This window comes from Lepus europaeus, chromosome 8 (genome assembly GCF_033115175.1).
Source record: "Lepus europaeus isolate LE1 chromosome 8, mLepTim1.pri, whole genome shotgun sequence".
Taxonomy (NCBI): Eukaryota; Metazoa; Chordata; class Mammalia; order Lagomorpha; family Leporidae; genus Lepus; species Lepus europaeus.
The window spans coordinates 33,972,443-34,044,531 of NC_084834.1; the positions used below are offsets into that span (position 1 = coordinate 33,972,443).

Consider the following 72,089-nt stretch of genomic DNA (forward strand, 5'->3'; position numbering starts at 1 on the left):
GTAAAAGGAAAATGAATTGACATTCTTGACATCGAGCCTTAAATATTCTCCTTTCTTGACCTAAGTACTCATCCTCCAGAACACATTGCTCGCCCTGGAAAGGCTGAGTTAGGGACCCCTCTTACATACTGCAACAGAGGCCTTTGTTCACTTCCGCACATCACTTGCCACTTCATGGTGCAGTTGCCTTCTGGATTGTCTCCCAATCAAGCTGCAAGTTCTTGTTAAACATTTGTTAAGTGATTTAAAAGAATGAAGGACAATCTGGATCCGTCAATCCTGTGCAGAAATATCACTCGTGATAACTGACTCCAGAAGGGTAGCACAAGGGTCTGAGAGACAACTGGAAAAAATTGGTCAACCAGGACGTCAGTTAAATCTCATTAGTAGAAGACCTTGAATGGGCCTTCTAATCAAGTTTCATTTTCAAACCTAATCTCAGAAAGAATTAGACAAAGAAAACAAATGAAGATAACATTGTATTTTTGTTCCTAATATTCCATGCCTTTCCTGTACATATTTTACATAACCTCACTACTGTTCTTGCAGGGCTTCCCTATTGGAAGAATTTTCCTTCCATTGCCCACTGATGTCAACTTGTGTCATGCTTTTATTTGTTCAGGAAAAATGAGCAAAAATGACACCCACCACATACTGTCACATACACATACTGTCTGAACAGGCATGTTAAAAGCCATGTTCTCACTTGGCCATTTTTATTTTCTCTATATAACAAGAACAGTCTATTCCCAATAGAAGTGTTTCCTTCAGTCTGCATCCTGGAGCTTGTAGCCATCTTAGACAAAATGTAGTATGAGCAGGAAATGAGCCAGTGATGCTGCGAGACAGAAGTTTTGAGGTTTCATCACAGTATAACTTGGTCTAAGTGATGGAAGTAGCAGGTCAAGTCAAGAAAGCACGCTTGTTCCAAGAGACTACCAATGGTGAGTTCCAGTGGACCACCACTGAGCTGGAGCACAAGTTCATTCTTGGCCAGATCTTCCTGTTGTTTAAAAAAAAAAAAAATCTTAATTTTTAACTAAATCACCTTCTGATCTTTATTTTGTGAAATATTTATTATGCATTTGAAAGGCAGAATGAGAGGGGGGTAGACAAAGAAAGAGGAGGGAGAGAGACAGAGACAGACAGAGACGGAGAGAGAGAGAAAGAGAGAGAGAGAGAGAGAATCTTTCAGCACTTGCCAAATGGCTGCACCACCTTGAGATAGTCCATGTTGAAGTCTAGAGCTTGAATCCATCCAGAGCTCCCACATCGATGGCAGGGGCACATGTGATTGAGCCATCTGCTGCTTTCCCAGGTGCATTAGTGGAAAGCTGGATCAGAAGCAGAGCAGGCGGGACTTGAACCTGCACTCTGATGTGGGATGCCGGCATTGCAAGCAACAGCTTAACATACTGTGCCACAACACTGGCCCTATCCCTCCTGATTTTTGAATAAATTATAACATTTTAAACACTGGGAGCTAAATCAATGGAAAACATGTGGGGCCAAATCAAATCAATGAATACATCAACAATCTAGCCTCAGTTTCCTCATTTATCAAATAAGATTGATAATACCTGTTTTGTCTCTCGAACAGGGTTATTTTGAACATCGGATTTGTCTAACTTTGTGAGTCTTATTTTTTTTTAAATTTTGAAATGAAAATCTAACCAGGAAAATAGTTAGACCATTCTGGCAAAGCAGACTGAACCTTTCTAAGGTGACAAAGTCCAAAGAGGCTGGTAGTGCAAGCCAGAGTCTTGGCATTTCTGTTCCTCCCCTGTCCTCAGTCTTCCATATAAACTACAAAGAGCAGATTTGTCCTCTGGCAGACCAGACTAGCATGCCACCACCTTCAGGCATAACCTGAGCCTGCAATATTTGCGAGGTAAATAATCACCAACATAATTGTCTCTCTGTCATCAAAAGGTTGATGGATCCAGGTTGACTTTCCTAGTTTACCATCTTGTGCCTCATGGGCCTCATCTCTGTCCTTGAGTATGTTATAAGAGTGGCCAGCTCAGTAAGATAAACAGACTGAGGACATACAGTACCAAGAAATTAGGCAACACTACTACATTTCATGTCTAAAGAGCATCTTCTTCAGGCACAGATTTAAAATTCTCAAAAGATAGGTGATTCTATCTAAAATGTATGCTTGATACAGCTCATGGTTAGGATTTCATGATGTGTAACAATATAAAGACACCTAGAGAAGTGTCTAAACGGGAAAAGTATAATCTGATGGTATTTTGGATTGCGTTTTCTAGGCTCATATTTTCCCTTCTGTTATGTAGATTCACCACTAGAGGTCACTGTACAACTCCACGTCCACACACCTTCTGCGTGTGATGCTGACTCTGATCTCTGGTTCCCACACTAAGAACACTCCAAGGCTTGCCTTTCTTTAATCAGGCCAGGCAGTGTCAACACTAATGCTGAAAGAAACTGCAAACCTATACTAACCCGAGTTCACTGCCCGCTCCCCCAGTTCTTAAGAGCAGATTAGCTCTACCAAGAGACCAAGGGCAAAACATGCATTGCTTTCCTGCAGCCCGTGAGCATACGGGTGACTCCCTGTGTCACGTGGTCGACCATCCTGAAGACAGGTAGTTACTGACTCTGCTTCCCCCTCTTGTAGGGCGTTCTGCCAGATGCTGGAAACAGAACTGGGGGGACAGGACCTACACTTACAGAGAACCAGTGATTCAGAACAACCAGAGACAAATGTGAATGAACTTGCCTGTGAAATGGCTAGGGGAGTTTCTAGAATAATTAATGAGGTACTTCACTGGGGAAGCAGGCTGTGGAATAAGAGAACGCATCTTCAGAGTCAGAATACTTCAACCTGAAGAAATATGAACTCTGGATTCCAGGCTGGTTTTCCAATTTTTTTTTCCTTTCCTAGTAAGGGACTTTGGCTGGGAGTAGCCTGGAGTTAGGATATAACACAGGGTATACTAGGGTACTTCAAAACGTTGTGGAAAATAGGGAATTTCAAGACAAGTTTATTTTGGTGCAAAAACATGGTGGAATCCATGCAGAGTTGTTTTTTTTTTTTTCATAATATGCACTTTCATTGGACTTTTCAAAGACCTCTCATATATAAAATAAGTTGTCTCTACACTCCAAGACTGACGGAGAGAAGTTGCTCTCCTCTGCACTGCAATATTCATTTGTCATTTACTAATTTGACAAATTCACTCAGGATCTGTGTGTAGTGGATTCAGGACCTCCCTACAGACACAAAATCTGCAAACGATCAAGTCCCTAACATAAGATGGTATATCATCGGCATACAACACACACACACACATCCTCCCATATACTTTAAATCATCCTTTGATTGCTCATATATAGTGCAGTGCAATTGTTATATAAACACAAGAGTATTTTAAAAATCCATGGAACATGGAATTAAAAAAATAAATTTACTTTGATGCAAAAACACTTTGAAATGCATGCATACATGCAGTCTTCAAAAAGTGAGAAATGTGTACTGTGCATGGTGTTCAAAAAATTTTTGCATCAAAATGAACTGATCTTTTCATTCCATTTTTCTAAGAACTTTTTAAAGCACCCTCATAGTTCTTATACTGTATTCTTTGGGGAATAAAGAGAAAAGTCTGTACATTTTCAATACATTTTCTACATATTTTTGATCCATAGTTAGCTGAAACCATGGATATGGAACCTGCAGATATGGAGGAAAAAACTTATTGAGCATCAAGTGTTCCCAAGCACTCAATAGCAGATAAGACTGCTGCAGGCAGAGTTTGCCTACCTAGAAGTTACAGTCTAGCTAGGACCCAAAGGTTATGCGATGCAATATGATAAGTTTTATGACAAGGGCAGAGTAGAAACCCAGAACAGATTGAGACCTTCCCTGGTTGAGACTTAGGAAGTCATTCTTGGAGGAAGTCCTATTCAACTGAGATCTTGAGCAGAATTGGAATAGGTCACGTAAGATGATAGCAAGGTATGTTCAGGTGGAGGTAATCCAGCCCAAAAGAAAAGAGTCAAACAGGATTTTTTTTTTCATAGATCCTGTTTGGTGATCTCACTGTTTCCATTCACCTATTTTATCCGGAGTCTTCATGTCTTTGTTTTTGAAAACATGATTTTAATAATCTATTGTGAGGACACTAATTGATTTACTCACGGCAAAGGGAAAGAGCCTTTCGAAGGTTCATGCTAATTTCTTTCCCCTTATCAATTTAAATGTGTGTGTAATAATTGTTTACTGCTCATATTAACATTCACAAGATCTCTTTCATTAGGAATTCTTAAGAATCTCTTAAGGATCTCTTAACATTTCTGCAACACAACCTGGTATCCAATCACCATAACTAGCTTATGGAAGGTACTGATTTATTGAATATTTCTGAAATGTAACTTTTTGTAAATTTTGCAGCAACTGCTTTGCGTGAAGTGTCAGAGCACTGAGCAAGGCTTCAGCTTCCAAGGTTCCACAAGATCCTGATGCTGTTGCTCACACAATCTCCTCTGTGCCCTGAATCTCAGGCTGGCCCAAGTCTGCATCCCAGCTCCCTGGCAATCCCATAGTCTCAGGTGCGCCCTCTCTAGGATGCTCAGCTGATATGTATCTCCATCTTCTCCCCAGCCCACTATCATGTCAGCTTCCTAAATGCTTTTTAATAAAGCACCTCTTAGGTAAATGAGTATTTCACAAATTGCTTACTTAGCAAATTGACGTTCTGGATCAGGCAGGAAAAACGTTCACACGAAAAGCTTTTTACTAGAGTAACACAACTTAGGTAGACTATTCAATCATCTGTTAAAAACAACTTTCAGAAGAGTTCAAATAAAGAAGCCTAATTTAATTATTTTATTGGCTTTGTTCTGCCTCCCTTTGAAATCATTCTTCCTCAAACTTCCACACCACACATTAAAAAATTTGTTTGAGAAGCAGAGGGAGCCAGTGATACAGAAAGAGAGAGTTCCTATCTGCTGATTCACTCCCCAAATGCCCACAATAGCCAGGGCTGTCTGGGGCTGAAGCCAGAAGCTGTGAACTCAATCCAAATCTTTCATGTAAGTGACAGGAGCCCAATTACTTGAGCCATCCTCAACGCCTCCCAGAGTGTGCATTAGCAGGCAGCTGGAATCAGGAGTCAGAGAGAGAAATCAGGCCCTAGAGCCAGAAATCAAACCCAGAGACTCTGAAGTGAGACACAGTATCCTAATAGCTGAGCCAAATGCTTGACTCCATAATGCTGCATTTTCACCTGGCTTATAACAAGGTTTGCATTGGACAGTTTCTTTCTGTTTTTCAATGTTTGCATGTATTGTCTTGATATTACATAAGCTATGTAGGCACTACTATTTAATTCAAGCTCGATTTCAGTGAAAGATTTCTTGCATTTTGAGTCTTTTAATTTACTGTATGTCTTGTGCTGAGTTTGAAGTGCTTTCAAATAGTAATTAAAATGTTCAGAAACAGTTATTTTAAATATAAGAGCTCATTTTCAGGATGAGCATCTGGTGCAGTCGTTGGGATGCCGCTGGAAACACCTGCATCCCATACCGTAGTACCTGGGTTTGAGTCCCGGCACTGCTTCCTGCTAACGCACACTTGAGTAGTAGTAGGTGATGGCCCAGGCACTTGGGTCCCTGACACTCCTGTGGGAAACTCAGATGGACCTCCAGCTCCTGGGTTTGGTCTTGTGCAATCCAGCTGTTTTGGGCATTTGAGGAGTGAATTAGGGATGGGAGACCTCTACCTGTCTGTTTGTCTCTCTGTCTCTCCCTCTGCCTTTCATATAAAAAAGCTTCATTTTCAACTTGAACCACAAACAACTCCACATTAAAAATGCAAAGGTTCATAGCCCACAGCAGCTACATCAGCCTGGTGCAAGCTGGGACCTCAGGCCTCCATAGTCATTCTTTTTCCGAATGGGCAGGCCCTGACTAGTACCTTGCTTTGCCCACTTAATTTTTGCATAGAAGATTTCACATGTAGCAGCCAATTCCCTGAAGTGAAGATTTCCTTATGACTTTCACAGTCCCAGTTAAGTAAGATATCCATATATCTTTGTTAACAGACACTTAACAACTTTGCATCATTTAAAATGCCAGCCAGGCCAACGGACTGACGGTGGCCCTAGAAGGTGGCCCTAGAAGATAACAGCGTTCAGGCGGGGGCCTGAAATTGACACTTCAGTTGTTCTTGGTGGTTTGCCTGCACCGACTTTGTGAGCCAGCTCATGATCCCAGGATGTATGAAAAAATAACAATTGCACTACTATTGTTCGGTAAGTCATTTTTTTTAAACTGGATGCTGCTTTGTTGAATATGGAGTTATGATAACTACGGCATTTCATTTTACTCGGCATTTTACGGCATTTGCATCTTACTCGATTGATTAAATTACCGAATAGTGTCTCAGATTCCCATCTGATGGATTGGTTTTATTGGAATTCAGTCAGCCAGGTAAGGGACATGGCACATTATGAGGATGCTCCAAAAAGTTCACAGAGAAAAATAGAATGAAAAGATGTTGACTTCAGTACAAACAGATTTTGAAATCCATACTTATGAGTGATCTTCAAAAAGTTCGTGGAAAACATGTATTCTGAAAAAGCAATGCATAGATTTCAAGACTTTTTTGTTTCCAAATCAATTTCTCTTTTAATTCTATTTTCCACAAACTTTGTGAAGTCTCCGTGTATTTGTGGCTGAATCACAAGTTTGCTTCCACTCTAAGCCTAGTCAGAACTAAAGGAATTTTATCAAATGTGAGGAATAGCTTTGTGTCAGTAAATGTGTTACTTTGTTTCAGTTTTAAAAGAGAGAAGTTTCCAGATTAATGAATTATTGATGAAGTTGATGGTGGACTAATAGTTCTCAGCTTTCACAAAGTATCATTTCTTATTTCTGCTGCCAGAAAGGGCCAAGACCCCAGCATGAATTCCGAAACATGGGGCGCTGTCTCCCTCTCTGTAGGTCAGTTACTGAGGTGCAATGCAGGAAGAATGAAAATAAAATCTCTCATTGGCTTAGGTGTTAATGTGGTTTGGGGAGAAATCCAAGCCAATTCATTGACATGAATAAATACCTCGGGGTATTGTTAAGGTGTGTTAACTTAACATTATTTTTGTTTTTTTCTGAGAATGCTATATGTCCCATCCTTTCAAACATAGTATGTCTGTGTGGGAAACATTGGTGCCTAGCACTTTGATAAGGACCAGGCTGTTATTTGAAATCTATGTAGCCCATCAGACACAGCCCTAACTCAAGTTAGAGCAGGTGTCAAGGGGCTCCTGTGTATTCTGTAGAATATAGGGCAGAGATCAGCATTTTCTAAGATACTCCAGGGGATAAAATAGCGGAATGACTCAGCTCACAGGAGTGAGGAACAGACAGAACTGGCTTCAAATCTGATTCCACATCTGATAGCCTGGGGGACATTAGGAACAAACTGCACGTCCTCTGTCTCCCTGGATATCCTCATCTGTAGATGGTGGGCAACATCCATCCCTGCCTCGCAGTAACAGTCGGAGGCTGCACAAACCAGGCAACGCAATGCTCTTACCCGAATGCCTGGCACAAAGTAAAGTGTGCAGTTTGCTGTTCTCTAGCTCTAAAAAGAATTAATTATAATAATTAGGAAGTATTAATAAGTATTATTAAGATAAGTATTAGCTTGAAAATAATAATAGACTATGGAACAAACCTGGGTCTATTGATTGGCAATTCCCTAAAAGTTAGGGAGAAAAAAAATTACAAGGAAGCAGATTAGCAATACTGCTCTCATTTTCTAAAGTAGAAAAGTATGAAAACATCTAGTTTGAAGAAAAGAAGAGAAATGGAAGGGATGTGGTATAATATGCAAATGTATTCAAATGTTTGCAGAGTGTGATTAGACAGAAGAAAGAAGAGGTATTCTTTGTGTTGCTTGGGGATGAGTCAATCAACATTAGACACAGCATATGTTTTTGGGAAAGAAGGAATCCAACATGTGGAAAATCTTTGTGTGGCATAGAGGTGCTCCAAATTTGGAAAGGGTTCCTGGAAAATAAGTGAGTTGTTCGCGTCTCCAGTGGCTCAAGCACAGAGTGGATGAAGGCCTCAAGTGACGCTGATGACCAGGTCATCGAGGCCCAGGGCTCTGGAAGCTACAGCAGCCCTCAGTGCCTGAGCTGTTATCATCTATGTCTCTCTGGATGTGGCTGCTTGATAGTCCAACAGAAAGGACATAAGATTTCACCCTCCCCCTTTGCTCTTTAGTTGAAGAAGAGAATATAGAGTGTGAAGGGGAAACATATTTAGCAATGGAAAAATTGATCATTCTCTTTATGCCAATAATTTTAGAAGCAAGCCACTATTTCTCATTCTGACCTTATCAGAGGTCATCTTCCAAATAGAGAAAAAGTTGGTTTTTTTGTGTGTTTTTCTTTCTGTCTGAAATAATTTGGTTCCTAGTCCCTGAATTGCTTCCCTCATTTGTTCATTCAGTAATCATAGGTCAGGTGCCGAGCTGGGCCTCCAGGCCATGGCAATAAGGTGAATGAGCTCCTGGCAGGGTGGACAGTGGGAGGGAACAAAAACAATAAACAGAACAAGGAAGTTACTAAGATCAGAACAGACAGGAAAAATATTATAAAGAAAACAAAATCAAGTAAGCTGATAGACATGCATGCAGAAGGTTACTTTGGAAAAGGGCAGTAGGACGTTTTTCTGAGTGGATGACAGAGTGCTAGGAGATGGACAATGACAAGGAGCCAATACCGCAGTCTAGGGGATGGGACTGGAGGTGACAGGAAGAGCAAATACAGCAGTTCTGAGAGAGGAGCCAACTGGGTGTGCTCAAAGGAAATTGGATTTTTTTTTTTTTTTGGACAGGCAGAGTGGACAGTGAGAGAGACAGAGAGAAAGGTCTTCCTTTGCCGTTGGTCACCTTCCAGTGGCCACTGCGGCCGGCGCACTGTGGCCGGCGCACTGCACTGATCTGAAGCCAGGAGCCAGGTGCTTCTCCTGCTCTCCCATGTGGGTGCAGGTCCCAAGCACTTGGGCCATCCTCCACTGCCCTCCCAGGCCATAGCAGAGAGCTGGACTGGAAGAGGGGCAACCGGGACAGAATCCGGCACCCCGACTGGGACTAGAACCCGGTGTGCCGGTGCCACAGGCGAAGAATTAGCCTATTGAGCCTCGATGCTGGCTGGAAATTGGATTCTTATGCTGAGAAACAATTTGAAGGGAGCTGGCATAGTGGCGATGCAGGTAAAGCCACCGCCTGCAGTGCCAGCATCCCATATGGGCAGCGGTTTGAGACCCGGCTGTTCCACTTGCAATCCAGCTCTCTGCTATGGCCTGGGCAGTAGAAGATGGCCCAAGTGTTTGGGCCCCTGCACCTAGATGGGAGACCTGGAAGAAGCTCCTGGCTCCTGGCTCCTGGCTTTGGATCAGGCCAGCTCTGACCATTGAAGCCATTTGGTGGAGTGATGGAAGATTCTCTCTTTCTCTCTCTCTCTCTCAGCCTCTCTCTCTCTCTCTCTCTCTCTCTCTGCTTCTGCTTCTCTGTAACTCTGCCTTTCAAATAAATCAATAACTCTTAAAAATTTTTGAAAACACAGTATTATGTCACTTCAACTAGTAAATCACGTTCTAAATCTGGACCAGCTGGAAGTTTCTGGTTTTACTTACAATTCATGCGAATTTGCAGTCTAGGTTATAACATACTGATTTAATTGGAAGAGCCAAGGGGCAGGGGTGTTGTGCCCTCTTTATTCATTAGAGTGTCCCCAGAATCTAGCAGAGTTCTGGATTCACAGAAGGGAAGGCAGAGAAGGGAGGGAGGAAGAGAGGAAGCGGGAGGGCAGAGGCGGGGAAGGATTGTTCTCCGCTCTTGAGCCGAAAGGCGTGCTCCGTGTAGACCACGATTACCCCAAGCACCCTGCCAGGTGCACACTGCACAATGACTAAGAAAAGAAATGAGGTATTTCTGTTTGTTTCAGTGATCCAAGTACAGAGACTTTTTAACTGTTTAATTAGGACAGGGAAGTGTGACAGGAACTGCTTGTCAGGGACCCCAAGACTATAAAACGACTGAAAAATAAAAACTGTGTCTTCCCCTTAGGTGTCCCACACCCTGCCAAGCACTCACACACTCTGCACTTCCGAAACAGCCAATGACCAGAGTCTTGTGGGAGACAAGGTCGGCCCCTGTGAGCCTGTCTCCTCCTGCCCATTCCAAGGAGCCCAGCACAGCCGGGCATTTAAACATCTTTACCACCTCCAAGCTTCGGTGCAACGTCAACCTGAAATGAGTTGTTGATTGTTGCCAAACCCACAAATATCTGTTGTTTGGTGTGACATTGGGCTTCTACAAACAAATGGCCATTCCACTGTGAAGAGAGGAAAAACTCCTAAGGGAGAAGAAGGGTTAGGATATCGAAACTAACTTAGCAGGGGACTTTAAAAAGTCCTCAGAAAGGCCGGCGCCGCGGCTCACCAGGCTAATCCTCCACCTGCAGTGCCGGCACCCCGGGTTCTAGTCCCAGTCGGGGCGCCGGATTCTGTCCTGGTTGCCCCTCTTCCAGTCCAGCTCTCTGCTGTGACCGGGGAAGGCAGTGGAGGATGGCCCAAGTGTTTGGGCCCTGTACCCACATGGGAGACCAGGAAGAAGCACCTGGCTCCTGGCTTTGGATCGGCGCAGTGCATTGGCCGTGGCGGCCATTTGGGGGGTGAACCAACGGAAAAGAAAGACTTTTCTCTCTGTCTCTCTCTCTCTCTCACTATCTAACTCTTTCTGTCAAAAAAATGTAAAAAAAAAAGTCCTCAGAAAATGGAATTAAAGGATGAATGTGTTTTGGTGCAAAAAAATTTTGAAATCCATCCAGTTTTTCATAATACACGTTTTCCATGATATTTTTGAGGACTCCTCATATACAGATTTTAAAATGAGAAACCGAGGTAAACATTCCATGACAATTTTTTTTGTGCCATGGTTTCTAAAGGATTATTGAAAACATCTATGAACCTATTTGGGAGTAAATTTTTAAGTATTTCCCCACCTTCTCCTTATAGGTTTCATTACTACAGCACCTGCCAACCTCACACCTTCAACATTAAGTAATGAAAAACAAGACATTCCTTCTGAACATCCGGTTTTAGCAACAAAATCAAGTAGGACCTCTATTTTTACATAATTGATTTCTATGTATCATTATCATAACCAAATCCTTAAGTACTTTTTTTGCTTTTTTTTTTTTTTGAAAACAATTGAGAACCTATTTGGGAAGTACATTTTTAAGTATTTTCCCTACCTTTTCTTTATAGGTTCTGTTTCTACATTGACTACCAACCTCTGGTCTTCAACCTTAAGTAATGGAAAAACTGACCCAACAAAATCAAGTAGGACCTCTATTTTTACATAATTGATTTCTATGTATCATTATCATAACCACATCCTTAAGTACTTTTTTGCTTTTTTTTTTTTTTTTGAAAACAATTGAGAACCTATTTGGGAAGTACATTTTTAAGTATTTTCCCTACCTTTTCTTTATAGGTTCTGTTTCTACATTGACTACCAACCTCTGGTCTTCAACCTTAAGTAATGGAAAAACTGACCCAACAAAATCAAGTAGGACCTCTATTTTTACATAATTGATTTCTATGTATCATTATCATAACCACATCCTTAAGTACTTTTTTGCTTTTTTTTTTTTTGAAAACAATTAAGAACCTATTTGGGAAGTACATTTTTAAGTATTTTCCCTACCTTTTCTTTATAGGTTCTGTTTCTACATCGACTGCCAACCTCAGGTCTTCAACCTTAAGTAATGGAAAAACTGACCCAACAAAACCAAGTAGGCCCTCTATTTTATGTAAAATATTTCTAGCCATTATTATCATAAGCACATCTTTAATAAATACTTATCTGAACAGTTTCCTGTAATAAATAACCTGAACTGAAACTAAAATATAAAAGCAAAACGTACTAGGGTTACCTCTAAGTTGTTGGGCTATGGATAACTTTTTTCTGCTTCGTATTTTTTAAGTTAGCTGCAAAAAGAATCAAATAATGCATTGTTAAAATTTTTCAAGTGATTGCTTTTTTTTTTTTTTTAAGATTTCTTGTATTTATCTGAAAGACAGAGAGAGAGGGAGAGGTCTTCCATCTGCTGGTTCACTCCCCAAATGGCCACAAACGGCTGGAGCTGAGATCCTGCTGATACGAAGCCAGGGGCCAGGAACTTCTTCCCTAAACCAGGGGCCAAGAGCTTCTTCCATTGTGGTCTCCTGTGTGGATGTAGGGCCCAAGAATTTGGGCCATTCTCTGCTGCTGGACTGGGAATTGGAGCAGCTGGGACGCGAACCAGCGTGCCTGTGGGATTCCAGTGCTGCAGGCCGGGGCTTTCACCTGCTGTGCCACAGCACCATCTCCTTATTTCCAATTTTTCCTTAGGATTTATTTCTGTTACAAGAACACATCCCTGAGTCCCCAGCTGCCTTGTTTCCGGCAACTAAATGATCACAAAAGTGACAACAAACAGAGCCGTAGAACATTTGTTGCCCAAGATACTTCTGTCACGTCACAGGGATCCAACAGTGCTCTGGTCCATGTCTGTCTCACAGATGTAAATTACTCCAAATGACTGTAAACCCCCAGATCATGGAACACTGTACATCTCTGTTTCAGTCCCACAGCGCCATACCAAGCCCCAGTGCCAAAGAAGAGGAGCAGAACACTGACCTACGTCCCCTCCGCCGCCACATCTCCTTTGAAGTTTTAGACCAGACTCCAGTTCAGCAATTGCTTCTGCGACTTGAGAGCAGAATAGGTTAGGACATTGTAGGCAATTAACAAGGTAGAACCAGAAAAACGAATTTGCTAGTCTCTGGAAGAAAAGTGTAGATCGTAGGTAGTTAATGGCAGAGGGAGTTAGGTTGAACGTGCCCTGCTTAGCTGCGTTTCTTCCAGTCCAATATGAAAGTGAGGCCCTTTTGGGAGTGATGGGATGCCTTTGTCACCTCCTGTTACCTTACCTTGCTAATCTTCTTTAGCAGTTTCCACACAGGCTGTGCTTCCAGCTCCTTCTCATTTACCATGGGCAGCCTACGACCTTCAATATTGTGTATTGTGTAGGAAAATGTGCCCAGTGACAGAGGCATTGAATTCTCTACTTCACAAAAGCCATTTGGGAAGAGAGGAAAAGGGTTGACTTCTATTGCTTTTGGTTTCACAAAGTTATTTTAAGATTCATGTATTAAAGAAAAATGAAAATTTATAGACATTAGTAGTTCTTACCGAATATAGTCTATGTGCCAGACACCATGCTAAGCCTCTACATGGATTATTTCACTTTATCCTGAAATCTATGGCTCAGATATCATCCCCATTGCACAGATGAAACAAAAGAGATTCGAAACGTTTTAAATGCTTGCCAAAGTCATCCTGTCAGTGGATAGTGAAGCTGGGATTACAGTTCAGGCAAATGGACTAGCGAGCCCTGGTCTTTAACCAATGTCCTTCCCCAAGAAAGATAATAATCATTGCCCATCTTGCTACCTAGAAATAGGCATTGTGGACATCTTGCTGAAAATTGTTCAGTTATTTTTTGTTCATAAATATATACTTCAAAAATTGCTATATGTATGATTCTGAAACTTGGGTTTTCTTCACTCAACATTTTCTTTCCTTGTTAGCAAATGCACTTGTAAAACATTTTAGCAACTGCAGAATATCACTTCTGATGCAAAACCATGCTTTACTTCACCTATGGCATGATTTTAAATATTTAGATGATTTCTCCTTTACAATCCTTTAAACAATGCTGCGATGGGAACCTTAGAGACTTATCTTTCTGTGTCAGGGGATGTACATTTTAAAGATTTCGACCAGTAGCATCAAATTTGCTTTCAGAAAAGTTATAAATTTATACACCCAGAAGTCAATGTTTGAGAGTGACTTTCTCTGTACCCTCTTGTCAGTTTGTCTGTTTGAAGCCTTTTCACCTTTGTCATAGTGATAAGTGAAAGATAGGATGTATTTGTATTTGTGTTTCTGTTCTTATTTCCTTGATTATTAGTGAATGTAAACCATGTCTCTATTTTTGACAGTTTTATTAAGAAATCATTTGTATGCAATAGAATTCACTCATTTCAAGTAATAGAGTTAGGACTGGACAGCATAGGGCAAGTGAGGGAACCTGAATCTAAGGTCGCACCAAAAACTTAGTCACAAAGATGAATAATACTTTGACTCATTATTTTACCAACTTAAAGTAAATTTCCAAAAGCCACAGTGAGTAAGCTATTATAATATTTTTTAAAAAGATTTATTTATTTATTTGAAAGCAGAGTTACAGAGAGGCAGAGGCAGAGAGAGAGAGAGAGAGAGAGAGAGAGAGAGAGAAGAGAGGTTTTCCATCCAGTGGTTTACTCCTCAGTGGCCACAAAGACCAGAACTGGGCTAATCTGAAACCAGAAGCCAGGAGCTTCTTCCAGGTCTCCCACATGGATGCAGGGACTCCAGGATTTTGGCCATCTTCTGCTGCTTTCCCAGGCATGTTAGCAGGGAGCTGGGTAGGAAGTGGAGCTGCCAGGTCTCAAAGCGGTGCCCATACGGGATGCCTGCAGTACAAGGTAAAGGCCCCACTATTATAATCTTAAGTACAGAGAAGACCCATTAGAGTCAAGACTTTTGTTTTTTTATTGAATTTGTTAAACCTTCTAAAGCAATGCTATTTTATAATAATGATGGTAATTAGCACTCTCTTTTAAGTCTGTAATGTGAATGTTATACCATTAATTGTGTTTGTAACTTTCAGTAAATAATCTTTATCATGTTAAGAAATTTCCCTCTGTCCTAAACTAAGAAATTTTATCAAAGAAAGACATTGAATTCTGTAAAATACCTTTCTGGGATGGTTGTTTGTTCTAGTAGTTAAGATACAGGAATGGGGCATTTGCATCCCTTTATCGGATGCCTGGGTTGAGTCTCAGCTCTGCTTCTGATTCCAGCGTTCTGCCCAGGGTAGACCCTAGGAGGCAGTAGTGATGGCGCAAGAAGTTGAATCCCTGCCATTCATGGGAGAGGCTGAGATTCAGTTCCTGCCTCCAATTGGAAGCTGTTGCAGGCATTTGCAGAGTGAGTGAGCAGATGGGAGTTCTTTGTCTCTGTCTCTGTCTCTCTCTCTTTCTGTGTGCCTCCCAAATAAAAATAAATAAATAAATCATTCTAAAAAAAAACTTTTCTGTATCATAGTTTATATGTTGAATGTTGATTCTTATGAATTAAGAGATATAATTTTTTTTTTGACAGGCAGAGTGGACAGTGAGAGAGAGACAGAGAGAAAGGTCTTCCTTTGCCGTTGGTTCACCCTCCAATGGCCGCCGCGGTTGGCGCACTGCGGCCGGTGCACCGCGCTGATCCGATGGCAGGAGCCAGGGGCTTCTCCTGGTCTCCCATGGGGTGCAGGGCCCAAGCACTTGGGCCATCCTCCACTGCACTCCCTGGCCACAGCAGAGAGCTGGCCTGGAAGAGGGGCAACCAGGACAGAATCCGGTGCCCCGAACGGGACTAGAACCCGGTGTGCCGGTGCCGCAAGGTGGAGGATTAGCCTAGTGAGCAGTGGCACCAGCTAAGAGATATAATTTTAATATAGAATTTCCTAAAAGTTATTATGAAAAAAAATCTGTTGCCCGAAGCATAATAAGAATACTATTTAAGCTTTCATTTTATTTAGGAACCTCTGTTAATCTTCTAATCTGTGCTAATATAATTGTATTTTTAACTTTTAATAAGTTGAAATGAGAAGTTATTCTATATTCTATATAAGAATATCCTTTCCATCCTAATATAAATATTAGGCCATTGTAGAATATTCTTGCAATGGTGTCCTATGTTTACTATTGGTTTCTGAAGCTATTTCAGAAAGGTTCTTTCTTAATTTTTTTCTTAACCTAAATTTTTTTTTCCATTTGCTTGAGAGACAGAGCCAGAGAGAGAGAGAAAGATAAAGGAAGAGAGAGTGTCCCTCCGCTGATTCACTTCCCAAACGTTTGTAAAGGCTGGGTCTAGGCTGGATTGAAGCCATTAGCCAGGAACTCAATCCAGATTTCTGCGTGAGTGGCATGGACCCAACCACTCGAGCCACCACCTGCTGTCTCCCAGGATCTGCATTGGCAGGAAGCTGGAATCAGGAGCAGGACACAGGAATTGAACTCAGGCTCTCTGATATGGGATGCGGTCTTCTTAACCAGTACGTCAAATATCTGCTTTTTCTAAGACTATGATCTATATAATCTCTACTTTGGATTATTTATTAAATATTTCTTTGTAATCCAAATTACTATATGTAAGCACTGAAAAAGAACATGTCATCTTTGTTTCTAGTGAAAAAAGTTCTATAATTAGCTACTTGAATCAACTCAGCTTTGGTGTGTCCACGCCTTAATTTGTTTGTGCTGCTGCAACAAATTACCTGCAACTAGGTAGTTTATAAACAGTAAAACACGGTTCTGGAAGATGGGAAGACTAAGATCAAGACTGTGGCAGGATGAATGACTGGTGAGGGCTGCCCTCTGCTTCCCAAATGGTGCCTTGTTGCTCTGTCATCTATGGGGGAAGAACACTGTGTCCTCAGGTGATAGAAGCGATAGAAGGGAATCAGCTCGTGCCCTCAAGCCCTTTTGTAGGGCCCTAATCTTTTCCATGAGGATTTGTTTTCATGACTTGTCAGTTAGCATCCTCCATTTCCTAGTGCTATTACATTGATGATAAAGTTTCAATACTAGAATTTTGTGGGACACCTTCAGACCATAGGAATCGCCTCTAGATTTATATATAGTAAATTAGGATTATTTCTAATTATGTTATGAATAATAACAGCTAACACTGATATACCACTTTCTTTGATTTGTTCAAAGTGAGAGCCTGCTTGAAGTTGCATTGTAAATTAGTGAATATGTAATCTACTGGTAAAGAAACTTACTGGTGCACTCATTCTTTTTATTCTGCATAAGATCGTGGTAGACCTTGACAGAAACTTGTGCAATTAAACCTGAATTCAAAATCCAACTCTGCCCCTTAACAGCTACAGGACCTGGGGTAGTTGAAGCAATGTTTCTGATTTTTGTTTTTCTCCTCTATAAATAATACTTAATATATAATAATAGGCCTGCTATCAAATATATTGAAAATGGAAAGAAATGGTGTCTGAAATATAGTAAGTGACTAGTGTTAGCTGTGAATATTATCATCATGAACATACATATTTCTAGGATTTTGAAATGGTGAAGTACCTTTAAGACATGTGTTTTATTAGTGTCATGTTAGAGGTGAGATTGAAGCTTAGATAAATTCCGTGACTGATTCAGATTCCCCAACCATTTGGTGTCAAAGCCAGGACTAGAACTCCAACTTCTTTTCTCACTGGAACAGAAGACAGAACTGTCCCTGGATTTCTGTCTGCCTAGATGGAAGAAGGTGCATTAGCTGAGGCTATAGACTGATTTCTTTGTCTACCACTACTGCCTCTGCCATGGTTTGGGACAGTGAGGATGGCTAAAAGCTCAGTGGAGAACACTGAGTTTCAGGGGACCCGGAGGGAAGCTCCTGCCCCCGTGGACCACTACACCTTTGAGGCTCTCATCAGGTACAGAATGGATGTCTCTCCAGTTGGGAGAGGTAAGAGTGTGACCAGTAGGTGCACAGTGATGTGTGCCTATCCGCAGAGGAGCAGAAACTGATCCTTGCATTTGACACCTGATTGACTCATAGCACCAGTCAATAGGTTGTGCTCTCCTTTAAGAACTATTGACTAGAGAATTCTAACAAAAACGAGTGAGAGTTATCCAACATTCTGGACCCAAATATTATCACATGAAACACTTTGTCCTCGAGAAGGTTCAGTTTTTCTAAATTGTCATTAGCTGCTTTGGCTTAATAAAATCCTTCCCGAAAATAAAAATGTATGGCTATATTATTAAAACTTGATCCAGCTGATTTTGTCAATGCTTTGGTTCAAGAACAAAACTGAATGCCCCCCTTTAAAATATTACTTCCTGGCAATTAACTTCTTCAAACATCTTTTGGCACAGGAAAAATTCCCATTTTTACCTACATTCTGTACAAGACAATTAGATTGCGCAGAAAAGGCATAAAGTAGGACATGAGTGGATACGTTTCTGTCTCTGTTTTTCCATAAATTAGTTGTGCAAAACTTTCACAAAAAAAATGTATCCATGGGTTTTCATGGCTATCACAATGCCAGTAAATCATAACACTTCAGAAATTCAGTGTTCTCTCTTGGAAACTACTCATGGCATTTCACATGCAGGATGTATCCTTGTAAACTTTTGCTTCTGCAAGATAAGACTTTTAGCAACTACAAGCCAGGAGGGAACCAAAAACCCAACAAGTGACTGCAGGAGTTGACTTTATCACATCAAGACAGTAGCTCAGCTAAAGAAAGTTTTGCATATAGCAAAAGTGTACGATATTTGTCCAATATCACATTTTATTTACTTTCTTGTTAATAACATTTCACATTAGAAACATCAATTGTTTAGGAAAGCCATGAGGTCCAGTGGATGGAGCAAATAGTAGAGAGCTAGGAGGGGGTCTCCATTATTCCCAATTGTATCCCTAATACATTCTGGGCCTACAATTCACCCCATCTCCTTGACTGATGAAAATGGTCTTTAAAAAAAGTTCAAAACTTATCAGAATGAGCTCTCCCTCATAAAACATTTTCTCATTTTAAAACCAAAATGTTACACATATTTGTATTATGAATTTAAAAATATTTTCCACGTTTCTGACTTTTTAAAAGTAAATGCTTTACAGTGCCAGTTGTTAGAGATGTTACATCACACTGTAGGCTCTTTGCTATGTTTTTTTTTTAATATAAATTGCTACATTTTCTTTTTTTTTAATGAACTTTTTTTTAAAGATTTATTTTTATTATTTATTTGAAAGACAGAGTTACAGAGAGAGAGAGAGGGAGAGAGATCTTCCATCCGCTGGTTCATTCCCCAGATGGCCGCAACAGCTGGAGCTGAGCCGATCTGAAGCCAGGAGCCTCCTCCGGGTCTTCCACGTGGGTGCAGGGGCCCAAGAAGTTGGGCCATCTTCCACTGCTTTCCCAGGCCATAGCAGAGAGTTGGATCAGAAGAGGAGCAGCGGGACTAGAAAAATTGCTACATTTTCTTACCCTTAAAGCTTTCTGGTTCCAGCCCTTCTCTGCCAAAGGCAATGTCAAGATGTGATAAGGGCTGTGCAGGGAGGAGTGGCTTGTTGGTAAAGCACCTGCTTATCTGGGCCACTCTGGGACACAAGGTGGGATCCTCTGATGCAGAGCTTGCGGCGCGCGCTCTTTTCCTGTGCCATCCTCTCCACGACTGACAGTGACCTTCCCCAGTGAGAATGTGGCTCAAGTTCTTTAGTCTTTCCACTTCCCTAAGGATAAAGCTCAAGTTCTATAACAGGGCCCACGATGCTGGGTGTTCTCTGCTTCTTCAGCCTTTCCCCCTGCCTTTTCACCCATTTCTCTATTCCTCTCCCTCTCAATCTCCCACTGTAGCTATGCAGACCTTGCAATGCCCCCAACCTGACCTGTACCTCAAAACAGTTGATGACCCCCAGAGGAGTAGAAAATAACATGAAAGCTCAGGGGAGGATACCTACAGCACATTCATGCAGCAGAATACTATGCAGCCATTGAAAATCCAATCTGGATCGGTACAGCTTCAGCCATTGCGGCCAATTGGGAAGTGAACCAGCAGAGGGAGGGCCCCCCTCTCTCTTTCTGCCTCTCTTTCTCTCTCTGTGTAGCTCTTTCAAATAAACAAATAAATCTTTAAAAAAAGAAATCAGGGCGGAGAAGAATATTTGACAACCTTGGAATGTATTTAGTATATTAAACAGGAAATTCATCTTCTACATGTTACTAAATATCCAGACTTATTTAATTATAATGATCCCATATTAAGATATAATAGCTGAAACTTCAGATGGCTATACACCAGAATGTGTCCAGTGTTTAACTTTCAGTAATTTGGTTATAGGCAAAATTTGTATAGTTCATTGAACTTTCTTGTGTTTCATAAGTTATTTTTGTTGAATCCATATTTCTATTTTACAAAAAAAGGATTTATTTTATTTATTTGAAAGTCAGAGTTACAAAGTGGAGGGAAGGAAAAGAGAGAGAGATTGATCTTCCAACTGCTGGTTTACTCAGCAAATGGCCACAATAACTAGAGCTGGGCCAGGCAAAAGCCAAGAACCCGGAGCTACATCCAGGTCTCCATGTGGCTGCCAGGTCCCAAGGACTTGGATCATCTTCCATTGCTTTCCAAGCACATTAGCAGGGAGCTGGATCAGAAGTGGAGCAGCTGAGATACAGCAATGCCCATATGGGAGGTTGGCACTGCAGGCAGTGGATGAATCACTGAGCCACAGTGTGCACCATATCTATATTACTTTGCAACAGAAAATCTTGCCTCATTTGTAAAGCTTAAGAATGTAAATGTATAAAATTAATTTTAAAATAAACTATTGTTCAATTATAAAAATGACCTGTACTTCATTTAGTGAGATTTGAAAAGACAGTGCTAGAACTCACATTCTGTCTTCAGGTTACCATGGTTATATATTTACACCAGAGCAGACAGTAACTAAAACCTGCTACATCACTTGGTTCACTGTATCCTGGCCAGTCATCCTGGACTGGAGCCAACATTCTATGCAATTCCATTACAATGCAATGCTGCTATTGAATGAATGAAAAGAAATATGAGCAGGGAACTTGAGAAAAGATTCCCCCTTCAGGGATCTTGGAGAAAGTAGAATTGATGGTGTTTTATTTTTGTTTTAGTTTCTATTGGGTAAATAGGTTTGTTCATCAGAGACGGTGACAGGCAGGTCTAGGCAGAACTTTAGTCCTTGTGCAGTCTAATGAGTTTCCATCTGTCTTTATCTCAGACGATTTCCCAAGTGCAGCTCCAAGTTACCCTTTCATAAGAATGAGAATAGTAATAGCCGATATGTGCGCCACACTGATTGTGTGCCTCGCACTCTATTGTATGACCTGACAGGCTCAGGTGCATGCACACACACCCAGGCATGTCTGTAACAAACCCAGTCCTCACAGTGACTGAGGTGGGTGTGGTCTATAAGTCCTTGTGATGTAGAGTTCTGGAGCTGCCACTGGGAGGGATGTGGGGTAAGTTTGTCTTTGTGTATGCTTCGTGGTCCACTCAGTCACCTCATCCCTGATCCCTTGCTCAACTTTTGTTTTTACAGGTGTTGTTTCCACACAGCTCAGAACACCTGTCAAGGCTCTCGATGAAACAGAAAGTGGAAATGGCGATGGTTCTGAAGAAAAGCCAGGTTTGTTTTTATTTTTGTATGGTTTCTCTGGAGTCCCTTTTGAACACCACTGCATTAAATGGGACCTGCCATTGCAGGGACACTGTGACAAACAAGAAATGGAAGCTGAGTTGACAGTCCCTACTGCAGGACAATTCTCACTTCTGAGCTATCTCACAGAAATAATCCTATGGTTAAGGAAAACAAAACAATCTAAGGGAGCACAGAAGGAATGAATGAAAGGGGGACCTGATGAAGGGATCCCATAATGCAGTGATGGATGAGGAGGACCAGTGGGAAAATCCAGATGGGCTCAGGGCTGGGCTGGTCCTGTCCCGCTACTGACCCAGGGATGAACTCCTTGTCTTAATTTCAAAGTGGGACCAGTAATCCTTGCCTTGCAGTGTTTCTCTAAAGATTGAGTAGGAAGATGCACGCATGAGTGCTAACTCAGAGCCTGACATAGCATCAGTCCCTCATAGATGATATCTGTAAGCCAAGCTGTGTGCTGAGATCAGCATGGTCAGAGAGTGTTCACGTCCTCTCATTATTTTTCTAGGGAGAAGATGGCTTTACAGTGGATAGGGTGGGGTCTTCTCTATGTGGGGTTCAAGAAGGATACCCCAGATTTAAAATACAACCTGAAAGAAGACTTAGAGAGGCCACAGGACCACAAGCTAATAGAACATTGTGCAAATGCACAGAGACCCACGGAGGCAATGGGTTTTAAGTAGAACAAAAGCCAAGGGAGGGAAATTGGGATGAAATTAGGGAAATTAGAAGTAATTATTAAGCTCCTGGGTCCAGATAGACAACTTCACTTCCAAATGATTTCCAAGTGAAGCCAACCTGATGGTGTGATACTGGAAAGCACTGAAGGGCTACATGCCCCAAATCCTGTAAATGATGACTGCATGGTGGGGCATTGCACTGAGCATTTACATGTGTGACCTAATTTCATCCTCATGAGAACCCATAGCAAGTCCGGGGCATCCTCATGACTGAAATTCCACCTGTTTTTTTTTTTTTCCCCAAGTTCTTTAATTGAGGGTACTTCCAAAAATTCATAGAAAATAGAATTAAAATATGGCTTTATTTTGATGCAAAAATTTTTGAAATCCAATCCTAGTTTTTTCATTGTATTCATTTTCATGAGCTTTTTGAAGTTTCCTCATACTATCCACAAGTATTGACTATATATTATAGTATGTACTATCCACATGTACTCACTGTAATTATGTACGAACTACAGCCATTGATCATTTACTAGAGTATATGCTTATCTTAAATGAACTGCAATCATTGAATGCCAGAAAGAAACAGAAGTCAAGCCCTGTTAATCTTTATATCTAACTTCTAGAGAATGAGAAAACAAGCACAATTCTAGTCACACTTGGAAAATTCAGCATTCGTACTTGGTAACTACTCAAGGCATTTCATACACAAGGTGTTTCCTTACAAACTTTTGCTTTGCAAGATAAGACTTTTAGCAACTACACATCAGGAGGAAGCCAAAACCCAGCCAGTGGCTGCAGGAGTTGACTTTATCACATGAAGACATCAGCTCAGCTACAGGAAGTTCTGCATACAGCAAAAGTGTAGGATATTTGTCCAATATCACATTTTACTTACCTTCTTGTTAATAACATTTCACATTAGAAACTTCAGTCGTTTAGGAAAGCCATGTGGTCCAGTGGATGGAGCAAAGAGTAGATAGCTATAGGTGTCTCCTCTATTCCCAATTGCAGCCCTAATGTATTCTTGGCACCGCACTGATCTGAAGCCAGGAGCCAGGTGCTTCTCCTGGTCTCCCATGCGGGTGCAGGGCCCAAGCACTTGGGCCATCCTCCACTGCACTCCCGGGCCACAGCAGAGAGCTGGCCTGGAAGAGGGGCAACCGGGACAGGATTGGTGCCCTGACCGGGACTAGAACCTGGTGTGCCGACGCTGCAAGGTGGAGGATTAACCTATTGAGCCACGGCGCCGGCCGGTGTATAGTATTTTTTATAAAGTATCACAGTCAATGCCGTAGCAGTGCCTAGGATCTTAAAGAAAAAAAAAAGTAAATTGGCAGTTCAGGGCCTTGTGAATCTGACCAAACCTATCTTTTAATTTTATTTTGTGCCAGTCTCTGAGGTCTGCAAAGCCTAGCCTGGTGATTATCCCCCCCCCCCCCCCAACTCCACGTATATGCACATAACACTCTCCTTCCTCCATTTGTCAACCCAGCCATTTCTTCATCTTACTTCCCAACCCTCATCTCCATCTGAAACTACTCTTCCTTCCAGGTCCAGCCAGCAACTGTCTGCAAGGAGGCTTAAAGTAAGGACTTGAATAACGTTTTCAGAATCCTGTGTAACTAAGGAATGTGCAGGGTTGGCACAAGGCCCATTGTTCCTGGGTAGCCAGATGCTGGCCTTATCTTCTCCCATACCAAAAGATAAATATGCTGCACTTGGAGAGAAGTGGAATGTTTCAGGTTAAGTCTGGCTGTGTCCTGGCTTGAAGAGGTGAAGAAAATGACTTCCATAAACAAGTTTCTCTTAGTAGCTATAGCAAGAGAAAACTGAGGATAAGAGGTATAATCAATTAGTACAATAAATTGGTATGAAAATCAAAATGAAGATTATGTGATTATTATTAAAAAGTTTAACTCTTACAATGTCCAGGAATCTCAAGGACTTTAGTTGTCCTTTTTTGCATACAACTGCTCACTGACCAATATGCTATATCAAAGAAATCTTGTTGATAAAGATTCAACCAGGCATTGAGATCTGGTTGGAGAGGAAGTGGGTAGGAGGAGAGGGAAGATTGGGAATAATATGAGAATCAGCTGTGTTAATCTGCTCAATTTTTTTATGACATCAAAGATTACCTGTAAAGTCAGGAAATTGAATTCAATGTTCTGTAAAATAGTCCTGTAGCTTATGGAAATTCTGAGTTCAATGGTAAAATATTTGAGTTAGTATTTAATCTGGGAATGAGGCAAAATATTTTTGAAAGCTGATTTACCTATAGAAGGCTAGTGGCCCAGAGCGTAAAACAATACAAAAAAGCAGGAGAGATCCTTCACATCTGCCAGTCTCTAAAAGGGTTAGGCAAACTGTGTTTGCTGTTGAATTGTTGCGGATTTGCTTGAAACTTTTCTATACAGTTCACCAAAGTATAGATGCTAGGGTAAAAAGTTGTGTTCAGAATTTACTTTTCTGCAGATATTGCACAACCTTGCAGAACTTAAGATGTTCACAAGCTTCTATTGGCTGATTAGGGTGTTGGGAACATGGGGAGGCAGGTAGACATGTGGGCTCTTGCTAACAGTTTTTGGATATTCTGGATGATTGCTGGGGGGGGGGGCATGTTGGAAGATTTTGGTTTCCTTACCTTGAATTTTTTTGATGATTGGGGGGGGGGGCATGTTGGACAATTTTGGTTTCCTTACTTTGAATTCCACAAGGAGGCTGTATAAAATGATATTGATCTTGATTCTCCTTTTGGGTAAATAATCCAACCAAGTACAGATTCATTTAATTTGAAGCTATTGATAACATTATTTTAAATTGTCCCAGGTTAATTTATATTGGAATGACAGGAGAAGTCTTAATTAAATATTAGAAACCACAAAAGCTTATTTTTGTGACCAGAATTGTTGTTCTTTTTTTTTTTTTTTTTTTTTTTTTGACAGGCAGCGTGGACAGTGAGAGAGAGACAGAGAGAAAGGTCTTCCTTTGCCATTGGTTCACCCTCCAATGGCCGCCGCGGTAGGCGCGCTGCGGCCAGCGCACCGCGCTGATCCGATGGTAGGAGCCAGGTGCTTCTCCTGGTCTCCCATGGGGTGCAGGGCCCAAGGACTTGGGCCATCCTCCACTGCACTCCCTGGCCACAGCAGAGAGCTGGCCTGGAAGAGGGGCAACCGGGACAGGATCGGTGCCCCGACCGGGACTAGAACCCGGTGTGCCGGCGCCGCAAGGCGGAGGATTAGCCTAGTGAGCCGCGGCGCCGGCCCAGAATTGTTCTTTCAAGCTGCACTATTCTGTAACTCCACACATTCAGCAACTAGTGTCTGTGCCCTCCTCTTACCAGTAAGCAAGCGCAGGTGTTCATTCCTATCGAAATGCTAACAAAGTTATTCCTTTTCTTTCAGGCAATAAAAGAGAAAAATTTGTCTAAAATGCTTCTTATTGGTCAGCTATCATTACTCAATTGTTGAGGGAATGACGTTGAAAGCACGTTTTATCAAATACATTTTAGGACATTTATATATCTATTTCCTCATGGTGTTGACTTAAGTAGCTATTAAAAGAAATTGTATCAAAGCAGCTATATCTGAAGAATTAAAACAGGCTATTGGCAAGAGTGCAAGTGGCATAGTGGGTCTCAAATCAATTTGGCAGCCAATCAGGTTTTTCTAAGGGTACAAACACAACAGAACTTGCTCAGATGGAACTCGGGCAAAGTGTGTGCCAGTTTTGGAAATCATCTCAAGGCCTTTGTTCCTGTACACATTGTGCTTCCTTTAATGTTAGAAATGCTCAGGTTCTGATAATAGCTTCGAGCTTTATAGAAGCAAGGCAGGGAGTTGTATAGACGAAGGTTGACACCATGGTCTAACTTGGGACAAATTTTAATATTATTGTCAGTGTATAAATCTTACTCTGTAAACTTAATGTTTTTATTTCTGGAGTTTCAGCTTTTACTTCTTCATATCAAAATGCTTATGAAATGTTTCTTTCCTGTAAGAAATAGCTGTTGCAAAAGAAGCAGATCTACCTGGTTACTACAGGATTAAAGGTGTTTGGATAAAGTTAAGGAGCTACCAGATCATGGTAGAAAAGAGAATTACAGGCATCAGGAACAGTAGATACAAAGGCCCTGAGGGAGGAACGCAACTAATAGGCTCACGGAGCAGCAAGGATGCCACCATAGCTAGAAGGGAGGAGATGAAAACAGGGAGATGTGGTGAAAGACAATGGCAAATGTCTGCAAGAAATGTGATGCAGGCCTGAGGTCAGGTTGTAGCTGTGGCAATAATGAGAACCAGTCAGATTCTAAACATATTTGAAGGATTTACTCCTGATATTCATTGGGTGGGAAGTGAGAAACTGGGAGGAATCAAGAGCATATTCCCAGAGTTTTTTTCCGGACACCAGCAAGTACCACGCTGCACTGACTTGTACCACAGTTGATGTAGCTAGTTTTCTAGAAACTAATATTTTAGATCATTTCTGGACTTTCTCTAGTATAAATGATTCTGCAAAGAATTTTTTAAAAAGGTTCAACGCTTATCTGAAAGGGCTCTCCCTCCTGAAGCATTTTCTTGTTTTAAAACCAAAATGTTGCACATATTTTTCATATGAATTTAAAAATATTGTCCACGCTTCTGACTTTTTAAAAGTAAAAGCTATACAGTGCCAGTTGTTAGAGATGTTACATCCTGCTGTAGGGTCTTGGCTATAATTTTTTATAAATTGCTACATTTTCTTACCCTTAAAGCTTTCTGGTTCCAGCCCTTCTCTGCCAAAGGCAATGTCAAGATGTGATAAGGGCTGTGCAGGGAGGAGTGGCTTGTTGGTCAAGCACCTGCTTATCTGAGCCACTCTGGGACACAAGGTGGGGTCCTCTGATGCAGAGCTTGCAGTGCGCGCTCTTTTCCTGTGCCATCCTCTCCACGACTGACAGTGACCTTCCCCAGTGAGAATGTGGCTCAAGTTCTTTAGTCTTTCCACTTCCCTAAGGATAAAGCTCAAGTTCTATAACAGGGCCCACGATGCTGGGTGTTCTCTGCTTCTTCAGCCTTTCCCCCTGCCTTTTCACCCATTTCTCTATTCCTCTCCCTCTCAATCTCCCACTGTAGCTACGCAGACCTTGCAATGCCCCCAACCTGACCTGTACCTCAAAATGGTTGATGACCCCCAGAGGAGTAGAAAATAACATGAAAGCTCAGGGGAGGATACCTACAGCACAATCATGCAGCAGAATACTATGCAGCCAAGGAAATATGAGCAGAGAACATTTGACAACCCAGGAATGTATGTAGTATATTAAACAAGAAACTCATCTTCTAAATATTACTACAGATTCAGACACATTTAATTATAATGATCCCACATTTAGATATACTAGCTGAAAGTTCAGATGGCTATACACCAGAATGTGTCTAGTGTTTAACATTGGATAGTTTGAATATAGATGAAATTTGTATAGTTCTTTGAGCTTTCTTGTGTTTCATAAATTATCTTTGTTGAATCCATATTACTGTTTTACAAAAAAGGATTTATTTTATTTACTTGAAAGTCAGAGTTACAAAGTGGAGGGAAGGAAAAGAGAGAGAGATTGATCTTCCAACTGCTGGTTTACTCAGCAAATGGCCACATGAGCTGGGTTTGGGCCAGGCAAAAGCCAGGAGACAAGAGCTACATCCAGGTCTCCATGTGGCTGCCAGGTCCCAAGGACTTGGATCATCTTCCATTGCTTTCCAAGCACATTAGAAGTGGATCAGAAGTGGAGCAGCTGAGATACAAGCAATGCCCATATGGGATGTTGGCACTGTAGGCAGTGGATGAATCACTGAGCCACAGTGTGCACCATATCTATATTACTTTTGCAACAGAAAATCGTGCCTCGTTTGTAAAGCTTATGAATGTAAATGTATAAAATTAATTTTAAAATAAACTATTGTTCAATTATAAAAATGACTTGTACTTCATTTAGTGAGATTTGAAAAGACAGTGCTAGAACTCACATTCTGTCTTCAGGTTACCATAGTTATATATTTACACCAGAGTAGACAGTAACTAAAACCTGCTACATCACTTGGTTCACTGTATCCTGGCCAGTCATCCTGGACTGGAGCCAACATTCCATGCAATTCCATTACAATGCTGCAATGCTGCTATTGAATGAATGAAAAGAAATATGATGGGGCTGGCATTGTGACCCAACGGGTTAATGCCCTGGCCTGAAGCGCCGGCATCCCATATGGCCGCCGGTTCTAGTCCCGGCTGTTCTACTTTCAATCCAGCTCTCTGCTATGGCCTGGGAGAGCAGTAGAAGATGACCCAAGTCCTTGGGCCCCTGCATGTGTATGGGAGACCTGGAAGAAGCTCCAGGCTTCTGGCTTCGGATCAGCGCAGCTCCGACCATTGCTGCCAATTGGGGAGTGAATAACCAGATGGAAGAACTCTCAATCAATCTCTCTCTCTCTCTCTCTCTCTCTCTCTCTGCCTCTCCTCTCTCTGTATAACTCTGGCTTTCAATAAATAAAAATAAATTTAAAAAAAAAGAAATATGAGCAGGGAACTTGAGAAAAGATTCACCCTTCAGGGATCTTGGAGAAAGTAGAATTGATGGTGTTTTATTTTTGTTTTAGTTTCTATTGGGTAAATAGGTTTGTTCATCAGAGACGGTGACAGGCAGGTCTAGCCAGAACTTTAGTCCTTGTGCAGTCTAATGAGTTTCCATCTGTCTTTATCTCAGACGATTTCCCAAGTGCAGCTCCAAGTTACCCTTTCATAAGAATGAGAATAGTAATAGCTGATATGTGCACCACACTGATTGTGTGCCTCGCACTCTATTGTATGACCTGACAGGCTCAGGTGCATGCACACACACCCAGGCATGTCTGTAACAAACCCAGTCCTCACAGTGACTGAGGTGGGTGTGGTCTATAAGTCCTTGTGATGTAGAGTTCTGGAGCTGCCACTGGGAGGGATGTGGGGTAAGTTTGTCTTTGTGTATGCTTCGTGGTCCACTCAGTCACCTCATCCCTGATCCCTCTCTCAACTTAAGCTTTTACATGTCATGTTCCACAGTGCCTGGGATACCCTACAAGGCTCATAATGAAACAGAAAGTAGAAATGGCGATGGTTCTGAAGAAAAGCCAGGTTTGTTTTTATTTTTGTATGGTTCCTCTGGAGTCCCTTTTGAACACCACTGTATTGAATGGGACCTGCCATTGCAGGGACACTGTGACAAACAAGAAATGGAAGCTGAGTTGACAGTCCCTACTGCAGGACAATTCTCACTTCTGAGCTATCTCACAGAAATAATCCTATGGTTAAGGAAAACAAAACAATCTAAGGGAGCACAGAAGGAATGAATGAAAGGGGGACCTGATGAAGGGATCCCATAATGCAGTGATGGATGAGGAGGACCAGTGGGAAAATCCAGATGGGCTCAGGGCTGGGCTGGTCCTGTCCCACTACTGACCCAGGGATGAACTCCTTGTCTTAATTTCAAAGTGGGACCAGTAATCCTTGCCTTGCAGTGTTTCTCTAAAGATTGAGTAGGAAGATGCACGCATGAGTGCTAACTCAGAGCCTGACATAGCATCAGTCCCTCATAGATGATATCTGTAAGCCAAGCTGTGTGCTGAGATCAGCATGGTCAGAGAGTGTTCACGTCCTCTCATTATTTTTCTAGGGAGAAGATGGCTTTACAGTGGATAGGGTGGGGTCTTCTCTATGTGGGGTTCAAGAAGGATACCCCAGATTTAAAATACAACCTGAAAGAAGACTTAGAGAGACCACAGGACCACAAGCTAATAGAACATTGTGCAAATGCACAGAGACCCACGGAGGCAATGGGTTTTAAGTAGAACAAAAGCCAAGGGAGGGAAATTGGGATGAAATTAGGGAAATTAGAATTAATTATTAAGCTCCTGGGTCCAGTTAGACAACTTCACTTTCAAATGATTTCCAAGTGAAGCCAACCTGATGGTGTGATACTGGAAAGCACTGAAGGGCTACATGCCCCAAATCCTGTAAATGATGACTGCATGGTGGGGCATTGCACTGAGCATTTACATGTGTGACCTAATTTCATCCTCATGAGAACCCATAGCAAGTCCGGGGCACCCTCATGACTGAAACTCCACCTGTTTTTCCCAAGCCCTTTAAATATAGGTACTTCCAAAAATTCATAGAAAATAGAATTAAAATATGGGTTTAGTTTGATTCAAAAATTTTTTAAATCCATGCCTAGTTTTTTCATTGTATTTATTTTCATGAACTTTTTGAGGACTCCTCATCCTAACTACAGGCATTGTCTATATGTTACGGTATGTACTTGTGGTTGATCCTGTGAGGTTGCCTGCCCTGACCATGCAATTGCTTGAGAGGGCATGGCGCATTGTGTCCCCTGGGAGAGACCCCCTAGCATGGCTGCTGGCAGGCAGCGGGAGCCCTGGGCACATTTCTCCCCACCCCCCAGCAACCAGGTAAACTGCTTCCAGGTGTGGCCAGGCCGCCTGGAAAGCCACCCTAGCTCCGTGATTTTCAAGCTGATTGGGCAAGCATAGCAGTGCCAATATCATTTCAACCTATGGAATTAGTATTGCCCTCAATTAGTTAGGCTCCCTCTGCCTGCCCTCTGCTTGGTGGTTAATAAAGCGGACATGTTCACAGAAGCCTGGTGCTTCTTGTGGAAGAACACCATCGCCCTACTCTCCCCGGTGGTGCAGGCCGTGCAGGATGAGCCCATATGTACTAATCACATGTACCCACTGCAACTAATTACGAACCACAACATTGGTCATTTACTAGAGTATATACTAATCATATATGAACTATAATCATTGAGTGTCAAGCTCTGTTGATCTTTATCTCTAACTCCTAGAGAATGACAAAACATAACTAAGTCCTTGGCCTTATTATATAATATAGTGTGATATGAAATTTATGCTAATTAAATTCAAGAACACTATGTGGCCCTAGTATTAAGAGGGCTTTGAGATGTAAAATGGCATGTGCAGACAAAGAGAGAGAGAAATCTAAGATGTGGACTGAGGAGGGAGGTGAGCTCAGGTGGAACATGAAGGCAACCACCCTAGAGACTTCTACAGAGAGGAAAATTGGGGGGACAACTGGCAGAAGCTTGAAGGAGGCACAATAAGGTTTACATTCACACAGTAGCTCTGGCATAAATCTGGAACGAGACAGCCATCAACCCTTCTTTGTGTTGGGCTGGAGTCTGTGTGGCGTGATGGGGAACCTGTCTCCTTTCTTTTGACTGTTTTGACATTTTAAAAAAATTCACTGCTTCTGGTAGAAGTCAAATAATGATTCTTCCAATATTTTCTCATTCCTTTCCCCTTAGTTAATGAGATGTTTGCCAATTTCTCACACATGAACAATTGTTGGGTAATTAAAAGTAGATTCCTAGAATTGCTGCTGGTAAGACTAACACTTTGCTTCATAATTTTTCCTAGCTAAATGTGGAAAATTGACCAATAACTCTCAAATTTGGTTGAAAAGTGAAAACCTCTAAACAGTCTAATTGAAAAATGACTTTTTTAGATTTACCTATATATTCTGATTTGTTTTGAAATTTTATCTTTCAGCAACAAGACAACAATATAATCATGCTTTGTCAGAACCAGGTATGCTAATATTTATTATGGAATTATAATCATTCCACCTTAAATATGAATTGTTATTTAAATGCCTAGGAACATAGGGAGTGTCTATTTTTAAAAATGATTTATTTATTTATTCACCTAGTTATTTATTTGAAAGGCACAGTGATAGAGAATGTGAGGGAGAGACAGAAAAAGAGATTTATCTTCTAGTCCATTCTCCAAATGCTCACAGTAGAGAGGGTTGGAACAGTCTAATGCCAGGAGCCAGAAACTCCATCCTAGTCTCCCATGAGAGGGCAGGGACACAGGTACTTGAGCTATCTTCTGCTGCCTTCCCAGATACCCTAGCAGGAAGCTGGATCAGAAACAGGAGAGCTGGAACTCATTCTGTGCCAAATTGTCTGCCCTGAGAGTGACAATTTTAAAAGAGAATTGCTAATTTTTGTCACATCAGATTGTAAAATTTGCATTTCTTTTTTTTCTTTTTTTTTTTAAGATTTTATTTGAGAGAGTTACAGACAATGAAAGGGAGAGACAGAGAGAAACGTCTTTCTTCCGTTGGTTCACTCCCCAAATGGCTGCAATGTCTGGAGCTGCGCCGATCCAAAGCCAGGAGCCAGGAGCTTCTTCCAAGGCTCCCATGTGGGTGCAGATGCCCAAGGACTTGGACTATCTTGTACTGCCTTCCCAGGCCATAGCAGAGAGCTGGATTGGAAGTGGTGCAGATTTGACTCAAAGCAGTGCTCACATGCGATACTAGCATTGCAGGCAGCGGCTTTACCTGCTACGCCACAGAGCCAGCCCTGCATTTCTTATTTTCTAAACATTTTGGAAACAATGATATGTTATTTGATAATAATTTTTCTCTTAAGTTAGTTTTTTTTTAGCTTTCTAATTGATCATAAGTACTTTAGAAAGCTCTTCAAAGCTTATAAAACAGTTTCCTTCATTCCTACTGTACAGAAATCTAGGAGCTTACAATCATCTAAGTAGTTGATATCATGTTTTAAAAAATTAATGCATACCACTCACATCTCAATTCTGACTCACTTATGGCCACAGGTTACCACTTTGGGGATATCACCACAACCTCCCCTGTAACTGGGAATGTCACTCCTCTCACTTAGATGCCACTGTAGATCTGGCTTTAGTTACTTATGTGCCCAGCTACTATTCTCCCTTTCTAACTCTTCACAGTTGGTCTGTGTCCATATCTCACACAGGGAAAGAATGAATTGTAGGACTGCATTGCTGTCTCATACATTAAAACTAAATGCTTAAGAAGGCTTGGCAATATCAGAGAGAGGAAAGGCTACTTTTAAAAAACTATTTAGGGGCTAGAATTGTGGTACAGTGCATAAAACCACCACTTGCGACAATCACATCCCAAAGGGGCACTGGTACATATCCCTGCTGCTCCACTCTCAGATCCAGTTCCTTGCTAATGCACCTGGGAAAGCAGCAGAAGATGGGTCAAGTGTTTGGGCCCCTGCTACTAATGTGGAAGACCTGGGTGAAGTTTCTGGCTTCTGCCTGGCCCAGAGCTGGCCACTGGGGCCATCTGGGAAGTGAACCAGCAGATGGAAGATTCTTTCTTTCTCTCTCCCTCCTCTCTATAAATCTGATTTTCAAAATAAATAATCTTTTTAAAAAAGGTATTTATTTATTATTGTCAATAGTATGACTGACAAATTAGCACATAAATGTGCTGTTTACCTGTATATCTAATCCTAGTTTCTATTTACTTCACTTGAAATCACCACACAAAATTGTGTGTATGGGGGAGTTCCTCTAACTTAATTGATTTAAATTGCTTCATTTCCAGATATGAAAAATAATTTTAGTGCCTATATTAGTGACTGTGCATATGAATACTGCAGAAGGAACATAAGCATAGAATATAGGTGACCAGGATTATTCTCACAATTGTACCCTGGTTGTCCAACCTAGATTAAGTACCTTAACCTCATTTACTCATTTATAAACTGGTAGCACCAGTTTTTCTGCCAAACTTCTGATCCTACAATTCATCTGGTACCCTGTTATACATTAAGATATTATTTTATTTCATAATGTTCAAACTAGAAGAATTTGTGATTTTCTCATATCAAAGTAGAAGTTCACATAGCTCTTATGTTTAAACATATAAACAATACTAGACACAGAAATGGAACTTTCAGCTCTGGGTTCTGTGCTGGAGTAGTTGTGAAGCTTGGGACAAAAAAAAATTGTCACTCAAAGTTCCAGTTTCCCACAAATTACTATGAAAAAACAATTTTTGAGTAGAAAATTAGACAGAAATAAACAATATTAATGTATTTTCTAGGAAAAGGCAAGGTTGTAGTGTCTTTAGATCATCTGCTTATTTTTCAGTTGTTATGTGGTAATTTATTTCACAGGTTTTAAATTCCTTTCTCTCTTTTTCTGTCACAGTGATAATACCTATTATTTTTGGGGTGATTGCTGGTATCGTTGGAGTTATCCTCCTTATTTCTTATTGTATTAGCCTACTGACAAAGGTGAGAATTCAGTTTTTAATTTTTCTGTCAGTATTAATGTGAACTATGCTGGGAATGTTTATTGCTCTGAGCTCAATAAAACTCAAAGAGAAAGAAAAGTGTATAAAACTCTAGCTTTCTCAACTGGACACATAGAAGGCACTGAATTACATTAACAGAATTTTTTTTCTTTTACATTTTTCTAATTTAAGGGAATTTCCAGATAGAAATCTATGTCCTGTTTTCCCAATGAAAGATTTTCCAAAGTTCTAACACAATTTAGTGTAATGTAATGAACATAGATGAAATAGCCAAATTTCTACTTACAACCTCGGAATATGAAGAAAATAAATAAAAGGCTGCATACTCAAAAAAAAATTTCTACTTACAGTATTTATTGAATGTGTGGACAAGAATATTTAAAATAATATGACATATTTACATATGTGTACAACTTTTGATTTTTTCCATTCTTACATTTCCTGAAAAAAATATTCTAATTTCACTCTTGAATTCGCAGAATAGTTTTTATCACTAAAACTGTTTTTAAATCCACATGACACAGCTTTCTAAAGCACATGGCTTTACTCTAAGAATCTTCTAATGTGTTTAAAATTCATCATGTGTTTGTGTATTTGTGGTGCTGCCACTGGCTCTGCAATCCTACATTCTAATACTTGGTCATGTAAGATTGGTACAGGTGCATTTTCATTTGTTCATTACTCTTAGTCTCTTGACCATAACCTCTATATCTGTTTTTTAAAATAATCTAGAAGGGTACCAACATTGTGATGGTTTAACCATAACAAGAAGGAGTAAATCCACATGATTTGTATTCCTCCTTTCTTTTTTAACTCCATCTGTCAGGTGACTTCTACAATTGCTCAAACCTATGACTGGTATTTATCATTCCACATAGATGTGTAATCAGAGTTATAACTTCAATTATTTGTTAGCTAGGGAAACTGCTTTACTTGAGAACGCCTGGTGCTGTATGAGAGATTTTGTAAGGACTTGAATATAGGTTGTGTTCTCTTGCCTGAAGTATAAATATTCAAGAAAACTCATCTCCTTATGTTTGAGTGTATATGTCAGATGGAGTTGTGTTCTCTCTTGGGCAATGTTCTAAGACCTGAAAAAGTCAAAGAAAAAAATAGTTGACAATTTTGGAGAATTTCCTTTATATGTACAAAAGAATTTGGTCATGGTCAACACAAGTGAAAGATCACACCCTCTTTACTTTTATTTCTACTTTTGCTATTCATTTCTGGAAGAGAAATATCTCACTTTATGAGGTAATATTTCACCTTTTAAAATACCAAATAATATTCATAAATGCCAATACAGTTTAAATCAATATTTATAAATATTATGAAAGAGGAACTTATTACAAAATTTTCAAAGTGAATTTCAATGAAAAGAAAAGAAATATAAAAAGATATTTTAATCTGAAGCATTTTAATTTTAATGTCTGAAGTTTAGAAAATTGTAGTATTAATATTTTTTTATTCATAGAAAAACTTATTTGACATACAACTTTCCTTCTCACAGGGTGCAAACGTGCCTTTAAATTCTGTTGAAGCAGAAATTCCAGGTTAGTGTTAATATTTGTATTGTTTTTTGTCTTTGGGGAAGAGAAAGAAATTAGTTGGGGAAAAGGGTAACTGATTAAGATTCATTTATATTCTATTTTATCAATGTTATTTCTATACGATTGTCTTTTTTAAAAAATAGGAAAGATTTATTTATTCAAAAGGCAGAGTTAGAGAGAGAGAGAGAGAGAGAGCTTGTATCCTCTGATTTATACCCCCAAATGGTCACAATGGCTGGGGTGCACCAGGCTGAAGCCAAGAGCCAATAACTTCTTCCAGATCTCTCATGTGGATGGCAAGGGCCCATATGGGATGCTGGCATCTTGGGCGGCAGCTTTACCTGCTACACCACAATGTTGGCCCCAAGATTGGTTTTTTAAAATGTATTTGATACATTTTAATATTTGATATTTTAGTATTTGATACATGGTGATATCCTCTGTTAGGCACAAAATACCTAAAAAAGAAGAAGCATCAGAGGAAGTAGTAGAAAAGTGAAAACCAAGTGTATTTCATAGTTCCCAAGCCACAGAGTTAACATGTGTGGGATATCCTGCAGTGGGTATAGTATAATAACCTCAGATGTGGATCCTGACCTTGAATCAAATCCATGATCCAACATTTATTGGCTGTAATCTCAAACAAGATACTGAGTCTGTTTTAATATGGAGATAATGTTGACCTCAGCCTCAAGGAATTTACTGAGAATTAAATGAGCTAAAGCATTGAAAATAGTTCTTGGCTACAGCAAGTGTTCACGCTTGTTAGCTGTTGGAAGTCTCGTAGGCTCCATTCCCAATGACCCGCCGCACACTGTCCAGTTATTTGCCCCCTGCTTTCACTTCCACTCCCAGGTAGATAACAACATGTGGAAGATCATAGGTGCATGTTGCTCCCCCAGAACAGTACTGATCCACATGTTTTTAAAGAAAAGCATTTATTTCTAACACTGAATAAAACAGTTTTTACATTTTAGAAAATTCAGATGTTAGTCTTGTCTTGGGAAAAAAATATAAACACTGAACAGTGATGACAGCCTGCACACAAGCATGAGAGTAATTTATTAGAGCTGAGTAGTGGGGCCGGTGCTATGGCACAGTGGGTTAAATCCCAGGCCTTTAGTACCAGCTTCCCATATGTGCACTGGTGAGAGTCCCGGCTGCTCCATTTCCAACCCAGCTCCCTACTAATGTGCCTGGGAAAGCAGTGGAGGATGGCTCAAGTCCTTGGGCCGCTGCACCCACATGGGAGACCTGGAAGAAACTCCTGGATCCTGGCTCCAAATTGGCTCAGCTCTAGCCGTTGTGGCCATCTGGGGAGTGAACCAGCAGATGGAAGATCGCTCTCTGTCTCTACCTCCCTCTGTAACTGTCTTTCAAATAAATAAAATAAATCTTTTAAAAAATATCTGAGTAGTGCCTGCTGCCTCTACTGCTTGTCTAAATATATAGCCAATTGAATTATTTCATTCATTTTGGCCCCTGCATAAACTCGTTAGGAGAATGTATAGTTCCCAGTAAACTGCTTGAAGCATAACTCTCATGGGATGTCTATTTTGGGAGATGTCCACCAGGAACAAGTTTATGTAATGACTTTTAATGTTCAAACAAAAAGGATCTGTTTCTCCTTGTGCAATAGCAGCAGAAAATTTTCCCATTACCAAAAATAATGGTGGATCTGTGGTCCTAGAAAGTCTCAGATTCCAGTCTTAACTCTGGACCAAGCATCTATCTTTAAAGAATTTGCTAGCCTTTCTAAACTTGGCAACCATATGAAATAGAGAGTTTTTAAGGTCTACAACATTTACACATTTAACTTGCAGGAATTGCTACATCATATAATCCTTTGTGTTCTTAAATTTCTTAGTTTTAGGATGTCCTTACTATGTAAAATGAATTATTATTTAGCCATAATTATCATCCAGAAGGATTAGACCTAATCTGCAAACACTTAAATCAACAAAATTTTTAGTCCTATACCAGGTTCATTTCATTTACTAAACTTACCTTGGCAGACTTGCAACTGGAACAATATCTGTAAAGTATTCATTTAATCTAACTCTGCCTCAATAAAAAATGTTTTGAAGCAGTTTTTTTCTAAAAGATTTGTTTTATTTATTTGAAAGGCAGAGTTAGAGGGAGAGAGAGTTGACCATCATCTGCTGCTTTCCCAGGCACATGAGCAGGGAGCTGAATCTGAAGTGGAGCAGCCAGGACTCAAGCATGTGCCCATATAGGATGCAGGCGGCAGCCCAACCCTTTACATCACAACACAAGCTCCCAATACAGTTTTTTTAAATGGAGGAACTACCACCTAAACTCGTTTTTTTGTTACCTGAATTTCTGTACAGTGTTAGCTACTTATTAATTCTGGTGAAAAAATTATCATTTTATCATTTCCTCTGACTTTTTTTTTCATATAATCTTGAGCTTCTTTGTGAGTTGTGCACAACATTTGGTGACAGTTTAACACCCTATCATGTAATAAAATATACTTGTAATTTAGTTAAATGCAAGTATTTCTGCAAGACTTACTGTGGATTGGGCCTGGCATTTAAATTAAGTCTATCAGCATGGACCTCTATCCTCTGGAAACCTAGGGTCTAATAAAGGAAACAGAATGGGGTCACAATGGTGAGCATATTAGTGAATACATAGTAATGGTGCATACTTATGGGGTACTGTATGAGAATTCAATGCATATATACAATGTGTATTGATCAAATCAAGATAATTAACATTTCTATCTACTTAAACAATCATTTCTTTGTGTTGTGAACCTTCAAATTCCTCTCTATTTCATTTTAAAATATATAATAAATTATAGTCACCCAGCTGTGCTATATAACCCTAGAATTTGTTCCTCCTACATTACTGTAATTTTGCACCCTTATCTGATCTCCTAGCCTCAATTCCCCTTACTCTTACAAGGCTCTAATGACTATTCTTCTACACTCTACTTCCATGAGATAAAGTTTTTAACTTGTGTAAAATGCGAACATGTGGTATTTGTTTCTGCACCTGGCTTATTTGCAATGAACAAGTTCTAAGCTAGTGGAGGCCACAGCATCCAATAGGGACTGAGACAGGTGGCCAAGACTTCAAGAATTAAAATCACATGGGATCAATCTTAAAGGACAGATGGACGTTACACAGGGTAAAGCAGACCTAACAGAAGGGCAATGTAGACAAATGCCTAGAAGATGATAAAATATGGCACACCCCCAAAACTGCATGTATTTCCACATTGGCAGGATTAATGCTCTGGTTGTCTCTCTATCTCAAATGTATGGGAAAGGCAGATGAACCAAATTTTAGACTCATTTGATTTCCCTATATTTGTGCAAATGAAGTTATTAACCATATCTTAGTAAGTTAATGAAATGGGTTATAAAATCTGACCCCATCTCACAAGAAATATCAGAAAACACAGAACTGTTAAAAATGCTTTAGCTCTACTTTATAGACTATAGCTGTAAAAGAATTTACAAGCTAAAGTCATAAGACGGTAGAGTGACTGTGTTATTTCAACAAGAACTAAAGATGTTAGGGAATAATTATGAATTGCTTTAACCTCCTTGAAACTGCACATGATTTGCGCTTGGTGAGAAATGAGAATGAGTGAATCTGAGTCATCTACCAGCCATGGAAGAACGTTTGGGATGCCCACTTCCTGTGCTACCCAAAGAGAAAACACCAGATGATGCTCTGCTTCCACAGAAGCCAAGGCTCCCCCCAGCCCTTCCCTGGCTCTCTGGGAGCAGCATGAATCCAGCTTTCCAACCAAGAAGGCTAAGAGGTCTCATGGGGTTTGATCTGCTCGTGTCCTCCATTCCAGTACTAGAATCTGAGAGGAATTTAGAGTAAGTTTCTATGAAGAGTTGTCCTTGAAGAGAACAAAAAGGAAAAAAAAATGATTCCTAAAAGAGATCTGACAGACTTGGGAGCTTACCTAAATTCCAACCTGCAGATGTAATTCTAATCAGTTATTTGTTGTTTGCACACTATATTCTGCCCCTATACAAGTTCTCTGTTAGCTTCTCATTTAGAAACTAGGAGCACAGCAATTATATCTGTTCCTTGCCTAAGGCTTTTAGAATTGATTTTCTTGAAAAAAAAAAAATCTGTATCTTTCTTTACATAAAACTCCAGCAGAGCTAATCTCTAAGGACCTTCATTTCATTTTCTATCAATTATGTTCAAGAGTAGCTCTGTGGGAATGGCAAAGCCTGAGATTTATTTTGTGCAATAATTTCTTGCTGTTTTTACATATAATTATATCACATTGTATTTCTTTTCCCATTTTAACCCTACAGGAAATTAATCAATGGAAATCTGCTCATGCAGTCAAAGTTTTGGAAAAACTCAAAGGAGACATGACTTCAGTGAAGTGAAAAATGAACATATGAATTGGACATTTTAGTATCATGTAGCTCCTAACTTGTACAATTTTAGAATGCAGCTTTTACATCACAACTCCCAGTGACTCAAACATGAAAAAAATCTCCAGTCATTAATATTTCAAGATAAAAAAATTTTCTTGCATGTTTTTGTGTTATTGTAAATTTTATAATCAAATTATTGGAAATTCAGGCCCAAAATTTTGCTGGAATTCATTCTTATTCTATACTATTGTTTTTAATCATGGCACTATCAAGTGAAGGGCTTGTAACACCTTTTCACTGTTTAAATAAATTCAGGGGATACTGAAGTCCTGTCACTCATTCTCTTAGTTGTTGAACAGGCAAGATGTGGTTTTACACTAATGATAATATTCTGTTCACACTAATAAAACTTGTGCTTGGAAATGCCATTATATATATAGTCACAGTCATTATTTAGTGCACAAGTCAATACAAAGTGTTATTCCCATTTAAAAGTGATATGTAACATATATACAAATGACCTACTTAAAATAACTTGTGTGAAAGTGGAACATTAACTCCCTCAGTGCACTGACTGATACATTTTGTTTCACTGAAAAAGTTATTAATGTAAGTGGTCAGAGTGTACTGAGAAAGAAAAGAATCAATTCCTTTTTTTGGAACACAAATTTGACTCTGAATGTAACAAAATGTGTAAACTTGACATGGAGGTCAATATTTGAATAGGTCACTTTGTATTCTCAACTGAATTCTTTAACCCATCAGTTTCAGTTCTCTCATTAATAAAACTTTGGAAATTGTTTTAAGTTATCTAAAAGAAATTTCTAGATATTAGACTGAGTTCTTGTGGATATCCAGCTGTCACTCATTTATAGTGAAACAAAAAATAAATAAAAATAAGAAATACAGTCCTGTAATAGTCTATTTCCAAATTAATAAAATTCCATACTTGATGTGATAATTAAGTGAATAGGATGTGGGCCTAACAACTTTAATTTTTAAATACATTTTAAAAATTTTAAATCTTAAACTACCTTGGGCCATCTTCCATTGCTTTCCCAGACCATAACAGAGAGCTGGATTGAAAGTGAGCAGCTGGGACTCGAACCGGCACACATATGGATGCCAGCACTGCAGGCGGCAGCCTTACCCACTACACCACAGCACCGGCCCCCCATGCTGAATTTCTTAAAACTGAAGGCTAGGGTGGGAGGGGTGGTGAAGCTGATTAGACAATTTTACTCTTCTGTGCTGAGTGTTTTTGTGAATGTGTGTGTGTGCGTGTGTTTGTGTGAACAAAGGGTCTACACTAGAGAGACAATGAATGCAGAAAGGTGAGGGTCTTATGAAGACAGAACATGGAGAGCAAAGGTATAGTGAAGGCGGTATTTCAGTCATCATGGAACAGCCTCTGGCTTATTTGAAGTATTCATCCTATCAATGTAGCATGCCTCTTCAAAGAAGCTCCTATGAATCAAATGCCATTCAAATAAAAACAAATAAAAATGCTGCCCCAACTAATGCATCGGCCTGTTGTTGCATCATATCAGTCCTAGTGTATTGCTTCCATTGAGCTGGAAGACATGCGCTGCTACTGCTGAACCATTTTCTGCTCCCGGATTTCAACGTGTCCTCGGATCTACTCTGCACTCAGCACCCAGCATTGCTATGATCTGAATTCCATCTCTGCTTTCCTGTAGCTCATTAATATCAGGGATTTTAATTCATGTCTGTGATTCCAGAGAGACTGAACAAAATTGTTTCTTATTTCATGAACTCGTTATTTTTTTTTGAAAGATTTATTTATTTATTTGAAAAAGTTACAGAGAGAGACAGGCAGACACACACACACACACACACACACAGAGAGAGAGAGAGAGAGAGACAGAGAGAGAGAGACAGAGAGACAGAGACAGAGAGAGAGAATTTTCCATCTGCCAGTGGCCAGAGATGAAGCAGCCCAAAGTCAGAGCCAGGAACTTCATCTGGGTCTCCCATGTGGGTGGCAAAATTCCAAACACTTGGGCCATCTTCTGTTGCTTTTCCCAGGCCATTAACAGGGAGTTGGATTAGAAGTGGAGCAACTGGGACACAAACTGATGCCCAAATGGTACGCTGGGGTCGCAGGTGGCAGCTTAACCTGCTACACCGAATGCTGGCCCCATAAGCCTTTGTTAATATTCATGATAGCATTTTTTATGGGGACATCATAAATGTCTAGTCAGCTATGGTGTGAAGATTCAATTTTAGGAACAGAGTTTGAACCCTCACTATTTATCCATGTAACTTTGGTTTCCTTATCTCTAATATGCGGATTATGGTAACAACTTTTCAGAAATGATATGAGATTTTTATGAAATGAGGTGCAGAGGATGGTCAGCGCTCTGTATGTGATAAACAGTATCTGTCATTACTGTCACCTGGGGACAAATTCTTCCTTGCTCACTGATCAGTAAGGCAGCATAGAGTGCTATGCCCAATCCATTTTAAATATCCAGTGGCAGCATTTAGCCTTTGAAGGCTGGTCTTAAGTTTCTTTTGGTCATCTCATTTTTCTTTTTCTCTTTTTAAATTTAAGATTCACTTATTTATTTGAAAGACAGAATTACAGAGAGTGGGAGAGAGAGAGGGAGGGAAAGAGAGAGGAAGAGGGAGAGGAAGAAGGGGAGAAAAGGGGGGGGGATGGAGAGGGAGAGAGAGAAAGTTTTCATTTACTGGTTCACTCCCCAGATGGCTGCAAAGGCCAGCACTGCATCAGGCCAAAGCCAGGAGACAGGGAAGCAAGGCCCCAAGCACTTTGGCCACCTTCCATTGCCTTTCTGAGGCCTTTAGCAGGGAGCTGGATCAGAAGTGAAGCAGCTAGGACACGAACCAGGAACTGGCACCCATATGGGATGCTGGCATAGTAGGCTGTTATTTTACCCACCATGCCACAAGGCCAGCCTCATCATCTTATTTTTCTTCTGCAAAATAGAACAATCAATATTTTTTCTTTATCTTTTATCATTGGAAAATTACAAATATACTCTCTCACTGAGTAGATGAGTAAACAAATTCATTGTCTTTTAATATTTCAGTTTTCCTTAGTAGTTTTAAAATAGGACTTGAGTTTAAAAAGTAGTTTTGTTCTGAAGACAACAGGGTTGGAAAATTGGACCTCAATAAAGTGGAATAATATCTTGATTTTCTTTATCTTTTCTGGAGCAACACAATGACTCACTTTGGGCATTTGCAATTTGAGAAAAAAACTTCTTCCCTCTAGTAATTCTTATCTATTCCTGTCTTCCTCTTAGAGAATTAGTTGGAAAGCATGAAAAATTTAGGCTTTCCTGAAATAAATTCTTGCTATTTTTACTTAATAGCTAATTATGGAAGCATATGAATTAAATATTTGTATACCTTAATAGTTAAGTTTCAAATCATGTAATTTTTTTTAAGATTTATTTATTTATTTGAAAGGCAGAGTTACAGATAGGCAGTCAGAGAGAGAGAAAGAGGTCTTCCATCTGCTGGTTCACTCCCCAGATGGCCACAACAGCTGGAGCTATACCCATCCAAAGCCAGGAGCTTCTTCTGGGTCTCCCACATGGGTGCAGGGGCCCAAGGACTTGGACCATCTTCTACTGCCTTCCTGGGCCATAGCAGAGAGCTGGATCAGAAGTGGAACAGTCAGGACTCGAACCGGTGCCCATATGGGATGCCGGCATTGTAGGCAGCGGCTTTACCCGTTACACCATAGTGCCAGCCTGGATTAAATCCTATAATTCTAAAGTACCGGCTACAATGTATACAATGTACCTGAAAAAGTGTCTTCAAAATAGGAAGACACTTTTTTTTTTTTTTTTGGATATTGATCAACTCTAACCAATAGAGGAATAGCTCCTCTATTCAGAATCACACATTGCATTGATGTCTAAACCCAGAGAATTTGGAAGAGCCTACCAATGTTTTTTTTTTTTTTTTGTAACACCTGTCTCTTTCCTGAACTGTCTTTTTGTAGGTGTACTGGTTGTGAGGTTCACAATGAATTTCTCTCACTAGGTTTTCTCCACAAATGCAGACATTTGCATTACATCTTAAATTTTAAAGTTTTGTTAGAAATGAGGTCAAATTTTTCTCTTTTTTTACCATAACATCATAGTACAATTGTGCATTCAATAAATATTTCAATGTTTAAATTTATTTAAAACACAAATGGCACAGGTAAATTTCTTCACCACTTACCATGTGTTCCACATTGTTTTATTATTATTTATTTATTTTTGGATGTCATTATTTTAGACAACTTTAGTTTATTACAAGAGACACAGAAATTATTTATGTGATGAAATAATTCAGAACTTCCATGGAAAGGGCAGCTTCATGTGATGCCATTTCAATCGAGATTTCAGTCTACATATTTCCAAGAATGTCACCATCTCTCAATAAAAACTAATTCCTGTCGTCTGTAGCTACTTTGGTGCCTCCATGTTCTAGAAGAACTTTATCTCCAACTTTCACACTAACTGGTTGAGTCTCCCCACCCATTCCTTCAAAGCCTGATCCAGCTACTACTGTTGCTTGCAATACTTTTCCTTCAGATTTTTCCAGGAGCACAACACCTCTTTTGGTTAGGGTTGCCCCATCACTCCTTTCAATGGATACCCAATTTAAGAGTGAAAGAAGCATCCTCAATATTTGTTTTGCTATGGCCCCAGTGCCGCAGCCACAAGGAGAGGCACCCCTGCTCTCCCCGATGCCTGACCCTTAGGACAGGTGAAAAGGTCAACATTGTTTTAAATGTTTCTTTTGGTTTTCATAGACACCTCTGAGGTAGATATCATTTTTCATTTATATAAAGATGAACCAATTCATGCTCAAAGAGGCTACATAACATCCCCAACATAACCTGATGTGTAAGTCGGGGAGCTCGGTGTGAATGCAGGGGACAGCACTAGCCCCCTTCTCACTATCACTGTGCAGAAGTGCCTCTCAGGACTTCTGCTTCTGGTAATGGAGAGTAGCTTGCCACAGAGAAACTCCCTCTAGGAAAGACTAACAAAATAATTATTTTAATCTGACAGAGGCATCAGAGAACTATCAAAGCAGTAAGGACTTAAGGGTCCATAATCTTAAAGGAAAAGGAAGCTCTGAAGTCAACGACCATGGATGACACATGTTTTCGCTCCAGGAATTTGCCTGTTTCAAAGCAGGAAGTGAGATGACAAGAAGATAAGCAGAGTTTCTGGCCATCTCGTGGGACTGGATGGAAAGCCAGTGCTCTCACAGGGCTCACCAAAGAAAGCCTTGGGGGAATACCACAGGGTTTTAGTTTAGTACACAAATGGCTGGAACCTAAGTGTAATGCAATAGTTAGGGAGGGGCCAGAAATACACAAATCTTCATAAACCCAGACTACTTGCTTTGTATCACCTTAATCCCAGACTAATTAAAGATTATCTTCCTCTACTTTAACTACCTGACAAAAGCTAACATAAGTCTTTGAGAGGACAATAACAAATACAGATACTCAGATTATCTCTACTACTCTTCTATACAATGCCCAATACTTAATTTAAAAAAAAAAAGGAATTCAAAAAGATAAAAACTAATTTCATATTCACACAAAACATAAAACAAATAAGATCATCAGAAATCTAGATGTTACAGGTCTTAGAAATAGGATTTACTTGATGTGAATGGAAGGGGAGAGGGAGCGGGAAAGGGGAGGGTTGCGGGTGGGAGGAAGTTTGGTGGGGGGAAAGCCATTGTAATCCATAAGCTGTACTTTGGAAATTTATATTCATTAAATAAAAGTTTAAAAAAAAAAAAAAGAGGCCGGCGCCGTGGCTCAATAAGCTAATCCTCTGCCTTGCAGAGCCGGCACCCCGGGCTCTAGTCCCGGTTGGGGCACCGGATTCTGTCCCGGTTGTCCCTCTTCCAGGCCAGCTCTCTGCTGTGGCCTGGGAGTGCAGTGGAGGATGGCCCAAGTCCTTGGGCCCTGCACCCGCAAGGGAGACCAGGGGAAGCACCTGGCTCCTGGCTTCAGATCAGCGTGATACGCCGTCCGCAACGCGCAGGCTGCAGCAGCCATTGGAGGGTGAACCAACGGCAAAAGGAAGACCTTTCTCTCTCTCTCTCACTGTCCACTCTGCCTGTCAAAAAAAATAAAAATTTAAAAAAAAAGAAATAGGATTTTAAATAATTTTGATTGACTTTTAGAAGAAATCATTTGGCAAAATAGGGACTTTAAAATAGTTAAACATCACACAGAAACTCCAGAACTAAAAAGTCCATTAAAAATATTAACTCAGTACTAGATTTAATAGCATATTAGATTCAGTTGAATAGAGATGGGAAGACTGAAAGGTAGATCAGAAGAAAATATTCAGAATGAAGTGCAGAGACAACAGAAGTATGCCAATTTCGGAAAAAAGCATAAAGAGCTGTACATTTCATAGAATGTCCTAGGAGGACCGCAGAGAGCTCATGCAAAAAGTTTTTCAAATCTCCAAGGAACACTAAGTGACACTTCTGTGAAGTGCTACATCTACACAAAAATATAAATGTATAATTTAAAAGCTCATAAAAAATATACAGTGATATTCAGTGTTCAACAGTGCCTTTCTTCTTGTTGCTATTTCAGAACTGGTACTGCTGATTTAAATATGTAAAGGCAACATTGCTGTTTCCTGTTGAGCCTCTAAGCTGGAACCCTACTTCAAACTGAATGCTAGGGACATCTTGATAGGGCATCATTGTCCTTATCTCACAAAACATGTTTTTGGGGTGTGTTCAATATATGCCATGACTCTGCATAAATAATCCTTGAGAGCTGAAGTAAAAATGTTTCAAAGAGAGCGAGAAACAGAAATATTTCTGCTTCCTAATTCATCAATAAGATAACTTCATTTATTTAGAAAGGAATATGAACTTACTTTTTAATTGTGCTGTATTTTTAAAAACTATCTTTATACCAAAGCACCTATTTTTAAAACCCATTTCTTATATTAGAACATATAAATGTGATGTACTGTTAGGGACAGTGTATATGTAATCTGTTAGCAGATCAGAAAATTCTAATTCATCTTTCAAATCCTAATTTGAAAAACTTGGCAAATTCTTGTGTGTAGCACCTGAGGAACCCACAGCGGAGTGTCCTCTGTGCAACTGAAGGTAGAAAACCATGCATCTGTTTTTTGCTCAAACTAAGTCTGCTCCTAATATAAGTTAGTTTCTAGAAATTTAATAGCTAGCCCACATAGCAATGACCATGATTCCGAATGAGGCTTATAAAGAAAACCCAAAAACAGCAAATATAGCTCTCATCTCTTTCTCTGGGACCATTTAAGCAAATAATCAATATAAGCATTTTACATTGTCTGCTTTCTCAGATCTGTAACAGCTGTTGTTTACTCCTGAAGCTAAAAACAATCTTTTTTTTAAATTAAACTTTTATTTAATGAATATAAATTTCCAAAGTACAGCTTATGGGTTACAATGGCTTCCCCCTCCCAAAATTTCCCTCCCACCCACAACCCTCCCCTTTCCCGCTCCCTCTCCCCTTCCAATCACATCATGATTCATTTTCAATTCTCTTTATATACAGAAGATCAGTTTAGTATATATTAGGTAACGATTTCAACAGTTTGCCCCCATATAGTAACACAAAGTGAAAAAAAAATACTGTTGAAGTACTAGTTATAGCATTAAATAAGAGTGTACAGTACATTAAAGACAGAGATCTTACATAATATATTTTTTTTAAAAAAATTAATTAAATTTCTATGCCATTTCCAATTTAACACCAGGTTTTTCCTTTTTTCATTTCCAATTATCTTTATATACAGAAGATCAATTCAGTATATAATTAGTAAAGATCTCATCAGTTTGTACCCACGCAGAAACACAGAGTGTAAAAATACTGTTTCAGTACTAGTTATAGCATCACTGCACATTAGACAACACATTAAGGACAGATCCCACATGGGATGTAAGTACACAGTGACTCCTGTTGCTGACTTAACAATTTGACACTCCTGTTTATGGCGTCAGTAATCTCCCTAGGCTCTAGTCATGAGTCGCCAGGGCTATGGAAGCCTTTAGAGTTCGCTGACTTTGATCTTATTCCGATAGGGTCATAGTCAAAGTGGAAGTTCTCTCCTCCCTTCAGAGAAAGGTACTTCCTTCTTTGATGGCCCTGTTCTTTCCACTGGGATCTCACTCCCAGAGATCTTTCATTTAGGTCTTCTTCTTTTTTTCTTTTCCATGGTAAAAACAATCTTCTAAAAAATGATAACCATGTCATAATTACTTTTAATACAACTTTCAGCAATTTGAATTTATTCACCTTGAAGTTTTTACAAAACTTTTGGTATACAGAAATTCCAGGTCCCAAATTTCTTCCCTTATTCTTTCTCAATAGGAGTGTAGAGGTGAGCTCCATTATCACAGCACATGGTTCTCTGATTTCCAGTGCACCATGAAAGCTTTGAGGCAAAAGCAAAGCTCCTTCACACCCCAGCTCCTCCGTCATGTCTAGAGTAGAATCCACCAAAATTACTATTATGTAGATAATTTTTCTAGTAACTCTTCTTGAAATCAAAACAGAGACATACCTGGAGTTCCTGATTTTGTTTTTCCCTCAAGTATTCTGTTAAGTAGATAGGGGAAATGAAAACAGTAACATATTTTATGTTAATTTGTGAAAGCACTTTAAGGTAAAGTGACTGATGAATTTTGTATTTTTAAGAATGATTTTTCCCAGAATTCCTCTGTCAGGACTGGAAACTCTGGACTTGAATCCTAGCTATTCTACCTGGCTGTGAGCACTTGAGTAGTCCTCTTCTTGAAGGAAGATTTGGCTCTGAATCTCAGACCCTGGTGTTGTCCTGATTCCAAACCTACACAGCCTGTTTGCTGCCACTCCTTTTGTTAGGTAGGAAGTCAGATATGAGCTTAGGTGTGTGACAAAGGCCTAAAGAGTTGACATCTAGGTCCAGCATATGCATCTCAAAGTCATCTTGATAACCTTCCAGGGGCAGCCCAGTATTTGCATCCTGCCCTGCCCCTTCTACCTGATAATCTGCCAGGTGGGGGTCCCCGCCCCTTCTGCCTGATAATCTTCCAGGTGCAGCCCAGTATCTGCATTTCAAATATCCTTCTCTGGATCCTGATCCACCAGGGGGTCCTGCCCATCCTTCCTATAACCACCTGGGCAGCACCAGCCAGGCTTCCTCCTGTCTGATAACTTCAGGGGGAAAACTCAGATAGGAATTTTTTGTATTTACATCCAAAAAGTCTTTTGTTTCAAGAGGAGAAAATGTGGGAAGACCCATCCCCTTAAAAACCCCTGGCCTCAACCAGATGGTGTGCTCAGCCTTCTGCCTCTATGCTGAGCCACCCGCCTGGCCTGGCCAGGTGTACTCTCTCCACTCAACCATGTAGCCCTGCTCTCCCCCAGTCTGAGCGACTGGGCATTCTCTCTCAGGTTCTGTCTGGAGAGGTGCCCATCCGTTCTTATGGATGTCCCTTCCCTAATAAACCTTGCTATTTTGCTTTCATCATTCTCTGTCTCACGCCTGAATTCTTTCTTGCGTGAAGACAAGGACCTTGCCATTCTACGGTAACACTTTGAGTTTGAGGATTGTCATAGCTTGAGATCGTTGCTACAATATCCCATTTACCTGATTGTAAATCATCTTAATTAGGGCAGTTCAAGACCTAAAGTATAATATTGCTGATACATAAGAAATTTACTGGGGCCATCATTGTGGTGTAGTGGGTAAAACTGCTACCTGCAGTGCCGGCATCCCATAAGGGTGCCAGTTCGAGTCCCAGCTGCTCCACTTCAGATCGAGCTCTCTGCTATGGCCTGGGAAAGCAATAGAAGATGGCCCAAGTTGTTGGGCCCCTGCACCCACATGGGAGACCTGGAAGAAGCTCCTGGCTCCCGGATTCAGATCAGTGCAGCTCCGGCCATTGCGGCCAATTGGGGAGTGAACCAGCAGATGGAGGATCTCTCTCTCTCTCTCTCTCTCTCTCTCTCTCTCTCTCTCTCTCTCTCTCTCTCTCTCTCTCTCTGCCTCTCTTTCTCTCTGTATGTAATTCTGATTTTCAAATAAATAAATAAATCTTAAAAAAAATTTACTTCTTGCTCAATTAATGGCACACCATTATTTCATTCCAGTGGGGAACTGAGATTATCCTACATGCAGTCACTCATGGATCTAAGCTGAGAGTATGAAGCTCAAAGCCAGAGTCTCTTGGTGATGTATGATAATTTTCACCAGGTTGAAGTGTAGCTCCTCACAATCAGACATTCAATAAATTAAAATACACGTTATCTGCCCACTGCCACACCCAAGTCACAAAGGTGAAGCTAGCTAAGATATGGATGATAAAATTACCATTCAACAAAAAGACAGATGTGACACCAGTTCTGGGTCTGCTGTACCAACACTGAAGACTCCTTCCCATGAAGTAGAGGAAGCACCCATTGATCTTCCTTGCTCTTGGCTTTGCACTTTGAAAGGTTCTTCCTTCGTCATTGGATTCCATGATCACATTTGGAGTATCAGGGGGCATATTCCCAGTGAGAAATACACAGCCCTTGCAAAACTGTTTCTAATGGTGTTAGGGTTATTTTATAGAAGACATAGGCAAAGGATTTGTCAAGCCAGGCTTGTGGTTACTTTGGCAATATTAATAATCCCTTAGAAACCTTAAGAGACTTCCAACCAGCTTGCTTTGAGTTAGTTCCATTGTTCTGTAACTACATCCAAAGTTACTTCGAAAGCACAGTGCTAAATCTCTCTATTTCTTTATGTAGTTGCATTTATCTTTGTCTCAAATTTAATGGAAGCTTCTTTGAGGCATCTGAAATAATGAGCTAAGATGAAAATCAGCATTCTTCATGTGATCTTAGCCACGGGGTTGAGTTCCTTGGGTTAATGAGACCATGAATGTTTATTTTTCCTCTAGGCCTTTTCCAGTCTTACCTCCTACTGCTTTAGATTCAAGAACATTTGTTTACTGCAACACTCTGAAATCTTGAATTTACTCTTGAAAGTCAGCCAATTACTTCCTGAGCTCGTTTTTTTCTTATAATATAGCTAAAATCAGTAAGCAACGATTAAAAAATAAAACTCTTCTAAAAATTCTCCTTAAGTATGGATACACCAGACACATGGTATTCTTTCTAAGTTACTATAGACAAGACCCACTAGGTAACTTAGAATCAGCATAGCATTAGTACATTTCTTTCCAGTATGTAATATCCAGTTCTTTATCTCCTGATATGAAAGTATTAACCCAAACCATATATGTCAGGATTTTATCATGCTAGCATTTCTATTTCTGAATTAGGCTAAATATTGTAACAAGCAGGACCAAAATTGAAGGGCTGAAGACAATTAGAGTTGTTGTCTTTCTTATATAATTGTCCAGAGTGAATCCATAGGGGAGAGGAAGAGACTCCCCACAGTCATCAAGTACACACTTACGCTCGTCAGTCTACAAAGTCGTCTTGGACAGTACATTCCCAGTCAGCCAGCAGCCAGGGAAAAGGATGTGGAGTTGTTCTGGGTAAGTGATAGTCTTCACTCATATACCATTTACTATGTCATGTCATTGAATGACCACATTTAACTACCAATGATGCTGGGAGCTGTTTTAGCCACTACCTCCAGTAATACGTTAAACAGTGGCAGGGATAGTCAGAAAAATTCTGGTTCTTTTTCTTAAAGATATTGTGTCTAAAATTTCTCTGTTAAGAACAATGTTCTAGGGGCTGGTGCTGTGGTGGAGTGGGCTAAGCCTCCACCTATGGCACCAGCATCCCATAAGGGCACCAGTTTATGACCTGGCCGTTCCTCTTTTGATCCAGCTCTCTGCTATAGCTTGGGAAAGCAGTAGAAGATGGCCCAAGAGCTTGGGCCCCTGCACCTGCGTGGGAGACTTGGAAGAAGTTCTTGTTTCCTGGCTTCAGATCACTCAGCTCCAGCCATTGAGGCCGTTTGGGGAGTGAACCAGAGGATGGAAGACCTTTCTTTCTGTCTCTGTCTGTCTGTCTGTCTGTCTCTCTCTCTCTGTAACTCTACCTCTCAAATGAATAATAAAATCTTCAAAAAATAGAATAATGTTCTAGGTGTGGGAATTTGACATAACATTTAAGATGCCTCTTGGGATGCCTGCATCTCATGTCAGAGCGCCTGGGTTCAAATCTGGGCTCCATTCCAGATTCTAACTTCTTGTTAATTCACAACTTGGGAAGCATCAAGTGATGGCTCAATACTTGTGTTCCTGCCACCCATGTAGGAGACCTGGATTGAGTTCCCAGCTATTGGCTTCAGCCTGGCCCAGCCAGTCACTGTGGACATTTGGAGAGTAAGACGGTGGTTGTGAGATCTCTCAATCTCTGTGTGTGTGTCTCTGTTACTCTCTCCCCTGCACATAAGTAAATATAAGTTGAAAGAAAGGAATTTTGTTTCCAGTAAGTCTGTAATTTTTAAGCTATAATCATTATTATATTAAGTAAGCTCTTTTCTAATTGATAAGCAATACTAACATCACAGATAATATTGAACCCTATCTAATAAATGCTTTATTTCTGAAGCTATTGAGAATTTAAATCTCTGTCTTGTAATTATTATTTGAATACAACTGTACATAATTCCAAAGCACATCTTTCTTTTGTTTACTAACATATGCTAACATTCATAAGATGCTTTTGTACAGTATGGAGATGAAAATGTGCATAGGAGTGATGATAGTAAAAAAGAAAGCATGGTACATACAATCAGTGAGATATTAAAAGTGCCCTAGGAGTTGAGATGATAGAGGGATGGGGAGCTGGGAGAGAAATCATATTCAGCCTGTGTTTCAAGAAAGACTCAAGAATTAGAGATGGGAGTTATTCAGAACAGGAAAATGGAAGGCATATATAAGTGAAAAGATATTTATCTCAGAAGCATGAATCATGCCTGGGAAAGCAGGCTGAGGTAGGTCACCAGTCACAACTGATGAAATTTTAGTGCAAATCACACTTCTAATCACACCTAAAGGAATATTTAGGTCAAGATGGTAGAGCAAACCTGTGAATTTATATTCTTTCCTTTCTGAGACTCCATCTAAAAATAGTAAAGGATAAAAGCAAAGAGAAAAGAACAGGAGGGAGATGAAAAACAGGTAAACATTTCTGGAAAACTGAAAGTACATAAAAGAATGTTGACTGAAGAAGAAAGGATAAAATGTAATTTGGGCAATAGGGTTTTCTTTGAAAAATTACATGAGCTACCTAGAAAATACCAGTCTGTCTTGTGAGAATTGACTTTTTAAAAGACTTATTTATTTATTTCGAAAGTCAGAATTACAAAGAGAGAGGGAGACACACACACACACACACACAGAAATCTTCCGTAAAATATTTATTCAGATACTCTGCCTACTTCATAACTGGGTTGGTTGTTCTTTTGCAGTTGAATTTTTAAAATTTCTTCTATATTCTGGGTATTAATGATTTATCAGATGCATAGTTTGTGATTATTTTATGGTTGTCTCTTCACTGTGTTTGCTGTGCAGAGCTTCTTTGTTATAAATAGTTTTGCTTTTGTAATCTGTGCATTTGGGGTCTTATTAAAAAAAATCACTGCCTATTTCAATGTGTTGTCTCCCCTGTGTTTTATTCCAGCAGTTTTGTAGTTTTGGATGCTACATTTAGATCTTTGATTCATTTGGGATTAATTTTTGTACAGAGTGAAAGGTAGAGGAATCATTTCAGTCATCTGCATATGAATATTTAGTTTTACCAGAATCATTCATTGAAGGTACCAGCCTTTCCCACTAGATGTGTTTGGAACCTTAGTTTAGAAACTCTTGACTGCAGATGTTTGATTCATTTCTGGGCTTATATTCTGTCCCACTGAGTCCTGGCTGCTCCGCTTCTGATTCAGCTTCCTGCTCATTCACCTAGGAAGGCAGAGCAAGACGTCCTATGTACTTGGTGATGGAACAAGGACATAAGCCTCAACTAAGCCTCAGCCAGCTGAGCTCCTTGCCTGATAGTAGATAAAATTCCTTTTTACACCTTACCTCTTCCTTCTTTTAAGAGATCCGCTCAACCCTACACCCTGTACTTTCCCAACCCCACCCTCTCCTTTCTTTTCCAGGTGTGTAAGCCCCCCCAAAACCTGAAAAACCTGTATGAAATAATACATCTGACTACCACCCCCCCATGCCACCTCCAGACCCTTAGCCCACCTTAAGATATTTAAGGCCCAGCCTGCTGCGGGACTGTGTCCTCTGCCATGTGTTCAATCTGTGTGTCCGTCGGTAGCAAACTTTTCTTGAATAAATTTGTGCTGTTTGCAGGTGCACATCCTGTCTCCGCTATGTTCCACACCCCCTTTTCCTTACACTTGGACTCCTGATACCCACATGAGAGACAAAGATGAAGTTCCTATCTCTTGGCCTCAGCCTGGCCCAACCCTAGCTGTTGCAGCCATTTGAGGACTGAACCAGTGGAAGATCTCTCTCTCCTTCTATCTTTCTCTCTGTCTCTCCCTCCATTTTCCTGCCATTCACATAGATAGATAAATCTTTTAGAAAAAAAAGCATTCAACTTGTTCAAATCTATTTCATATTCTGACCAATAAACTTCTATTCAACTATTTATGTACATGAATTTTAAAGTTGCATGACTATTTTCAATCTAACTAATGTTTTAAAATAGAAATTAAAACAATGAAACTTCTTTCATTATCTGTGAAGCTTACAAAGTGTTACTTTTTTTTTTTTTTTTTTTGACAGGCAGAGTGGATAGTGAGAGAGAGAGACAGAGAGAAAGATCTTCCTTTTTCCATTGGTTCACCCTCCAATGGCCGCTGCGGCAGGCGCATCGCGCTGATCCGAAGCCAGGAGCCAGGTGCTTCTCCTGGTCTTCCATGAGGGTGCAGGGCCCAAGTACTTGGGCCATCCTCCACTGCCTTCCCGGGCCATAGCAGAGAGCTGGCCTGGAAGAGGGGCAACCGGGACAGAATCCAGCGCCCCGACCAGGACTAGAACCCGGTGTGCCGGCGCCGCAAGGCAGAGGATTAGACAAAGTGTTACTTTTAATAAAACAATATGCAGAGGCTACAGTGAACTTGCACTATTACAGTAGTATCATTGAAAGCAATCTTTCAGAAAGAAATTTGGGTACATTTTTCATTGCTTCCAAGATATTCATATTTTTTATTCCCCTAAAAACTCTCAAAAGCTTATGGAGCAAACATATGTGGTTATATACTGGTTGCTTCTTCGTCACCCTCCCCCATCTGAACTTTATAATTGATATATTTTTGATACATTTTCCCTCATATTTATCCTGTTAGCTATAAGGAAGTTGGAATAGCATGCTGGAAATAAAATTACTTGCATAAAACCATTGAAAACACTGGGATGGGTCAAATAGAATGGAATGAAAATAAATGCTACTAAAAATGTGAAGAAAAATGACTAAAAACAAAATGACAGTCAAAGCCAGCTCCTAGAGAGATGTGCAGCAAGACCTCTGTGTCCTCCTGCCAGGTGATGATGGACTGATGTACTGCATGGCAGGGGGAGTTTGATGGTAGACAGTGGAAAGTCAATGGTGCACATGACCCCCGGAAAGAAAGCAGCACTCTAGGAGATCCATCCTTCGCAGGCACCACAAAATATTAAATGGTTTATCCTATGAATGTCAAGTTTAAGAAAAGGCACTAAGTGTGTTTATATATCACATACTTTGGACTGCTTGCTAGAGACAAGCACAATTCTTTAAGAAGGGAGATGCTTAGGCCGGCGCAGTGGCTCAATAGGCTAATCCTCCACCTTGCGGCGCCGGCACACCAGGTTCTAGTCCCGGTCGGGGCGCCGGATTCTGTCCCGGTTGCCCCTCTTCCAGGCCAGCTCTCTGCTATGGCCCGGGAAGGCAGTGGAGGATGGCCCAAGTGCTTGGGCCCTGCACCCCATGGGAGACCAGGAGAAGCACCTGGCTCCTGGCTTCGGATCAGCGCAGTGCGCCAGCAGCAGCGGCCATTGGAGGGTGAACCAACGGAAAAAGGAAGACCTTTCTCTCTGTCTCCCTCTTTCACTGTCCACTCTGCCGGTCAAAAAAAAAAAAAAAAAAAAAGGAGATGCTTGCAGTTTAACTGAAAAGAGAAATGGCATCTATACCCTTCTAGCTGTTCATAGTAAACCCTAAGGAAAGTGCTATGTGTTTGTAGTAAGGTGAAACAATTGCACAAAAGTTAAAAAAAACTCACAGACCATTTTTGTGCCTTTTCCAATAAAACAGCTCCTCCCATTCTCAAACAAACTATTAATATATCCTATCTAATAAAAAGGATAAATTGAGAATTCATTTGGAAACACAAAACAATAGCATAGCAATTAAAAACAAATTAAGAAAAATAATAATTTTAAGTGTTCATTAATGAAGATTCAAATAACTAGAGAAGAGTGTAATTTAAGAAGAAACTTACAAATTACATCTAGCTGAAATCTGCTTAAAAGAAGAAAAAAAATGAACCTATGTTTAGAATAAAAATTAACCTACTTAAATTAGGAGACACTTTAAACCTCATACTGGACACTCTGTAGTGTCCAGACACTCTACTTTGAACCAAACAGAAAGGAGGCACTGGAGTTGGCATTACATTTCTACCTGAGGGTGCAGAGCAAAGCAAGTAAGTAAAGAAAATTGGAAGGCTCCCAGTACTTTCATTTACTTGGTTTATTAAGAAAGAAGGATGAGTGTATGAAGAAAACCATGATGCTCCAGAGAAACTTTTTTGAGAGTACATGTGAAGGAGAAGCCTTCCCAGGGAGATCTTGCATCCCATTCCTGATCATTACAAGAGTATAAAGGCCTGACCCCCTTGCTCCAACTCCAGGCATATCTGAAGGCTCACTCCAGACTTCCAACTCTCCAGGGGGTCGGCAAAGGCCTAGTTGAGTCTGCTTTATAACCTAGCTTCCTCCTCCACCAACCCCCTTCCATCCTAAGACCACTTCCAATAAACCATCTGCACTTTAACCTCCATCCTAGACTCCGGGCCTTCACACCTGACCTGTAGCTCCCCTCCCAGATTCTGCCTTCTTTTTTTTTTTTCTCTCCCTAGCACTTATTACATTTACTATCACACAGTCATTACTGATATATTATATATTCATTTTTTTTGACAGGCAGAATGGACAGTGAGAGACAGAGAAAAAAGTCTTCCTTTTCCATTGGTTCACCCTCCAATGGCCACCGTGGCCGGTGCACCAAGCTGATCCAAAGCCAGGAGCCAGGTGCCTCTCCTGGTCTCCCTTCTGGGTGCCATCCTACACTGCACTCCCAGGCCACAGCAGAGAGCTGGACAGGAAGAGGAGCAACCAGGACAGAATCCGGTGCCCCGACTGGGACTAGAACCCGGGGTGCCAGCACCGCAGGAGGAGGATTAACCTAGTGAGCCGCGGCGCCAGCCCATTTTCTATGGCATTATTGGTAATCTCCATCCCGTTAGATCATAAACTCTCATGGGGCAGAGATTTTGTTCAATTTGCTGCTGTAACCACATTTGGAACACCATAAATATCAAATAAATGAAATTTGAAACTTGCAAAACTGCATCCTATTCAGAGAATCATTTCTTGATAGTACTCCTGAACTCCAACTTCTATTGTCTACTAGAAATGCAAAACAACTACCCTGGTATCTGTTAAAAGATCAGAGCAGAAATTAAGAATATGCAATAGGATATGCCCAAGCATAATTAGATTATAGTCACAGGATGTAGTGTTTTCAGGGCAACTTCTGTTACATTTTTATATTTATATAATTTCACTTATAATAGTCATCTTCAGAATAATTATAGCTAGCATGTGCATAGAGCGCCATACATCACAAAACTTTTGACACATTTCATTTGCTTTGGTGCTGATTCTGGACATAGAATTGTTACTCTGTTTCACTAATGAGAAGGCTAAAGCTCTGAGGGCTTTGTGAATGACACAGCTGGCAACTAAGTGAAGTACAGGTCTGCTGACTGCAAAGCCACTGTTCCTTCTCTCAGCCCATGGCCTGAGTAATTCCACAGAGAGTGACTTGGCAAAACCGAAGTTGCACTGTTAGCACCTTCAGAGCAGCCAAATGAGGCACCTCAATCATCTAGCTAAACGTCACCTGCTTGCAGCTTATTTAAATTTATTCCAACGAGTACATTTACTTTAACAGTATTTTGCAGAAGTTCTACAAAATTTGGTTTTTTTAAAACTCATACAAGCAAAAAGAAAACAAAAACATTGCATGTAGCATCCTCATAAAGGGACCACATTATCACATTGCTTATTTGTATATAATTTTCCAATTCACATAGACATGTTCTCTCTCTTCATGAATATAAAATAACACATGTTGTTATGTATATTTATTTTTATGAATTTTTAAAATTACTTATATTCATTTTATTTGAAGGCAATGAGAGAGAGACAGAGATCTTCCATCTGCTGGTTTACTCCCCAAATATCTGCAACAGCCAGGGCTTGTTGTGGCCAAAACCAGGAGCCCAGGCTCAGTCTCAAGTCTTTCATGTGAGTGGCAGGGAACCAAGTACTTGAGCCATCACCTGCTGTCTTCCAGGTGTGCATTAAAGGGAAGCTGGACTGAAGCAGAGGCAGGAATAGAACTGAGGCACTCCAGTATGGGATGCAGGCATCCTAAGCAACATCTCAACTGCTATACCAAAGCCTGCCCCCATGTTATTTTTTATTATAATGATATAGAAACTTTACCTAGTCATTCAAACATCTACAATCAACTGAGACTCTATAAACATTTTTTTTCTTTTTTTTTCTTTTTTTTTTTGACAGGCAGAGTGGATAGTGAGAGAGAGAGACAGAGAGAAAGGTCTTCCTTTTTGCCGCTGGTTCACCCTCCAATGGCAGCTGCGGCCGGCGCATCACGCTGATCCAAAGCTAGGAGCCAGGTGCTTCTCCTGGTCTCCCATGTGGGTGCAGGGCCCAAGCACTTGGGCCATCCTCCACTGCCTTCCTGGGCCATAGCAGAGAGCTGGCCTGGAAGAGGGACAACCGGGATAGAATCTGGGGCCCCAACCGGGACTAGATCCTGGTGTGCCGGTGCCACAAGGCGGAGAATTAGCCTGTTGAGCCACGGTGCTGGCCTAACATTTTCGATTATGTGGTAAGTTCTTATCAATAATAATATCCCTACACTGCCCACAGCAAATAACTAATCATTTCAGGTTCACATATTAAAATAAAAAGAAAGGAAAACCTACGTTTACCTCTTTTGCATACACAATTTCCATTTACCAAAGTATAGTCAAGCATGTGAGAAAATGTCTCAATAGCTACACCTGTGATGGTCTGTCTTGTCTATCCAAGTTTGCATAGCCAACAAAATACCACAGACTCTGTAGCTTTGACCACAGAAATATGGTTTTCCCCTGTTCAGTTCTGCAGGCTGGAAAGTCTAAGATGGAGATCCAGCAGGGGTTGGTTTCTGTGAAGGCTGTCTTCCTGGCTGGAGGCATGCTCTCCTGCTGTGCAATCACTTCGTGGGGAGAGACAAGGGGCAGGAGAGGCCCCTCTGCTGCCTTTTCTCATAAGGACACTAATCCTATTGGATCAAAGCCCTACCTTTATCACCTCATTTAACTTTTAGAGTCCTTGTTTCCGAATACAGCCACACTGGGGGTTTTGGCTTCTGTTTATATATATGATTGATCGATTGACATGGTTCATTGATTTATTTGAAAGGCAGAATGACAAAGAGAGAGTAAGAAAGAAAAGAGAAAGAGATATCAGCTGTCTGTTGGTTCACTGCCAAATGCCCACAACATCCAGGGCTGGGCCAGGCCAAAACCAGTAGCTGGGAACTCCCTCTGGGTCTCCCACGTGGGTGGCAAGGGCCTAGGTACTTGGGTCATCTGCTGCTGCCTCTCAAGCACCTTCGCAGGAAGCTGGATTGGAAGCACAAAGTGTCTAGAACTTGAAGCAGACACTCTGACATGGATGCAGGTGTCCCAAAAATGTCTTAACTCACTGCACTGTAAGGCTCACCCTAACCGGTATATTTTTTGAGGGTGAACACGAATGTTCGGTACGTAACATGGCCCATGCCTGTTAAGAGTGTCCCCTTCCCAGACAGCAGCTAAGGTGTGACAAAGGTGCACACAGTGTAGCTAATGTAGCTGCTGGTTGTAAGTCACTTTATCTCTTAAGTCTCTTTTTCCTTACCTGAAAAGCAGAATTTGGTTCTATGCTGAAGTTCACACATTTCTCTCAGGAACATGAGTTTTAGAATTGAGAACTAAATAATTGAGAGAAGAGAGTAAAAGAAAAATGCTTGTTTTGTTACTATATAGGCATCTAAAACAATTTCTGTCTTGAAATATCTGTAATAGAAGTAAACCGATGTCCTAGCAGCGAGACTATCCAGTCCATCATGGAGCCCATTTATTGTTCACTCAAGCATCCATTCTTTTCCAGTATACTTCCCCAGATGGCAGGTCCTGAAGACTGTTGCTTGGAAAAACAGATGAAATCACTTCATAATATTTTTCAAATATTACTCTGCTGCTAGAATTTTCTGTAGATGTTTACCTCAGTTGGCCAAGCAAAATTAATGATAATCACCCAGTCTTCTGATGATTCTCACACAATTCTATTCCATTTTTACCCAAGTCACAATGCAGCTGTTGAAACAAAGGTGCACCTTCCAAGGGAATGATGGTTAAAAACACTTCTTAAATAAAAAAAACAATTGATTGAGTTTTTTTCCTTCTAGACTTCTACCTTATTTTCTTCAGGTTCACTATAAACTATTTCAGGTCTTCATGGGCACATTGAATCAGTAGGTCTGCTCATGTGTTTAAAGAAATTGCATAGCCTAAGCATGTGTTCTGCTACAGAACACAAAGCAGAGAGTGGTTGTAAGAGTTAAGAATACAGAATAGGTTTTATACACCGGTACTGATGCTGTCTAAAGAAATGAGTGCGGCGAAATCCTCTCCCACATCACTCTCTCTTGCCTGCTTCCTAATTATGTCTCTCCACCACGTCTCATTCAACAAGTCAGCACCATTACTGACACAAGCAGATTCCAGGGCATATTCCTAAGGCTACCTAGAAAAGAGGTCTGGAATTTGTTTTCTTGATTCAGAAGTCACAGACTTGAGTCTCTCGACCTACCACTTTTCATCTATTTTCTTAAAATTTCAGTTTTGTGAGAATTAAATCCTGACTGAGCTCAATGTTGCTGCAATCCTCTTCAACATACCCACTCCCTAATTTTAATCACAAACTCTGACTGGATTGCACATCATAAGCCTGTCTCCTTAAGATTTAGAGTAGGGCTGATACTGTGACATAATGGATAAAAACCTCCACCTGCAGTGCCGGCATCCCATATGGTGTCAGTTTGAGTTCCAGCTGCTCCACTTCCAAGTCAGCTCTCTGCTATGGCCTGGGAAAGCAGTGGAAGCTGGATCAAGTCCTTGGACCTCTGCACCCACGTGGGAGACTCAGAAGAAGCTCCTGGCTCCTGGCTTCGGATCAGCACAGCTCCGGTCATTGCATCCAACTGGGGAGTGAACCAGCAGATGGAAGACCTCTCTCTCTCTCTCCTCTCTCTCTCTCTCTCTCTCTCTCTCTCTCTCTCTCTCTCTCTCTCTCCCTCTCTCTGCCTCTGCCTCTCTGTAACTCTGCCTTTCAAATAAATAAATAAATATTCTAAAAAAAGTTTCCAAGACATCCTTGGCTTAAAAAAAAAAAAGACTTAGAGTGTCTTCAATTTTCTTTGATCAGTCCTTTAAATCCTAAGGGCATGCAAAGATAATTACCTCTAAATGTCGAAACTCTCATCATACCCACATGCAAACTCATGTCCTGATGTCAAGAAATGGCTAGATAAATGCCAGAAGCTGTCAAGCCATCTTCTGAGCATGGTGAACATGATTAATCTGAATGGCAAGCAAGTGTCAAATTTACTTCTGCTGAGTGATTTATTCATTTTCCAAGAAAAATAGCAACACAAAAACTTAAAAGGCCATGCAAGTGCCAAGTGAGTACACGTAGCAACAGAACTACAGAATGTTGCTGTGGGGAGTCGGGGCTTTGGAAACCGATTTATATTATCCTGATGATCATATCTTCATATGTCTTGTGTCTCCAATTTGAAATACTCTAGACCTCTTTATTTTTCTCCTAAGTCTTCAGCAAAAGGGCAGTCTACAAATGTACAGAAATTTTCTTGTATTTCAGAGACACATACATAATATAAAATGTTTTCTCTATCCTATACAATTCCTTTAAAATTTGATTTATAAGAATTTTAATTGAAAACCAGCCTTCAAAGATTTATTATCTGCCAATATTCTAAACAGAAACTGTGAAATATATTGTGATGAAGAAGGAGGTACCTTTCTCTGAAGGGAGGAGAGAACTTCCACTTTGACTATGGCCCTGTCGGAATAAGATCGAAGTCGGCGAATTCTAAAGGCTTCCATAGCCTTGGCAACTCATGACTAGAGCCTAGGGAGATTACTGACGCCATAAACAAGAGTGTCAATTTGTTAAGTCAACAACAGGAGTCACTGTGTACTTACTCCTCATGTGGGATCTGTCCTTAATGTGTTGTCCAATGTGAAGTAATGTTATAACTAATACTGAAACAGTATTTTACACTTTGTGTTTCCGTGTGGGTGCAAACTGATGAAATCTTTACTTAATATATACTAAATCGATCTTCTGTATATAAAGATAATTGAAAATGAATCTTGATGTGAATGGAATGGGAGAGGGAGCGGGAGATGGGAGGGGTGCGAGTGGGAGGGAAATTATGGGGGGGGGGAGCCATTGTAATCCATAAGCTGTACTTTGGAAATTTATATTTACTAAATAAAAAAAGAAACATATTGTGATGGAAATAAAAAAGATAGGCATGAAACTTAATAGTAAAACTTGTTCTCAAGAATCACTTTCTTTTAGTGTATTAAAATGAGGATATTATTATGTCTCATAAGTTATAGTTCTAAGAGCTCACAAAAGATGTATGATCCCTGGATTCTTCTTTAAAGACAACTAAGCTTCTAAATAAAAGAGGGGGAAAGAAGGAAGGGAAAAGAAGGGGGGAAAAAGCAAAATCACCTTTGAGAAGCAATAACACAGATCAGTCCTTGTATAGACTTGAGGAACAGATCTCTCAGATTTTTTTTTCACTTAATCTATTCATTTTTTCTTTTTATTTCTTTCTTTTTATTTTTCTTTATTGGATAAAACAGGAGAGAGAGCATGAAGGGGAGAGGAGAATGGGTGGGAGGATGGGTACAGTGGGAAGATTTAATAAGTACATAGTGCTGTATTTATCAGATATATATAAATTAAAAACAAATAAATAAACAACAGCAAAAAAAGATAGGAGAACAGAGGCCCAGTTGTTCAAAGAGCAGTAATTGATTGTACCTTGTTTCCATAGCTTTTATTCCCTTTTGGACTTTTATGTGGAAACAGGGAAATAAAAATGAGTTATGTAAGGAGAGCAGCTCTACAGAGAACACATCCCTTAATAAGGCAGTACATCTTGGTGTCCAAGTGACCCAGATCAAAAATAATACACACTTTTTTTATTCTAATGAGTCTCCTAGTCTCCCATCCTCACCTACCTCATATGCTTATCTGGGATTTTTTTAAAATCTCAAGTTTATTTTGTCTCCCAAATAAAAAGCATGAGGATATATGCAGAATGGCATTGTGGATCAGAACCCAGAGTCTGTGCAACTCTAAGTATTAGAGCCTTCAAGATATGACTTTTCTAACTCTGAAATTCAGAAATGTAATAAAAAAATAAACTTTGCTTGCACAAATAGGTAATCAAGTTCCAGCAACCCTAGATCAGTTCAAGTGAGAACAACAGATGATTGTGTCTCTGCTCCCCAGCCTGGAGAAACTGAGATTTGGTGCTATTATGAAACTAACCTACAGAAATCCATCTTCTCCTCTCTCACCCTTTTATCAGAGAAAATGCCCTCCTATGTGAGAACCTTCTGGGTCGGGGTTTGTACCCTGGCAGGCCCTGAGACTGTCACCCTTAGGCAGGCACTCCCATGTCACGGCTACTTTGCTTCCACAGCAGTCGCTGCAGACTCCAATCCAGCGCATCCAGGGATCACCTCAGGTGCAACAAGAATGAGAACGATGCTTTCCACCATTTCCCTGTTGTCATTTCAGAAAATGTTGAAATAAGAATAAAATTGGAAAATTCAACAATATTCTAGAAAAAAATGTGTTAAAGAAAACAGAAATTGAATATGCCACATTTAAGAAATGTGGGTTATATTTTCTGGACTAGGGCAAAGTTAATGTAAAAGTTCTAATTAGTCCCATTAACCACATGATCTACTGAAGAAACTCTGCGAGGAGAAAACAGAATATTTTTTGCAAAATACATTTGCCTCATATAAATAAATAAATTGAGCAATAAAGTTGCTCAATTTTTGCAATGAATTCAAGTTATTTTAATTCAGTACACTTTGAAAAAACTAAGAATGTTGACAAAAAAATCACAAAAGTATATTGAGGTATAATTGAAAAATAAAAGTATGTGTGAATACAATGTGGTGTTTTGGTATACATATATATGGTGAGATGATTACCAATCAAGCTAGTCAACACGTGCATCACCTCGCACAGCTTCCTTTGTTTTGGTGCAGTCAAAACATTTAAGATTCGCTTTCATAGCAAATAGCAAGTACATAGTGTAATTTTATTAACTATTGCCACCATGCTGTCCATTAGATCCCCAGAAGATATGCATTTTATAACTGAAAAGTTTTCTTTAAAAGATTATTTATTTATTTATTTGAAAGGCAGAATTAAAGAGAGGCAGAAGCAGAGAGAGAGAAATCTTCCACCCACTGGTTCACTCCCCAAATGGCCACAACAGCCAGAGCTGTGCTGATCCGAAGTCAGGAGCCAGGAGCTTCTTCTGGGTCTCCCACATGGGTACTCCCAAGGACTTGGACCATCTTCCGGTGCTTTCCCAGGCCATAGCAGAGAGCTGGATCAGAATTGGAGCAGCAGGGACTTGAACCAGCACCCATACAGGATGCCAGCATGGCAGGAGGCGGCTTTACACACTAAGCCACAGAGTCAGCCCCCATAACTGAAAGTTTTTAGCCCTTGACCACCATGATTTGGAGTATATTTCATAGTCCCAAACAAATTTAATCTTTTTTAAGAAAAAAGAAAGGAAGGGAAGGAAGGGAGGGAGGAAGGAAGGGAGGAAGAAAAGGAAGGAAGGAAGGAAGGAAGGAAGGAAGGAAGGGAGGGAGGAAGGGAGGGAGGGAGGGAGGGAGGGAGGGAGGGAGGGAGGGAGGAAGGGAAAGAAGTCATATGTGTAGCAGAAACTTAACCTCATTCCTGGCATCCACCTCTTCTACACGGTAGGTGAGGTGATGGGCAAAGGTAAGCCTGAATAATAGAATCAGAGAATCAGCAAGATGTAGCCAGGGTGACAAAGTTTATGAGGTTGAAAAATGTTCACAGAACCAAAAAAGACATATTCAACTCAAAAAAGACACTCATTCAATTAATTTCTTAAGAGCAAAAGAATCAGATAGAAAAGGAATATAATATTCCACTTTAAAACTGCAAGACGCTAGATTGAACAAATGGTGAAACCTGTACCTACTCCCACATGCCAATCTTGTAGAAATCAGAAAAAATTCAAAATTTGCAAATAAATTATTGTTCTCTAATACTGAAGAATAAAAGCTCAGAACACCAGTAAGAAAGATGTCCTTATAATAAACAGTTTGGAATACATATCAGTATGCAGGGGTATGAAGTCAAAACACTATCACCCATAAAAGAGCACTATGAAGAATATGCATTTGAAACAACGGAGACCATAGGTTTTATACTAAGTTATAAATCATCATGTGTAAAGTACATTACCTCATTACCTCTATGTTTCTCTTCTTTATCTATATATCTGTAACTATATATAAATTGCCAATGTAAACTGTTAGAATTACTGCAAGGAAAGGTGTGTAAAGATGAAAAGTGTAGGCCGGCTCCGTGGCTCAACAGGCTAATCCTCCGCCTTGCGGCGCCGGCACACCGGGTTCTAGTCCAGGTCGGGGCACCGGATTCTGTGTCGGTTGCCCCTCTTCCAGGCCAGCTCTCTGCTATGGCCCGGGAGTGCAGTGGAGGATGGCCCAAGTGCTTGGACCCTGCACCCCATGGAATACCAGGATAAGCACCTGGCTCCTAAGAGGCCATTGGAGGGTGAACCAACAGCAAAAGGAAGACCTTTCTCTCTGTCTCTCTCTCACTTTCCACTCTGCCTGTCAAAAATAAAAAAATGAAAAGTGTAATAAATTGTTAAAAGTTAACTACCAAAAATCCACAGCAAACATCATACTTTATGGAGAAACTTTTGACATAGCTCTATTAAGACTAAGAAAAATTTTATATTAGCTGTGACACACCATATGACAAACTCTGCTTAAAGGAGTAAAGTGAAGACAAAGAAATAAATATTTTACTTTATTAATATTATTTTATTGACAATTTATAATTGTATACATTTATGGGATACAATATAATATTTATGTATATGTATATAATGAAGAATTATTAATTCAAGCCAATTAATATATCCATGACCTTGTCTATCATGTTTTATAGTGAGACATTCAATTTACTCTTAGTTATTTTAAAACACAAAATAGTCATTGACACCCTTTGGTGAAATGTATCTTAAAACTATTCTTCATGCCTATAAGAAACTTTGTACACTTTGATCAACACTGCCCATCTCCCAACTCCACTCCTCTATGCCACATATCTGCCGTCCATCTTTCTCCCCTCTACTTCTGTGAATGAAACATTCTTAGATTCCTGTACAAGTGAAATAATGTGGAATTTGTCTTTCTGTGCCTGGTTTATTTCACTTAATGTAATGTCCTCCAGGTTCATCCTTGTTGTGGCAAATAACAGAATTCCACCACACTGTTTTCAAGGCTGAGTTGTATGCAACGGGTCTTCAAAAATTTCATGGAAAATGCATCCTATGAGAAAACTATGCATTTATTTCAAAACCTTTATGCACCAAAATAAGCTTATATTTTTATTCCATCTTCCATAAACTTTGTGAACTGCCATAGTATGTGTTTGTGTGTTTGTGTGTGTGTTCATCCATTCATCCATTGATTGACATTTAGTGTGAGTCCATATTTTTGCTACTGTAATTCTGCAATGAACATGGGAGAGCAGATATCCCTTCAACATATTGATTTCATTTCCTTTGACTATATCCAGAAGTGAGATTACTGGATCATATGGTACTTGTATTTTTAGTTTTTAAAATTTAACAATTTTTTTTTTAAAGAGAGAGACAGAGGGACACAGAGCTCCCATCCCCTGGTTCACTGCCCGGATGCTCACAACAGCTTCAGATGGGGGCCAAAACCAGGAGCTGGGAACTCAGTCCAGATCTCCCAAGTGCGTGGCAGGAACCCAACTACCTGTGCCATCTCAGCTGTTTCTCAGGATCCACATTCACTGAAAGCTGGGGTCAGGATCCAGAGCTGGGATTTAACCCAAGTAACCTGATGAGAGAGGCAGCCATCCTAAATGATGTCTTCACGGTTAGGCCAAGTGTCTGCTACATATTTTTAGGATTTTGAGTAATCCCCACACTATTCTCTATAATGGCTGTACTAACTTACCTTCCCATCAATGATGTACAAGTAGTTCCCTTTTCTCCACATCTTTATCAACATCGGTTATCTTTCATCTTGATGGAAGTCATTCTAATGGGCACAAGTTTATACTTCATTATGACATTGATTTGCACTTCCCTAATGATTAGTGATATTGAGCACTTTTGCATATGCCTGTTGATCTTTTGTATGTCTTCTTTTGAGAAAGGTCTGTTCAGGTCCTATTCTCATTTATTATTTGGGTTTTTTTTCCTTGCTTTTGAGCTGTTTGAGTTTCCGTCTCTCAATCTGTCTCTCCCTTTCTCAGTAAACCTGCTTTTCAAAAGCATGAATAGATCTTCTTTTATAAAAAAAGGACAATTGTCTCACCAAAAGCAAACAATAGATTGTTTCTAAGATACTAAACAATAGTTCTTAAAAAATCATTATGAAAAAGATAAATGTAGAAAAGCCAATGGCTACTTAAGAATAAATAAATAATTCAAGGACTTGGAGAATAAAGAAAAAGACACATGAAAAATAAGCAAAGGTAATAGGTGGGCAAATTGACAGAAGAAATTAGAAAGATCCATAAATATACAAAAAAAATGTTCAACTTCTGATTTTAAGAGCAATGCAAATTAAAATAACAATGAAATCATCTTTTTCATGCATTTTATTTGTGAAACTTATGGAAGTCTAACCCTAGACTTTCTAGTGGACCATGAGAGTGTAAAGGAAAAATGCCACTGTAGCAGTATCTGGTAAAGTTGAAAGAACTTGCTATGGTTTGGATATGGTCTGGGTGTGCCCTCCAAGGGTTCCTGTATTGGAAGCTTGGTCCTCAGGTGATGGGACCTTTACAAGATAAGACCTAGCGGGAGTTGACTAAGGTCATTGGAGACATTGATTACTCATCAATATAGTTCTCTTGAGACCCAGGTTAGTTCTCAAAAGAAGGTTGCTATAAAAGAGCAATCTCAGATTGATGCCTCTACTTCTGAGCAGGTGCCATTTATTCTAGAAAGTGCCATCTTTCTTCCTCCTCTTCTTATCTTGCAGCCTTTCCTTACCCACCTGGTTTATCTTTCTATCTAGTCTCTGTGCCTCCAGATTTCAGGTGAACTAGAGAAAGAAACATTGTTTAAAAGAATTGGTGGTAAGAAAGCAGTTCTGCCATGCTGATGGTGGTGAAAATCCCACCTCCCATATTGAGGTGCCTGGGTTCAAGTCTTGGCTCCAATTCTGATCCAGCCTCCTGCTGGGGTGCATCCTGGGAGGCAGTCAGTGAGGAGTCATTGGTTCCCTGCCCCCACATGGGAGAACTGGATGGAGTTTCTGTCTCCTGGTTTTGGCCTGGCCCAGCCTCAGATGGAGTAAACCAATGGATAGAATATTTCTTTCTTCTCTCTCCGCATTTTAAATCAATTTAAAAAAAATGTTAAATCATTTCTTTTTCTGCCACTTTTTCCATCATGTAATAAACATCATTTCCCAAAACAATAGAGCAAAAAATCACAGACACTTATACAAGACCTTGTCTGTGTTTAAGAGACACTAGACAGACACTAGACAGTTCTCAATCATCCTAAGACCCAAAAGGTCTTACCCAGGTACAACATTAGTTTGCTCTTGCTAGAAAGCAAATGCATTTCTAGAATTTGCCTTATTTTTTTTCTAGATATTTATTTATTATTATCCTTTATTGTTTCCTGTTCTTTTTTAAGGAGAGAAAAAAGAGCTATGATCGTATTTCTCATCTCAGTACTAGTTTAAGATTAAAGAATCAATATGTCAAAGATTTTATTTTACTGTTTTTTGCAGGGATAAGAGAAGAAAGATTATATAGAAGTTGAACATAAAATTGCATTTTGACATACCTCATGAACCCTGAATCAATGCATTTAAATGGAGTCAGATCATTAGTTTTATTTGGAAGCCTAGGTGTAACAACATGATTTGGATGAAACTCAGTATCAAATATTAGCTCTAACGCCATGTAATAAAAGCAACATTTCACAAAGCAATAGAACATCAAACCAGATAATTTTACAAAGCAAGATCTTCTGTGTTCACAAAGTCTTTGCCTTAGTCTCAACACTCCATACAATCCCACAGAGAAATTAGTGTTAAATTGTTCAGTATTGAAAGCAAGCTGGATTTTGTTAGCACTTGAAAATTGAATGGAGACTTGGGGAAAATGAGCTCCCTTTATGTTGAATCTTTTGTCATGCAGACCATGGCATGAATTTTACCCAGTGGTCTAAGTACATTGTCCCGTGTTGATGTACTTAACACATTTACATTTTCCTCTGTCAAAACTTCCTAATAATCCCCATTTACTCGACTGGCCATGGGGCTCACTTATGTCTCTGGCATATAACTGGTTCTCTCCTCCCCTGAGGTCCCTCTATAGTTCCCTCAGTGAGACTTAAAACAGCTATGCGTCCTGTGAATTGAAAGATAAGAGGGTATCTGAATTACCTTTCTAACAAGGAAATGTTCAAACACCTAAAATGGATACTTCCCTATTTATTTATTTATTTATTTATTTGACAGGCAGAGTGGACAGTGAGAGAGAGAGACAAGAGAAAGGTCTTCCTTTTCAGTTGGTTCACCCCGCAATGGCCGCTGTGGCCAGTGCGCTGCGGCCGCGCTGATCCGAAGCCAGGAGCCAGGTGCTTCTCCTGGTCTCCCATGCAGGTTCAGGGCCCAAGAACTTGGGCCATCCTCCACTGCACTCCTGGGCCACAGCAGAGAGCTGGACTGGAAGAGGAGCAACCTGGACAGAATCTGGCACCCCGACGGGGACTAGAACCCGGGGTGCTGGTGCCGCAGGTGGAGGATTAGCCTATTGAGCCACAGCGCCAGCCTGATACTTCCCAATTTATGATTGTCCGCTTTTGAGCCAGAATCTTATCCTCCCAGGATTGCAGAAGATATTGGAAATTTTAGATCATGGATATTATTCACAGTGAGCTCTTAAGAGCCATATCAGGACTCTGGCTGAGCCAGTTACACCAGACTATATTAGATTAGTCCATGTAGGGCATCCCTAATCTGAAAACATGAAATCCAAAATGGTCCGACCACAAATTTTTTGAGCACCAGCATGATGTTACAAGTGCAGAATTCCACACCTGATTTCATACAATATGTCTCAGTCACAACACAGGTAAGCTAAAAATATTGCATAAAATTACATTCAAGCCATGTTTATGAAACAAAAATGAATTTTATATTTAGACTTGACAGTCCCGTCCCCATTGTATCTTTAAAAAATCTTTCATGTTTACTCACTTCTGTTTGAAAGACAGAAACCACCCCCGTGCTCACCCCCCAATCCTTGACAGATACACACACAGGATCTTTCACCCACTAATTCAGTCCCATGGGCCATGCCATGCCAGGCCATGCCAGGCCAAATCAGAAGCCTGGAATTTCATATGGATTTCTCAAGTGGATGGCAAAGGCAGAAGCATTTAAGCCATTATCTGCTGCATCCCAGTATGCATTAACAAGAAGCTGGATTGGAAATGGAGCAGCCAGGACCAGAAGCAGTACTTTGATGTGGGATGCAGCATTTTGAAAAAATCGAAATTCCAAGCATTTTAGATAGGAGATTCTGCACAGTCTTCTCGTTGTGTAATGTTTAAAAGCAAATGTTATGTCATTTTTTCTTTTAATTTTTTTAACTTTTATTTAATAAATATAAATTTCCAAATCACAACTTTCGAATTCTAGTGGCTTTTCCCCCCATAACCTCCCTCTCACCCACAACCATCCCATCTCCCACTCCCTCTCCCATCCCATTCTTCATCAAGATTCATTTTCAATTATCTTTATATACAGAAGATCTACTTAGTATATAATAAGTAAAGATTTCAACAGACTGCACCCACAAAGACACACAAAGTATAGAGTACTGTTTGGGTAGTAGTTTTACCATTAATTTGTATAGTATGACACATTAAGGACAGAGATCCTACATGGGGAGCAGGTGCACAGTGACTCCCATTGTTGATTTAACAATTGACACCCTTATTTTTAATTCGTTTTAACAAATCTACCATAGTCTGTAGATATAATTCTAAGAATAAAATACTTTTCTCTTTTTTTCCTCCCTACCCCTCTCCTCCTCCCAACTTTTTTCCCTCTTCAAAGGTGGCTGAATAGGGTATAGCCACACTAACTTAAGCTGCTCT

The 72,089-nt window shown here is 40.2% G+C and overlaps 1 protein-coding gene across 1 annotated transcript; it reads left to right on the forward strand.

The window, feature by feature from the left end:
* Nucleotides 1-6,205: 6,205 nt before the first annotated feature.
* Nucleotides 6,206-40,492, forward strand: GYPA (glycophorin A (MNS blood group)). Its single transcript, XM_062199068.1, has 6 exons — nucleotides 6,206-6,278; nucleotides 21,278-21,364; nucleotides 31,680-31,718; nucleotides 34,131-34,216; nucleotides 35,747-35,789; nucleotides 40,103-40,492. Exons 1-6 carry the CDS (start codon nucleotides 6,242-6,244, stop codon nucleotides 40,108-40,110), a joined length of 300 nt encoding a protein of 99 aa, XP_062055052.1. The 5' UTR covers nucleotides 6,206-6,241; the 3' UTR covers nucleotides 40,111-40,492.
* Nucleotides 40,493-72,089: the final 31,597 nt, after the last annotated feature.

What these genes read in the sequence shown, in the direction of transcription:
- GYPA (XM_062199068.1), top strand. Translation starts at nt 6,242, where the DNA reads ATGTATGAAAAAATAACAATTGCACTACTATTGTTCG. An exon ending in TCATGCTTTGTCAGAACCAG is followed by an intron (nt 31,719 to 34,130) that starts GTATGCTAATAT and finishes TTTCTGTCACAG; the next exon opens with TGATAATACCTATTATTTTT. An exon ending in GTATTAGCCTACTGACAAAG is followed by an intron (nt 34,217 to 35,746) that starts GTGAGAATTCAG and finishes TCCTTCTCACAG; the next exon opens with GGTGCAAACGTGCCTTTAAA.